Source organism: Argentina anserina, chromosome 4, assembly GCF_933775445.1.
Source record: "Argentina anserina chromosome 4, drPotAnse1.1, whole genome shotgun sequence".
NCBI lineage: Eukaryota > Viridiplantae > Streptophyta > Magnoliopsida > Rosales > Rosaceae > Argentina > Argentina anserina.
In genome coordinates, this window is record NC_065875.1 from 9,347,067 (window position 1) to 9,419,155 (window position 72,089).

A 72,089-nucleotide genomic window follows, 5' to 3' on the forward strand; every position below is an offset into this window, starting at 1 on the left:
CGAGGTTAAAAGAGTTTGATATATAGGATCGGGTTGAAAGATAAAAACAGAAAATAAAACCTAAACTAACATATACATGTGATCAACCAACCAACATATAAACATCACCAAAACAAATTGTCACAAGTAGCTTCAAAATCATAATCTCATCCTATGCAAACACCGAGCCTTAGCGGACAATTATTGAGTGAACAAAAAAATCCTAATGCCGAACTAAGTTACTTAGCGCATCCCTAACTGGAAACAGGTCCTGGTAATTCTATCTTAGTGCTTAGAAATTACAAGGTAACATGTCATTCTCAATCTTACAACTTCATTGATTCATCTCTTATCTAATTACTTAGCGCATCTTAGATAACAAACGGATCATGGTTAATTCCTAGTGATTACTAACAAGTCAAGCATGTCACTTACTTTATCAAGTTAACAAAAACACTTAAGAATCCTATATGCAAAACTAACTTAGCGCCTTGAATCACATATAGTTAACGCATATGAAAGAGAATCATTAAATCATTGAATTATAAACTCACGACATCTATATAGAAATCATAGAAAACAAAATTAGAACTACTTTATAACATCTTGCAAAATCGTAAACTACATAAGAGTATTCCACAAATTCGGAACTAGCCAAAAACATAAACACAACATCACACAAAGAATCCAAACCGAAAACATAAGTGAAGAAGTAACGAGTTACACTTTGTAAATCTCCTTAGCGGTATCAAAACAAGGCAGCACGACTTCAACTTGAATGGCAATCCTAGGCGTAGCGCTTTGGATCGAATGGAATGAAGGGAAGATGGTGTTTTCGCCTTGAATGGCTTTGAGGATGATAAGTAGTGTTTAAGACAGAGCTTTGGCTAGTCTTGTGAGCAAGGTTGATGATCATTTTATGTGGAAATGAGATACTATATATAGAGGAAGAAACCCAAGGTAGGATGGCCACAAAGTCCACAAAGTTGAAACCAAATTGGTTGAGGTTTCCTAGATTCGGCAGATCTGACCTTTGTCCCTTGTTATGGTCATAACTTTCTCTAGCAAATAGATATTGAGATGATTCCAACTGGCAATTTCAACTAGACTTCCGTGGCTTTTCATTCATATATCATGCACTTTCTCAATCATTGTGAGCTATCTAGGGGAGCTCGTCAAAGTTGGATGATCTGCAGTGCCAGAATTCTGATTTCTATAAGGATTGCATATCTTTTTCATTAATTGCATATCTTCTTCCTCTTTTAATGCTGATTTCTTTTGCACAAATTTCTTCATTTGAATTAGGGAGGCAGCAAAAGTCTTAATTGTTGCAGCCATGTTTGATTTTTGTTACCTCTCCTCATTTAATTTTCTGCATGCCTTCTTTGACATCCTTTGGTGCAGGGATTTATGGAGATTCTGATATATATTTGTGCTCTATATTCAGGAGAAACAAGGTCGCAAGTTTCCCTCATAGCCCTTGGATCAAAAGCAAATCAATGGCTGAGATAATTCCGTCGAGCTCACTGGACTTCCGAGTAATGATTCGGTCATATTTCCTTGTAGGAATAAGATATTGATCTGATTCCAAATCCTACAGAAACTAGACTCAAAATCCTTTTTATCCATATAATGTACGTCTTCTAACGCGATCGGAGCTATCTAGGGGAGCCTGTCGAAGTTGGACTACAAATCTTGACAGCATTTTCATTCTTGCATGGATTGGGCTTTTAAGTGTATCTTCTTCTCTTTCCTTGTGGAACTAGGATTGCTTTCCTTCTCCAACATGGATTTGTATTTCCTAATAAGAATAAGTATATTAGAAACAAAGAAATACGCAAAGATGAATTCTACTCGAACAAGGAAACATATATCAACAAGGATTCTTAACACTTAGCACGATTTCATCATCAATTCACTTATAATTGATATAAGCTCTACCTAAACAATTATTCATACAAAAGAAACTAAAACATACTAAATAAGAGGTAACAAAGAGTAAGAATAAGGCATAAACGCATTAAGAACGTCACACTTTGTGCTCCTATCAGACTTCAAGTTCGTACCTACGAATACCGTGTATTATAATAACTCTCAATTGGTTCACTCTTTTCACGCAATCTCTTTTCTAATTGTATAGGGTGGTGAAATGAATAGCACCGTTTGATCTCGTCCAATTCGGAGGTTTTTGCCCCCTCATTTTTGTGATTTCATGTTCGTACCTACGAACTCCGGGTTTTATAATAACTCTAAATTGGTTCACTCTTTTCATGCCATCTCTTTTCCAATTGTTGAGGGTGGTGAAATGAATAGTTCAGCTCGATCTCGTCCAATTCGGAGGTCGTTTGCCCCTCATTTGTGTGACTTCAAGTTCGTACCTCCAAATTCCGTCTATTATAATTACTCTCAATCTGTTCGCTCTTTTCGCGCCATCTCTATTCCAATTGATTAAGGTGGTGAATGAATAGTTCCACTCGATCTCGTCCAATTCGGAGGTCGTTTGCTGATAGGAGCACAAAGTGTGACGTTCTTAATATATATATGCCCTATTCTTATGCTTTGTTACTTCTTATTTAGGTGTTTTAGGTTGATAATTGTCATTTGTATGTTCTAAAGTAGAGCTATGCCGAAATTGAATGAATTGATGATGAAATTGTGCTAAGTGTTAGAAATCCTTATTGAGCTAGGATTCCTTACTCGACTAAGACTCTACTTTCCTATTTTCATTCTTTCCTATTCCTTAATCGTCGAATTATTTTCAGGAAAGACAAATCATATTTGAACGAGTAGAGATGCCATGATGCATTCCTAGTGAGACAAGGAAATCATATCCGAGTTGAAGAAGGAGAAGAAGAGGCCGGTTTATCTACCCGTAGTTGGACCAAGAGAGATGCCGTGCAGCCCTTATGTGTCTCCCTATTGGATTTGGTTTCCTACATCAAGTTGGATTTGGAGTACATGAATCAAAGTCCATAACAAAGAAGATTTCAGCTTCCCAATTGGATTCTACCTCCTTAAGGGATGGCAAGAGGGCTTCATAGACTCCTATATATAGAGCTTCGGCCTCCCCATTCAATGATCATCAACCTTGCACACAAGCACAAGCCTAGCTCTTCCGAATCAATCCCTCTCCCTTCCAAGAAATCCTAAAACCGATTCCACCATTCTCCACCAATCTATAGCCTTCAAGCACGATTGAGAAGAGGTTCCATTCCCTTAGAAGTCTCGGCTACACCTTGTAGAATCAATTGATTGATAAAGTGTATCCATGATTCTTTCTTTGTTTCAATTCAGTTTTGGTTTTCTTGTTCTTGGAAGAGTATGCGATTTGTGTAGTGTAATCTTGTTTCGATTTTGTCTATGAAATAGCTACTTGATTCAATTTATATAAAGTTACAATTTCATGTTTTGGTTTCTGCCGTGCTTAGTTCTTGATTGATTTCGATATCTTTATGTTATGTATGCGATTGTAACATGATATTTATGTTGTTGGATTTAAGACTTATGCTATGAACATGTTTATTCTTTTCTATATGATTTTTGAAATTGCATGATTGGGGGTTAAGTAGGTGACATACTTAATGAATTCAATATGCATGGCTTTGGAGTTGTATGATAAGATGAACATGTTAGATTTCAATGAAGCCGAGTGGCAAGACTTGAATGTGTTAAGTGTCTATGCATATAGGTTACTGATTTGGAACTTAAATTGCATGATCCAACCTTAGTTGTTCATGAGCTAGTTTCGGCATGATCCTAAAAGGAGAACTAGAATTTTTTTCGTTAGCTTTGTATGAATTGTTTTGGTGATTGCTTATGTGTTGGTTGGTTGATCACATGTATATATTAGTTTAGGTTTTATTTTCTGTTTTTATATTTCAATCCGAACCTATATCAACAATCTTTTATATCTTTATGGATTTGTGTTAAGTGTTGTGATCCTAAGCCCTGGCTGGATCCCAGGTTTGTGAACGATACCCTCTTGCTTTATACTACTAATGATGCGTACATGATTAAATATTGATGTCGAGTAATCGAGCATTCATCAAATGGCGCCGTTGCCGGGGATCCATCTCTATGGATCCCTAACTTTAATTGTTTAATTCATTGTCTATATTGTACATTTGTATATTCTTATCTTGTTTCGTTGTACATATAGTAAATATATCTTAGGTTGTTGTTTTGGTGCTTGAGTGAATGATTGTTGTAGGTTGTAAATCGAACGGAATATGTAAAGTCCCTTTTGTTAATGTTAGCCTTAACCCTTCATGCTAGCTCTCGGGTTTGCATGAGGTCGAGGGCGGCTTTTATTAACACTTGGAGATTTGTCTAACACCCAAGGCTAAGTCCAGCTAAGTAAGGGGCACACTCTCTAATTACTCTGGTACATCAGACCAAAATTGGATCTCAGAGAACTACTGACTGACATACATCTCGGTGATGGAGTCGATAGGGAGTTCGCTCTCCGTAGTTCAACAAATGAGTCCTACCATGTTCACTATCTCTAATTGAGCTACACGGCCTTCTGAAACAAAGACTTGATCTTGTGTCAAGACATCCATACTTAGGCCGCACGTCCACCTTGGTTTACAACTTAGAATCAATCGATTGTTCAATCATTGAAATGTCAAAAAGAACTTGTGAAGTGTATGAACTTTTGTAAAATGTAAAGAACTAACTCTTTGTAAACATGACAACAAAGTTGCCGTGCCTCTTCCATACGTGTGCGTGTATATGACTAAGGAAGGGCACGATTTGTATGTCTTCATTGTGTATTCTTCAATGCTAACTCTTTAACTTTCGTGTCACAGGAACTATGCCTGTCCGAAATATCTAAGAAAACACAAGAGCTTAAGGATCGAATTCAAGCACTTAGAGATTTAAACAACTCTTTCACAAGTGGACATTTAGATTTCGAAACATCTCGAAGCAATTCAATCTTAAACTCTTCACCTAGATCAGAAGAAGAGGAGGATCTTTCCTTCTCCTTCATCTTCAATTCAGAACTCGACACAATTGCGGACCGTGACATAATTCATGTTGGTGCTCCAATGGCACTCAAGAATGCATTCATTCCCACCACCCTGAGTCACCTTCATGCATTGCTTTCACTCCACCTGATGAAGCTAACTTCTCCATTCCAGTTCAATTGCTTGGGCAGCTGCCTAAGTACTCTGGTTCTTCAATGGAAGACCCTAATGTTCACCTTAGGGAGTTCTTGGACATTTGCAAGCTCCAATTGATTCATCACCTTTCTCAAGAAGGCTTGAGGTTGCTTTTGTTTCCATTTACCCTTAAGGATGATGCTAAGCATTGGTTGTACTCTTTGCCTGCCGGAATCATCACCACATGGGACGAAATGACTAGGAGGTACTTGAAGCAATTCTTCCCTGCTCAACTAACGAAAAGACTTAGGAGGGAGATTCAGAACTTCACTCAAAAGGATGGTGATTCACTCTATGAGGCATGGGAGGAATTTCAGGAACTACAAAGGAAGTGCCCTCACCAGGGTATTTCGTTGGATGACTTCATGCAATTCTTCTATGAAGGACTCGACACCACCAATAAGAGCATGGTGGACTCGGCATGTGGCTGCACATTCATGAACAAGACCGGTCAACAAGCTTACACCTTGATTGATGACTTGGTCGACAACAATCGCCAATTCAGTTCCAAGGAGAAGAGAGGAAGCAAGAGCCGTGGGGTGTATGATGTTGATGCAAGAAATCAGATGGCTACTCTAGAAAGGAAGCTTGACATTCTAGTCAAGGCATTCAATGGTTCGAGCATCAACACTCAAGCATGTGGTATTTGTTCTTTCAAAGATCACACGACGGAGAATTTTCCAAATGGTTCATTGACTGAAGAAGAGTTCAACTTTATGGGGTAACAAAGGCCTAGGTACGATCCTTACTCGAACACATACAATCCTGGACTGAGAGATCATCCAAATTTTCATTGGAACAACAATGATCAACCGTCCAATGCTCAAGGTCAAGGACCTCGTCCTTCAGGTTTGTTTGTGAGGCCTCAGGTACCTCAAGGTTCTGTTCCCTTTAACTCTAATGTTCATGGTTCGAATATTGCATCTTCACCTAACTATGATGAACTTTTGAAGTCTCTTGCTCAAGGGCAACAAAATCTAAACTCTGCTACTCAAGCTTTAGTTACAGGTCAACAAGCTCATTTTAAGGACATAACCGAGCTTAAGAAATAAATGGGACAAGTGATCGACTTCATGGGCAAGATCCATGAAGGAGGAAAGTTGCCGAGCCAAACTGAGCCTAATCCTAACGTAAAGGCCATGATTATAAGAAGTGGGAGGATCTTGGATGCTCCATTGCAGCAAAACAAGAAAGCCGTGCCTTCTAAAGGACAAGAGGCCGAGAGTTTCAATATCAAGGACTTAGAGAAGGACCCTGCCTCCTCTAAGGCTAAGGATGTCGTGCCTCTACCACAAGAAGATCATGCCTTGCATGACAAAGGTAAGGTGCCTAACTCTAGTGGTTTGGTTTCAACTTATAATCTTCCTCGTGTTCCCTTCCCTAGTAGATTTTCAAAGCAAAAGAAGGATGACTCTGATCAAGACATGCTCGACATCTTCAAGAAGGTGGAAGTGAACATGGCTCTTATTGAATACATACAACATAATCCTAGGTATGCTAAGTTTTTGAAAGAATTGTGCACCAATAAGAAGTTGACTCGAGAGAAGGAGGTTGTCACAATGAGTGTCAAATGATAGAAAAATACACAGTTTGAAAGAAACACACACCCACACTGTAAACACTCTCAAATTCAATAGAAACTCGCATCAGAAAGCCGTACAGAAAGATACTCAAACGAGAATTGAAAAGATACTCAAATTGGATTCGGAAAGATACTCAACCAATAGAAACATACTCAGTTTGAAAGAAACACACGCCCACACTGGAAACACTCTCAAGTTCAAAAGAAACTCGCATGAGAAAGCAACACTAAAAGATACTAAAACGAGAATTGAAAAGATACTCAAATTAGAATTGGAAAGATACTCAAACGATAGAAAGATACTCAGTTTGAAAGTAACACACGCCCACATTGGAAACACTCACAAATTGTAATAACCCTATTTTTTTTAAAACAATATTTGGTTTGATTTGACTTCTATAAAGTTGTGAAACTCAATTAAAATGAATTTGATTGTTTGCGACCTTATGAAACGGAAACGGAAACGCTCTCGGAACGTTTAATTAAAAAAACGTTACGTTTCCGAACGAATATATCGACTTTTATACTGTCGCTCGTTTGTAAAAACTTCCTTCACGAAAGTTGTAGGGCTCGTCGATACGAGTTCATGGATATATGACGCGCTCTAATCGGACGATGTACGTAAACAGTATGTACTCGTACAGAAATACGTAAACAGTATGTACTCGTACAGGAATACGTAATGGATGAGTATTTGTACAGTAATACATGAATAGTAAATACGTGAATAGTACACAGTGAATATTACTCAGTCAACAGTAATTCGTAAACCAGAAATTGCTGAACAGTAACAAATTATTACTGTTACGGCATTTAAAGATTTACGAAACGTTTCTAAATTCTTTTCTTCTTTTTTGAAGGTGATCGATAAATTAAGGAAATGAATTATTTTCGGAAATTGTGGAATTACGCTCGAGTTGATAAGGTGAGTAAAATCTCACATATTTACGAATCTACTCTTGCGGTGATTTCAAGATTTTTGCAAGAGTTTTAAATATTGAAATACGACATGTATATGATATAGTGGGATATATATATATATATATATTTGTATAAATGGTAAATAAGCATATATATATAGTTTGCTATATTATCTACTGTTATGAATTGATTGTGAATATGTCATTTCAATGACGAGAATTATATATGGAGCATGTGATTTAATTAGTACAATATGAGGTGTGATTATTGTACATGGTTTAACATGGTGTTTGTTAAACGTTTTGTCTTCGGACGTGTTTATGAAATATGACATGTATATGATATAGCGGATTATATATATATTGTATAAATGGTTAATAGGTACATATCTATATGGTTTGCTATATAATGTACTGTTATGATTTTATCGTGACGATGTCATTTGATGACGAGATTTATATCGAGCATGCGATTTTGATTTGTACAATATGATGTGTGATTATTGTACGTGATTTTAACATGGAGATTGTTAAAATGTTGATTTGTCTTCGGACTTGATTTTGGTACAATATGAGGTGTGATTATTGTACGTGTTGGCAAGTCGGAACCTAGCCTTTGGCCGGGCGAAAGTTACGATACAGTTAGAGCTCTAGTCTGTCTGCCGGATTACTACATGTGAGGTAACAGGTGGTTATCGGCTCATGAGTACTCATATTGTTTTGATGTTGGGTAGCGGGTGGTTGCCCAATATCGGCGGTGTACTACGTGAGGGGTAACAGATGTATACCAGCATTCATTAGTACCCGTATTATAAATGTATTTGGGTAACCAGAAGGGTTGCCTGATTTCTCATGAGCACTTTCTTTTCATATGTTTTTTTGGGACAACCAGATGGGCCGTCCATTAACTCATGAGTGCATTTTTATTTGTGGATATTCGTATATATTGATATGCGAGTTACATTTTCATTTTACTCATACGAGCTATACGATTACTGGGTTTATGTTTACAATCCCGGTGCACCAATTCGATGGTGTAGGGGATAATTCCGCAGGTGTTGATTAGTGGTGATTGAGAGACGACTCAGGAGACTCGAAGTTGTTCATTATCCTGTTTGTGGTGATATTTCTAGTGCGGATTTGTGTGTGAGACTTTGAGGATTAATTTGTGAGTTTTGTGAGAGATTATGAGAATTATTACATTTCCATTTTATGTAATGTCTAATTATAAATTTGGTTGTAATAATTCGTTTTCTGAGTTGTATTATGAACTCAGTAATGATCTGCTGTGCATGTAAATAATTTCGATTTGTTGAGATTGTTTTGGTGTTGTACGACCTTGAAAATATGAGTTTTCTACTCGAAATTTTAGGGTCGTTACACAAATTTAATAGAAACTCGCATCAGAAAGTCACACATAAATATACTCAAACGAGAATAGAAAAGATACTCAAATTGGAAATTGGAAAGATAATCGAACGATAGAAAGATACTCAGTTTGAAAGAAACACACGCCCACACTGGAAACACTCTTAAATTCAAAAGAAACACGCATCAGAAAGCCACACATAAAGATACTAAAACGAGAATTGAAAAGATACTCAAATTGGGATTGGAAAGATACTCAAATGATAGAAAAATACTCAGTTTGAAAGAAACACACGCCCATACTGGAAACACTCTCAAATTCAATAGAAACTCACATCAGAAAGCCGTACATAAAGACACTCAAACGAGAATTGAAATGATACTCAAATTGGAATTAGAAATATACTCAAACGATAGAAAGATACACAGTTTGAAAGAAACACACAGCCACACTGGTAACACTCATAAAGACACTCAAACGAGAATTCAAAGATACTCAAAAGATAGAAAGATACTCAGTTTGAAAGAAACACACACCCACACTGGAAACACACAAAAATTAAATAGAAACTCCCACCAGAAAGCAACACATAAAGATACTCAAACGAGAATTAAAATAATCAAACGAGAATTGAAAAGATACTTAAATTGGAATTGGAAAGATCCTCAGAATCGAAAGATACTCCGTTTAAAAGAAACAGACGCCCACACTGGAAACACTCTCAAATTCAAAAGAAACTCGCATCAGAAAGCCACACATAAAAATACTCAAACGAGAATTAAAAAGATACTCAAATTGGAATTGGAAAGATAATCAAACGGTAGAAAGATACTAAGTTTGAAAGAAACACACGCCCACACTTGAAACACTCACAAATTCAATAGAAACTCGCATCAGAAAACCACACATAAAGACACTCAAACGAGAATTAAAAAGATACTCAAATTGGAATTGGAAATACACTCAAACGATAGAAAGTTACACAGTTTTAAAGAAACAAACGCCCACACTGGAAACACTCTCAAATTCAATAGACACTCACATCAGAGAGCCGTACAAAAAGACACTCAAACGAGAATTGAAAAGATACTCAAATTGGAATTAGAAATATACTCAAACGATAGAAAGATACACAGTTTGAAAGAAACACACGCCCACACTGGTAACACTCACAAATTCAATAGAAACTCGCATCAGAAAGTCATACATAAAGAAACTCAAACGGGAATTGAAAAGATACTCAAATTGTAATTGGAAAGATAATCAAGCGGTAGAAAGATACTCAGTTTGAAAGAAAAACACGCCCATACTGGAAACACTCACAAATTCAATAGAAACTCGCATCAGAAAAGCCGTACAGAAATATACTAAAACGAGAATTGAAAAGATACTCAAATTAGAATTGGAAAGATACTCAAACAAAAGAAAGATACTTAGTTTGAAAGAAACACACGCCCACGCTAGATATACTCTTAAATTCAAAAGAAACTCGCATCAGAAAGCCACTACTCAAACGAGAATTGAAAAGATACTCAAATTGGAATTGGAAAGATACTCAAACGATAGAAAGTTACTCAGTTTGAAACAAAAAAACGCTCACACTGGAAACACTAACAAATTCAATAGAAACTCGAATCAGAAAACCACACATTAAGAAACTCAAATGAGAATTGAAAAGATACTCAAATTGGAATTGAAAAGATACTCAAATTGGAATTGGAAAGATACTCAAACGATAGAAAGATACTCAGTTTAAAAGAAACAAACGCCCACACTGGAAACACTCACAAATTCAATAGAAACTCGCATAAGAAAGCTACACATAAAGACACTCAAATGAGAATTCAAAAGATACTTAAATGATAGACAGATACTCAGTTTGAAAGAAACACACGCCCACACTGGAAACACTCAGAAATTTAATAGAAACTCAAATCAGAAAGCCACACATAAAGACACTCAAACGGGAATTGAAAATATACTCAAATTGGAATTGGAAAGATAAACAGACGATAGAAAGATACTCAGTTTGAAAGAAACACACGCCCACACTTGAAACACTTACAAATTCAATAGAAACTCGCATAAGAAAGCCGTACAGAAATATACTAAAACGAGAATTGAAAAGATACTCAAATTAGAATTGGAAAGATACTCAAACGATATAAAGATACTCAGTTTGAAAGAAACACACGCCCACATTAGATACACTTAAATTTAAAAGAAACTCGCAACAGAAAGACACAAATAAAGATACTCAAACGAGAAATTAAAAGATACTCAAATTAGAATTGGAAAGATACTCAAACGATAGAAAGATACTCAGTTTGAAACAAAAAAACGCTCACACTGGACACACTCACAAATTCAATAGAAACTCGAATCAGAAAACCACACATTAAGACACTCAAATGAGAATTCAAAAGATACTCAAATTGGAATTGGAAAGATACTCAAACGATAGAAAGATACTCAGTTTAAAAGAAACAAACACCCACACTGGAAACACTCACAAATTCAATAGAATCGCGCATAAGAAAGCCACACATAAAGACACTCAAACGAGAATTCAAAAGATACTCAAATAATAGACAGATACTCAGTTTGAAAGAAACACACGCCCAAACTGGAAACACTCAGAAATTTAATAGAAACTCACATCAGAAAGCCACACATAAAGACACTCAAACGGGAATTGAAAAGATACTCAAATTGGAATTGGAAAGATACTCAAATGATAGCAAGATACTCAGTTTGAAAGAAACACTCGCCCACACTGGAAACACTCACAAATTCAATAGAAACTCGAATCACAAAGCCATACATAAAGATACTGTAACGAGAATTGAAAATATACTCAAATTGGAATTGGAGAGATACTCAAACAATAGAAAAATACTCAGTTTGAAAGAAACACACGCCCACACTGGAAACACTATCAAATTCAATAGAAACTCGCATCAGAAAGCCGTACAGAAATATACTAAAACAAGAATCGAAAAAATACTCAGACGATAGAAACATTCTCAGTTTGAAACAAAAAAACGCTCACACTGGAAACACTCTCAAATTCAATAGAAACATGTATCAGAAAGCCACACATAAAGATACTCAAACGAGAATTGAAAATATACACAAATTGGAATTGGAAAAATACTCAAACGATAGAAAGATACTCAGTTTGAATGAAACAAATGCCCACATTGGAAACACTCATAAATTAAATAGAAACTTGCATCAGAGAGTTACAGATAAGGAAACTCAAACGGGAATTGACAAGGTACTCAAATCTGAATTGGAAAGATACTCAAACGATAGAAAGATACTAAGTTTGAAAGAAAGACACGCCCACAATGCAAACACTCTTAAATTCAAAAGAAACTCGCATCAGAAAGCCGTACAGAAATATACTAAAACGAGAATCGAAAAAATACTCAAACGAAAGAAACATTCTCAGTTTTAAACAAAAAAATGCTCACGCTGGAAACACTCTCAAATTCAATAGAAACATGTCTCAGAAAGCCGCACATAAAGATACTCAAACGAGAATTGAAAATATACTCAAATTGGAATTGGAAAGATACTCAAACGAGAATTGTAAAGATACTCAAATTGGAATTGGAAAGATCCTCAGAATAGAAAGATACTCTATTTCAAAGAAACACACCTCCACAAATGAAACACTCACAAGTTCAATAGAAACTCACATCAGAAAGCCATACATAAAGACACTCAAACGAGAATTGAAAAAAAATACTCAAATTGGAATTGGAAAGATACTCAAACTATAGAAAGATACTCAGTTTGAAAGAAACAAACGCCCGCACTGGAAACACTCACAAATTCAATAGAAACATGTATCAAAAAGCCACATATAAAGATTCTCAAACGAGAATTGAAAAGATACTCAAATTGGAATTGGAAAGATACTGAAACGATAGAAAGATACTGAAACGATAGAAAGATACTCAATTTTAAACAAAAAAACACTCACACTCGAAACACTTACAAATTTAATAGAAACTCGAATAAAAAAACCACACATAAAGACAATCAAACGAGAATTGAAAAGATATTATCATATTTGAATTGGAAAGATATTCAGACGAGAGAAAGATACTCAGTTTGAAAGAAACACACGCCCACACTTGAAACACTCTCAAATTCAATAGAAACTCGCATTAGGAAGTCGTACAGAAAGATACTAAAACGAGAATTGTAAAGATACTAAAATTGGAATTGGAAAGATCCTCAGAATAGCAAGATACTCTATTTCAAAGAAACACACCTCCACAAATGAAACACTCACAAGTTCAATAGAAACTCACATCAGAAAGCCATACATAAAGACACTCAAACGAGAATTGAAAAGATACTCAAATTTGAATTGGAAAGATACTCAAACGAGAATTGTAAAGATACTCAAATTGGAATTAGAAAGATCCTCAGAATAGAAAGATACTCTATTTCAAAGAAACACACCCCCACAAAGGAAACACTCACAAGTTCAATAGAAACTCACATCAGAAAGCCATACATAAAGACACTCAAACGAGAATTGAAAAGATACTCAAATTGGAATTGGAAAGATACTCAGTTTCAAATAAACAAACGCCCACACTGGAAACACTCACAAATTCAATAGAAACTCACATCAGGGAGTCACACATAAAGAAACTCAAACGGGAATTGACAAGGTACTCAAATCTGAATTGGAAAGATACTCATAAGATAGAAAGATGCTCAGTTTGAAAGAAACACACGCCCACACTGGAAACACTCTCAAATTCAATAGAAACTTGTATCAGAAAGCCACATATAAAGATACACAAACGAGAATTGAAAAGGTACTCAAATTGGAATTGGAAAGATAATGAAAATATAGAAAGATACTTAGTTTGAAAGAAACACCGCCCGCACTGGAAACATTCTTAAATTCAATAGAAACTCGAATTAGAAAACCACACATAAAGATACTCAAACGAGATTTTAAAAGATTCTCAAAGTGGAATTGGAAACATAGTCAAACGATAGAAAGATACTCAATGTCAAAGAAATAGACGCACACACAGGAACCACACTCAAAATCAATAGAAACTCGAATCAGAAAAGCACACATAAAGACACTCAAACGAGAATTGAAAAGATACTCAAATTGGATTTGGAAAGATACTCAAACGATAGAAAGATACTCAGTTTGAAAGAAACACACGCCCACACTGGAAACACTCTCAAATTCATTAGAAAGTCTCATTAGGAAGCCATACAGAAAGATACTAAAACGAGAATTGTAAAGATACTCAAATTGGAATTGGAAAGATACTCAAACGATAAAATGATACTCAGTTTGAAAGAGACATACGCTCACACTAGAAATACTAACAAATTCAATAGAAACTCGAATCAGAAAACCACACATACAGATACTCAAACGAGAATAGAAAACATACTCAAATTGGATTTGGAGAGATCCTCAGGATAGAAAGATACTCAGTTTGAAAGAAACACACGCCCACACTGGAGACACTCTAAAATTCAATAGAAACTCGAATCAGAAAGCCGTACATAAAGACACTCAAACGAGAATTGAAAAGATACTCAAATTGGAATTGGAAAGATACTCAAACGATAAAATGATACTCAGTTTGAAAGAAACACACGCCTACACTGGAGACACTGTAAAATTCAAAAGAAACTCGCATCAGAAAACAACACAGAAAGATACTAAAACGAGAATTGAAAAGACACTCAAATTGGTTTTGGAAAGATCCCCAGGATATAAAGATACTCAGTTTGAAATAAACACACGCCCACACCGGAAACACTCTAAAATTCAATAGAAACTCGAATCAGAAAGCCGTACATAAAGACACTCAAACGAGAATTGAAAAGATACTCAAATTGGAATTGGAAAGATCCCCAGGATAGAAAGATACTCAGTTTGAAAGAAACACACGCCCACACCTGAAACACTCTAAAATTCAATAGAAACTCGAATCAGAAAGCCGTACATAAAGACACTCAAACGAGAATTGAAAAGATACTCAAATTGGAATTGGAAACATACTCAAACGATACAAAGATACTCAGTTTGAAAGAAACACACGCTCACACTAGAAATACTAACAAATTCAATAGAAACTCGAATCAGAAAACCACACATACAGATACTCAAACGAGAATAGAAAACATACTCAAATTGGAATTGGAGAGATCCTCAGGATAGAAAGATACTCAGTTTGAAAGAAACACACGCCTACACTGGAGACACTGTAAAATTCAAAAGAAACTCGAATCAGAAAGCAACACATAAAGATACTGAAACGAGAATTGAAAAGACACTCAAATTGGTATTGGAAAGATCCCCAGGATAGAAAGATACTCAGTTTGAAATAAACACACGCCCACACCGGAAACACTCTAAAATTCAATAGAAAATCGAATCAGAAAGTCGTACATAAAGACACTCAAACGAGAATTGAAAAGATACTCAAATTGGAATTGGAAAGATACTCAAACGATAGAATGATACTCAGTTTGAAAGAGACATACGCCCACACTGGAAACACTCACAAATTCAATAGAAACTCGCATCAGAAAGTCACACATAAAGAAATTCAAAAGGAAATTGAAAAGATACTCAAATTGGAATTTGAAAGATACTCAAACGATAGAAAGATACTCAGTTTGAAAGAAACAAACCCCCACACTGGAAACACTCACAAATTCAATAGAAACTCACATCAGAAAGCCACACATAAAGAGACTCAAACGAGAATTGAAAAGATACTCAAACGATATAAAGATACTCAGTTTGAAAGTAACACACGCCCACAGTGGAAACACTGTCAAATTCAAAAGAAACTCGCATCAGAAAGCAACACATAAAGATACTGAAACGAGAATTGAAAAGACACTCAAATTGGTATTGGAAAGATCCCCACGATAGAAAGATACTCAGTTTGAAATAAACACACGCCCACACCGGAAACACTCTAAAATTCAATAGAAAATCGAATCAGAAAGTCGTACATAAAGACACTCAAACGACAATTGAAAAGATACTCAAATTGGAATTGGAAAGATACTCAAACGATAGAATGATACTCAGTTTGAAAGAGACATACGCCCACACTGGAAACACTCACAAATTCAATAGAAACTCGCATCAGAAAGTCACACATAAAGAAATTCAAACGGGAATTGAAAAGATACTCAAATTGGAATTGGAAAGATACTCAAACGATAGAAAGATACTTAGTTTGAAAGAAACAAACGCCCACACTGGAAACACTCAGAATTTCAATAGAAACTCGCATCATAAAGCCACACATAAAGATACTAAAACTAGAATTGAAAACATACTCATATTGGAATTTGAGAGATCCTCAGGATAGAATGATACTCGATTTCAAAGAAACACACACCCACACTGGAAACACTCACAAATTCAATAGAAACTCACATCATAAAGCCACACATAAAGAGACTCAAACGAGAATTGAAAACATACTCAAACGATAGAAAGATACTCAGTTTGAAAGAAACACACGCCCACAATGGAAACACTGTGAAATTCAAAAGAAACTTGCATCAGAAAACAACACAGAAAGATACTCAAACGAGAATTGAAAAGACACTCAAATTGGTTTTGGAAAGATCCCCAGGATATAAAGATACTCAGTTTGAAATAAACACACGCCCACACCGAAAACACTCTAAAATTCAATAGAAACTCGAATCAGAAAGCCGTACATAAAGACACTCAAACGAGAATTGAAAAGATACTCAAATTGGAATTGGAAACATACTCAAACGATACAAAGATACTCAGTTTGAAAGAAACACACGCTCACACTAGAAATACTAACAAATTCAATAGAAACTCGAATCAGAAAACCACACATACAGATACTCAAACGAGAATAGAAAACATACTCAAATTGGATTTGGAGAGATCCTCAGGATAGAAAGATACTCAGTTTGAAAGAAACACACGCCTACACTGGAGACACTGTAAAATTCAAAAGAAACTCGCATAAGAAAGCAACACATAAAGATACTGAAACGAGAATTGAAAAGACACTCAAATTGGTATTGGAAAGATCCCCAGGATAGAAAGATACTCAGTTTGAAATAAACACACTCCCACACCGGAAACACTCTAAAATTCAATAGAAAATCGAATCAGAAAGTCGTACATAAAGACACTCAAACGAGAATTGAAAAGATACTCAAATTGGAATTGGAAAGATACTCAAACGATAGAATGATACTCAGTTTGAAAGAGACATACGCCCACACTGGAAACACTCACAAATTCAATAGAAACTCGCATCAGAAAGTCACACATAAAGAAATTCAAAAGGAAATTGAAAAGATACTCAAATTGGAATTTGAAAGATACTCAAACGATAGAAAGATACTCAGTTTGAAAGAAACAAACCCCCACACTGGAAACACTCACAAATTCAATAGAAACTCACATCAGAAAGCCACACATAAAGAGACTCAAACGAGAATTGAAAAGATACTCAAACGATATAGAGATACTCAGTTTGAAAGTAACACACGCCCACAGTGGAAACACTGTCAAATTCAAAAGAAACTCGCATCAGAAAGCAACACATAAAGATACTGAAACGAGAATTGAAAAGACACTCAAATTGGTATTGGAAAGATCCCCACGATAGAAAGATACTCAGTTTGAAATAAACACACGCCCACACCGGAAACACTCTAAAATTCAATAGAAAATCGAATCAGAAAGTCGTACATAAAGACACTCAAACGACAATTGAAAAGATACTCAAATTGGAATTGGAAAGATACTCAAACGATAGAATGATACTCAGTTTGAAACAGACATACGCCCACACTGGAAACACTCACAAATTCAATAGAAACTCGCATCAGAAAGTCACACATAAAGAAATTCAAACGGGAATTGAAAAGATACTCAAATTGGAATTGGAAAGATACTCAAACGATAGAAAGATACTTAGTTTAATAGAAACAAACGCCCACACTGGAAACACTCAGAATTTCAATAGAAACTCGCATCATAAAGCCACACATAAAGATACTAAAACTAGAATTGAAAACATACTCATATTGGAATTTGAGAGATCCTCAGGATAGAATGATACTCGATTTCAAAGAAACACACACCCACACTGGAAACACTCACAAATTCAATAGAAACTCACATCATAAAGCCACACATAAAGAAACTCAAACGAGAATTGAAAACATACTCAAACGATAGAAAGATACTCAGTTTGAAAGAAACACACGCCCACAATGGAAACACTGTGAAATTCAAAAGAAACTTGCATCAGAAAACAACACAGGAAGATACTCAAACGAGAATTGAAAAGACACTCAAATTGGTTTTGGAAAGATCCCCAGGATATAAAGATACTCAGTTTGAAAGAAACACACGCCCACACCGGAAACACTCTAAAATTCAATAGAAACTCGAATCTGAAAGCCGTACATAAAGACACTCAAACGAGAATTGAAAAGATACTCAAATTGGAATTGGAAACATACTCAAACGATACAAAGATACTCAGTTTGAAAGAAACACACGCTCACACTAGAAATACTAACAAATTCAATAGAAACTCGAATCAGAAAACCACACATACAGATACTCAAACGAGAATAGAAAACATACTCAAATTGGAATTGCAGAGATCCTCAGGAATGAAAGATACTCAGTTTGAAAGAAACACACGCCTACACTGGAGACACTGTCAAATTCAAAAGAAACTCGCATCAGAAAGCAACACATAAAGATACTGAAACGAGAATTGAAAAGACACTCAAATTGGTATTGGAAAGATCCCCAGGATAGAAAAGATACTCAGTTTGAAATAAACACACGCCCACACCGGAAACACTCTAAAATTCAATAGAAAATCGAATCAGAAAGTCGTACATAAAGACACTCAAACGAGAATTGAAAAGATACTCAAATTGGAATTGGAAAGATACTCAAACGATAGAATGATACTCAGTTTGAAAGAGACATACGCCCACACTGGAAACACTCACAAATTCAATAGAAACTCGCATCAGAAAGTCACACATAAAGAAATTGAAAAGGAAATTGAAAAGATACTCAAATTGGAATTGGAAAGATACTCAAACGATAGAAAGATACTCAGTTTGAAAGAAACAAACCCCCACACTGGAAACACTCACAAATTCAATAGAAACTCACATCAGAAAGCCACACATAAAGAGACTCAAACGAGAATTGTAAAGATACTCAAACGATAGAAAGATACTCAGTTTGAAAGAAACACACGCTCACAGTGGAAACACTGTCAAATTCAAAAGAAACTCGCATCAGCAAGCAACACATAAAGATACTGAAACGAGAATTGAAAAGACACTCAAATTGGTATTGGAAAGATCCCCAGGATAGAAAGATACTCAGTTTGAAATAAACACACGCCCACACCGGAAACACTCTAAAATTCAATAGAAAATCGAATCAGAAAGTCGTACATAAAGACACTCAAACGAGAATTGAAAAGATACTCAAATTGGAATTAGAAATATACTCAAACGATAGAAAGATACACAGTTTGAAAGAAACACACAGCCACACTGGTAACACTCATAAAGACACTCAAACGAGAATTCAAAGATACTCAAAAGATAGAAAGATACTCAGTTTGAAAGAAACACACACCCACACTGGAAACACACAAAAATTAAATAGAAACTCCCACCAGAAAGCAACACATAAAGATACTCAAACGAGAATTAAAATAATCAAACGAGAATTGAAAAGATACTTAAATTGGAATTGGAAAGATCCTCAGAATCGAAAAATACTCCGTTTAAAAGAAACAGACGCCCACACTGGAAACACTCTCAAATTCAAAAGAAACTCGCATCAGAAAGCCACTGATAAAGATACTCAAACGAGAATTGAAAAGATAATCAAATTGGATTTGGAAAGATACTCAAACGATAGAAAGATACTCAGTTTGAAAGAAACACACGCTCACACTAGAAATACTAACAAATTTAATAGAAACTCGAATCAGAAAACCACACATAAAGATACTCAAACGAGAATAGAAAACATACTCAAATTGGAATTGGAGAGATCCTCAGGATAGAAAGATACTCAGTTTGAAAGAAACACACGCCTACACTGGAAACACTGTCAAATTCAAAATAAACTCGCATCAGAATGCAACACATAAAGATACTCAAACGAGAATTGAAAAGACACTCAAATTGGTATTGGAAAGATCCCCAGGATAGAAAGATACTCAATTTGAAATAAACACACGCCCACACCGGAAACACTCTAAAATTCAATAGAAACTCGAATCAGAAAGACGTACATAAAGACACTCAAACGAGAATTGAAAAGATACTCAAATTGGAATTGGAAAGATACTAAAACGATAGAATGATACTCAGTTTCAAAGAAACAGACGCCCACACTGGAATCACACTCAAAGTCAATAGAAATTCGTATCAGAAAGCCACATATAAAGATACTCAAATTGGAATTGAAAAGATACTCAAATTGGAATTGGAAAGATATTAAAACGAGAGAAAGATAGTCAGTTTGTAAGAATCACACGCCCACACTGGAAACACTCTCAAATTCAATAGAAACTCGCATCAGGAAGCCGTACGAGAATAGAAAACATACTAAAATTGGAATTCGAGAGATCCTCAGGATAGAAAGATACTCAGTTTGAAAGAAACACACGCCTACACTGGAAACACTGTCAAATTCAAAAGAAACTCGCATCCGAAAGCAACACATAAAGATACTCAAACAAGAATTGAAAAGACACTCAAATTGGTGTTGGAAAGATCCCCAGGATAGAAAGATACTCAGTTTGAAATAAACACACGCCCACACTGGAAACACTCTAAAATTCAATAGAAACTCGAATCAGAAGGCCGTACATAAAGACACTGAAACGAGAATTGAAAAGTTACTCAAATTGGAATTGGAAAGATACTCAAACGATAGAATGATACTCAGTTTGAAAGAAAGAAACGCCCACAGTGGAAACACTCACAAATTCAATAGAAACTCGCTTCAGAAAGTCACACATAAAGAAATTCAAACGGGAATTGAAAAGATACTCAAATTGGAATTGGAAAGATACTCAAACGATAGAAAGATACTCAGTTTGAAAGAAACAAACGCCCACACTGGAAACACTCAGAAATTCAATAGAAACTCGCATCATAAAGCCACACATAAAGATGCTAAAACTAGAATTGAAAACATACTCATATTGGAATTTGAGAGATCCTCAGGATAGAATGATACTCAATTTCAAAGAAACACACGCCCAGTCTGGAAACACTCACAAATTCAATAGAAAATCGCATTAGAAAGCCATACATAAAGATACTCAAACGAGAATTGAAAAGACAATTAAATTGGTTTTGGAAAGATCCCCAGGATATAAAGATACTCAATTTGAAATAACCACACTCCCACACCGGAAACACTCTATAATTCAATAGAAACTCGAATCAGAAAGCCGTACATAAAGACACTTAAACGAGAATTGGAAAGATACTCAAATTGGAATTGGAAAGATACTGAAACGATAGAATGATACTTAGTTTGAAAGAGACATATGCCCACACTTGAAACACTCTCAAATTCAAAGAAACTCGCATCAGACAGCCACTCATAAACATACTTAAACGAGAATTGAAAAGATACTGAAATTGGAATTGGAAAGATACTCAAACGATAGAAAGATACTCAGTTTGAAAGAAACACACACTCACACTAGAAATACTAACAAATTCAATAGAAACTCGAATCACAAAACCACACATAAAGATACTCAAACGAGAATAGAAAACATACTCAAATTGGAATTGGAGAGATCCTCAGGATAGAAAGATACTCAGTTTGAAAGAAACACACTCCTACACTGGAAACACTCTCAAATTCAACAGAAACTCGCATCAGAAAGCAACACATAAAGATACTCAAACGAGAATTGAAAAGACACTCAAATTGGTATTGGAAAGATCCCCAGGAGAGAAAGATATTCAGTTTGAAATAAACCGACGCCCACACCGGAAACACTCTAAAATTCAATATAAACACGAATCAGAAAGTCGTACATAAAGACACTCAAACGAGAATTGAAAAGATACTCAAATTGGAATTGGAAAAATACTCAAACGATAGAATGATACTCAGTTTGAAAGAGACATACGCCCACACTGGAATCACTCTCAAATTCAAAAGAAACTCGGATTAGAAAGCAACACATAAAGATACTTAAACGAGAATTGAAAAGATACTCAAAATTGGAATTGGAAAGATGCCCAGGATAAAAAGATATTGAGTTTGAAAGACTCTCAAATTCTATAGAAACTCGCATCAGAAAGCGGTACAGAAAGATACTAAAACGAGAATTGAAAAGATACTCAAATTGGAATTGGAAACATACTTAAACGATAGAGAGATACTCAGTTTGAAAGAAACAAACGCCCACACTGGAAACACTCACAAATTCAATAGAAACTCATATCAGAAAGTCACAGATAAAGAAATTCAAACGGGAATTGAAAAGATAGTCAAATTGGATTGGAAAGATACTCAAACGAGAATTGAAAAGATACTCAGTTTGAAAGAAACAATCGCCCACACTGGAAACACTCACAAATTCAATAGAAATTCGCATCAGAAAACCACACAGAAAGATACTAAAACGAGAATTGAAAACATACTCATATTGGAATTGGAGAGATCCTCAGGATAGAAAGATACATGATTTCAAAAAACACACGCCTACACTGGAAACACTCAAAAATTCAATAGAGACTCGCATAAGAAAGTGACACATAAAGAAACTCAAACGGGAATTGAAAATATATTCAAATCGGAATTGGAAAGATACTCAAACGATAGAAAGATACTCAGTTTGAAAGAAACACACGCCCACATTGGAAACACTCACAAATTCAATAGAAACTCGCATCAGAAAGCCTTACAAAAAGATACTAAAACTTGAATTGAAAAGATACTCAAATTGGAATTGGAAAGATACTCAAACGATAGAAAAATACTCAGTTTGACAAAAACAGACACCCACACTGGAAACACTCTCAAATTCAAAAGAAACTCGCATCAGAAAGCCACACATAATGATAATCAAACGAGAATTGAAAAGATACTCAAACGATAGAAAGATAATCAGTTTGAAACAAAAAAACGCTCAGACAGGAAACACTCACAAATTCAATCGAAATTCGAATCAGAAAACCACACATAAAGACACTCAAACGAGAATTGAAAATATACTCAAATTGGAATTGGAAAGATACTCAAACGATAGAAAGATACTCAGTTTGAAAGTAACAAACGCCCACACTGGAAACACTCACAAATTCAATAGAAACTCGCATCAGAAAGTCACACATAAAGAAATTCAAATGGGAATTGAAAAGATACTCAAATTGGAATTGGAAAGATACTCAAACGATAGAAATATACTCAGTTTGAAAGAAACAAACCCCCACACTGGAAACACTCACAAATTGAATAGAAACTCGCATTAGAAAACCACACATAAAGATACTGAAACGAGAATTGAAAACATACTCAAATTGGAAATGGAGAGATCCTCAGGATAGAAAAATACTCGATTTCAAAGAAACACACGCCCAGTCTGGAAAAGCTCACAAATTCAATAGAAAATCGCATCAGAAATCCATACATAAAGATACTCAAATGAGAATTGAAAAGATACTCAAATTGGAATTAGAAAGATCCTCACGATATAAAGATACTCTGTTCCAGAGAAACACACGCCCGCACTGGAAACACTCACAAATTCAATAGAAACTCACATCAGAAAGCCACACATAAAGAGACTCAAACGAGAATTGAAAAGATACTCAAACGATAGAAAGATACTCAGTTTGAAAGAAAAACATGCCCACAGTGGAAACACTGTCAAATTCAAAAGAAACTCGCATCAGAAAGCAACACATAAAGATACTCAAACGAGAATTGACAAGATACTCAAATTGGAATTAGAATGATCCTCACGATAGAAAGATACTCAGTTTGAAAGAAACACATGCCCACATTGGAAACACTCTCAAATTGAATAGAAACTCGCATCAGAAAGCCGTACAGAAAGACACTCAAATGAAAATTTAAAACATAACCAAATTGGAATTAGAAAGATATTCAAACGATAGAAAGATACTCAGTTTGAAAGAAAGACACGCCCACACTAGAAACACTCTTAAATTCAAAAGAAATTCGCATCAGAAAGCCACACATAAAGATACTCAAACGAGAATTAAAAAGATACTCAAATTGGCTTTGGAAAGATACTCAAACGATAGAAATATACTCTGTTTAAAAGAAACTGATAGGAGCACTTTGTGCTACGTTCTTAATATCTTTTTACCTCCATTTGTACTTTGCTTAACCCTTATTGTTGTAATATCGAGTCATTGAGTCACAGTAGGAGTCTAGTACGGTTATGGATGTGTAGTTTTTCTTAAACGAGTTAAAAACGAATAATTGGTCTAGAGTCCTAGTTTAAGTAGGAATCTTTTTAGGACTAGGAAACCCAGTTGGATTAGTAGTCTTCTTCTTTCTTTGTTTTAGTCACATTGGCGATATCTTTAGAGTCCTGTTTGCATTAGGAATCCTTGTTAGACTAGGAAACGTACCATTTGGGAAAGTCCTACTTGAACTCAAACTCTTATTACAAAACTTTCCTAATCTAGTTGAGCTCATCTATTACATGTCTCTTTTTAAGACAACAAATGTCTAGATTAAGACATAATTTTCGAAAGAATTATCTCTTACTTATGTTTTTCTTTTCTTATTTTCAGATTTGAAGAGATAATTCAAGGAATTTAAAGAGAAGTCGTGCAAGGGAAAAGAAGAGGACTATGCCATGCATGATCTTTTTAGGAAAAATAGGTGTCCATTGTCGTATGAAACTCTAGAGGAATTAAAGGAGAATGAGGCCGTGCATTTGGAGAACAATGAGGAGTCCTATTTCGTATTGGAAAAGAAGATAAGCCACGATAAAGCTTGAAGAAGAAGGAAACTCATGGATTAAAGAGAAGATGCCGTCCAAATCCAAAAGGGAAAAGGAGTCCAATCCGTGATTAACTCTTGAGCTTGTGAAGGAAGCTTTGCCGTGCCTTCCATTCAACCAGGGTAAAGAGTCCAACCGTGCAGCCCATGAGAGAAAGAAGGAGATTAAGGCTTATTCTACAAGGAAAATAAGGAGAGTCATTCGATTCAATTGAAGAGTAAAATCACAGCCGTGCATACATCGATCAACCCATCAAAACCCTAGCAGCCTCTCCTCTCCTCCTTCCTCTATAAAAGGCACGGCATCCCTCACAATTCATCATCTCCATTCTTTCACAAACAAGCCGAAATTCAAGCCAAAAACTTCATCCATCACCACCAGACTGTGCTCCCCCTCTTGCCTCTCCAAATCCGAATTCATCTTGCTCCTTCCTTCAAGGTTCCTAATATGTGATTCATCCATGGCTTGTAATTTTTATATAGGTATTCTGCAATTTTCGATTTTATTATATGAATTCTTCGATGATCTTTTCGGTTTCATATATGAAGAATATAAATTCAGACTTCTTTGGTTTTATGTTTTGATTGTATGAACTCATGAAATATGTATGTATGCTGTGTGTTATGATCTAGGGTAGTAGGTTTCCGATTTTTATTTAGGTTTTATTTCATTAATTCCAAGAATTTGTACAACTAAATCAATGCTTGAGGAAGCCAAGGCCTGGTTCTCCTAAGGTTGCGATTTCATTCACCAAAGTATTCTTTCATTGAGTATGCGCTTCGTGTTTAATAAAGATGAGTGACGCCATCCTTGCTTACATGTTTCCAATTCGACTTATTGTGCTTATGTGCTACTTCGTTGTTTAACTAGTACGCTTCGTTATGTTGAACTCTTTTTAGAATATGTTTAGGATTGAACGTTCTGATAAGAGCACAAAGTGTGACGTTCTTAATGTTAATATACCCTATTCTTCTGCATTGTAACTTCTTATTTAGTTGTTTTAGGTTCATATTTGTCATTTGTATGTTCTAAGAAGAGCTATGCCGAAATTGAATGACTTGATGATGAAATTGAATGACTTGCCGAAAAATGTCATTTCATGAGGTTGAGGGCGGGTTTTATTAACACTTGGAGATTTGTCTACCACACAAGGTTAAGTCCAGCTGAGTAAGAGGCACGCTCTCTTATTACTCTGGTGCATGGGACCAAAATTGGATCTCAGAGAACTGCTGACTGACATACATCTCGGTGATGGAGTCGATAGGGAGTTCGCTCTCCGTAGTTCAACAAATGAGTCCTACCATGTTCACTATCTCTAATTGAGCTACAAGGCCTTCTGAAACAAAGACTTGATCTTGTGTCTAGGCATCCATATTTAGGCCTCACGTCCACCTCGGTTTACAACTTAGAATCAATCGATCATTCAATCATTGAAATAGCAAAAATAACTTGTGAATTGTATGAACTTTGTAAACGTAAAGAACTAACTTTGTAACATGACACCATAGTTGTCATGCCTCTTCCATAAGTGTGCTGCGTATATGACCAAGGAAGGGCACGATTCATGTCTTCATTTTGTATCCTTCAATGCTAACTCTTTAACTTTCGTGTCACAGGAACTATGCATGTCCAAAATATCTAAGAGAATACAAGAGCTCAAGGATCGAATTCAAGCACTTCGAGATTTTTAAACAACTCTTTCACAAGTGGACCCTTGGATTTCGAAACATCTCCAAGCAATTCAATCTTAAACTCTTCACCTAGATCAAAAGAAGAGGAGGACATTTCCTTCCCCTTCATCTTCAATTCAGAGCTAGACACAATTGCGGACCTTAACATAATTCCTGTTGGTGCTCCAATGGTACTCAAGAATGCGTTCATCCCGACCACCCCCTGAATCACCTTCATGCATTGCTTTCACTCCACCTGATGAAACTAACTTCTCCATTCCAGTTCAATTGCTTGGGCAGTTGCCTAAGTACTCTAGTTCCTCAATGGAAGACCATAATGTTCATCTTAGGGAGTCCTTGGATATTTGCAAGCTCCAATCGATTCATCATCTTTCTCAAGAAGGCTTGAGGTTGCTTTTGTTTCCATTTACCCTTAAGGACGATGCTAAGCGTTGGTTGTACTCTTTGCCTGCAGAAATCATTACCACATGGGATGAAATGACTAGGAGGTTTTTGAAGCAATTCTTCCCTATTCAACTCACAAAAAGACATAGGAAGGAGATTCAGAACTTCACTCAAAAGGATGGTGATTCACTCTATGGGGCATAGGAGGAATTTCAGAAACTATAAAGGAAGTGCCCTCACCATGGTATTTCGTTGGATGAGTTGGTGCAATTCTTCTATGAAGGACTCGACACCACCAATAAGAGCATGGTGGATTCGGCATGTGGCTGCACATTCATGAACAAGACCAGACAAGAAGCTTACACCTTGATTAATGACTTGGCTGACAACAATAGCCAATTTAGTTCCAAGGAGAAGAGAGGAAGCAAGAGCCGTGGGGTGTATGATGTTGATGCAAGAAATCAGATGGCTACTTTAGAAAGGAAGGTTGACGTTTTAGTCAAGGCATTCAATAGTTCGAGCATCAATAGTTCGAGCATCAATACTCAAGCGTGTGGCATTTGTTCTTTGATCACACAACGGAGAATTGTCCAAATAGTGCAATGATTGAAGAAGAGTTGAACTTTATAGGGCAACAAAGGCCTAGGTATGACCCTTACTCGAACACATACAATCCTGGACTTAGAGATCCTCCCAATTTTCGTTGGAACAACAATGCTCAATCGTCAAATGCTCAAGGTCAAGGACCTCGTCGTTCAGGTTTGTTTGTAAGGCCTCAGGTACCTCAAGGTTATGTTCCCTTTAACTCTAATGTTCATAGTTCAAATAATGCATCTGCACCTAACTATGATAAACTTTTGAAGTCCCTTGCTCAAGGGCAACCTAATTTAAACTCTGCTACTCAAGCTTTAGTTACAGGTCAACATGCTCATTCTAAGGACATAACCGAACTTAAGAAGCATAAGGGACAAGTGATCGACTTCATGGGGAAGATCCATGAAGGAGGAAAGTTGCCGAGCCACACTGAGCCTAATCCTAACGTGAAGGCCATGATTACAAGAAGTGGGAACAAGAAGGTCGTGCCTTCTAATGGACAAGAGGCCGAGAGTTTCAATGTCAAGGACTTAGAGAAGGACCCTACCGTGCCTCTACACCAAGAAAATTGTGCCGTGCATGAGAAAGGTAAGGATCCTAACTCTAGTGGTTTGGTTTCAACTAATAATCTTCCTCGTGTTCCCTTCCCTAGTAGATTTGCAAAGCAAAAGAAGGATGACTCTGATCAAGCAAAGCTCGACATCTTCAAGAAAGTGGAAATGAACATGCCTCTTATTGAATGCATACAACAAAATCCTAGGTATGCTAAGTTTTTGAAAGAATTGTGCACCACTAAAAGGATGACTCGAGAGAAGGAGGTTGTCACAATGAGTGAGACAGTTTTTGCCGTGCTCCAAAGGAAGCTACCACCAAAGCTTAAGGATCCAGGGAGTTTTTCTATCCCTTGTATAATCGGAAACATGACATTTGAAAAGATAATGCTAGACTTAGGTGCATCTATCAATGTAATGCCATACTATATCTATGAGGACCTAGGTCTAGGTGATTTGAAACATGATAATGTTGTGATTCGATTGGCTGATTGTTCTAACAAAGTCCCTTTGGGTTATGTTGAAGATGTTTTTGTGCAGGTTTCGAGCATAATTTTCCATGCAGGCTTCTATGTCATTGACATGGAGCCAACTGAGGCAGATGACAAGGAGGTCCCTACCTTGTTGGGTTGTCCCTTTATGAGGACTGCAAGAATAAAAATTGATTTGTTTAGTGGATCAGTCACCTTTGAGTTCGATGGTGAAGTGATTAGCTTCAACATCTTTAAAGCCATGAGGTATCCTCTTTCGGAATTAAGTGATTGCTTTTCAGTTGGCATTCTTGATTCCCTTGCAGATAATTATCTAAATACCTTGGCACATGACGAGTTGGCACTCACTATTTCCCAAGGGACCGGATTTACAAGTGATGGTTCTAACATTTTGAAGTTAGAGGCTAATGATGCCGTGCCATCCTTCATTCTAGAGAACGTGACCTCTCTTGAGGTTGCACGTGAGGTAAGCTATGTCTCTCCTAGTCCAATTCTCTTAACTACTAACAAGAATCTTCCTTCTGTGGTGCAAGCTCCAAAGCTTGACCTTAAGGTTCTTCCGGACCACTTGAAGAATGTGTTTTTGGGAGATGAGGATACATTGCCAATGATCATTTCATTTGCACTCAATGAGGAACAAGAGGAGAGATTGATTGAAGTGTTGAAGAGACACAAGACGGCAATAGGATGGACCCTAGTCGACATCAAAGGAATTAGCCCTACCATGTGTGTGCACCGAATTTTGCTTGAAGATGGTGCCAAACCAACCAAGGAAGGTCAGAGACGCCTTCACCCACCAATGATGCAAGTAGTCAAGGATGAGATCACTAAGTTGCATGATTGTGGCGTGATCTACCCCATCTCGGATAGTAGGTGGATTTCTCCCATTCAAGTTGTGCCAAAGAAGTCAGGAATCACAGTGGTGAAAAAAAATGATAACGGGTTGGTGCCTCAAAGGACAGTGACCGGTCATCGTGTGTGTATCGACTATAGGAAGCTAAATGCTTCAACAAGGAAGGACCATATGTCGTTACCATTCATTGATCAAATGCTTGAGAGGTTAGCTGGTCATTCTTTCTATTGTTTCCCTGATGGATATTGTGGATACAATCAAATTAGTGTTGCGGAGGAAGATCAAGAGAAGAATACGTTGACATGCCCTTTTGGTACGTTTGCTTATCGTCGCATACCTTTTGGTTTATGCAACGCTCCAGGTACGTTTCAACGTTGTATGTATCACATTTTCACTAAGTATATTGGTTCTAAAATTGAAGTTTTTATGGATGATTTTTCTGTTTATGGTGAAAATTTTGAGACATCCCTAGAGAATGTTGAACTTGTGCTTAAACGTTGTGAAGAAACTAACTTCGTTTTGAATTGGGAAAAATGTCATTTCATGGGAAACTAATTGTCTTAGGCCATATTATTTTATCTAGAGGAATTGAGGTTGATAAGTCTAAAATAGATCTTGTGCGTCACTTACCCCTCCCCACAAGTGTGAGGGATGTTTGATCGTTTCTTGGACATGCAGGTTTCTATCGTAGGTTTATCAAGGAATTTTTCAAGAGTGCGAGACCAATGAGTTCATTGCTTCAAAAGGACGTTCCCTTTCACTTTGATGATGATTGCAAGCATGCATTTGAGACCTTGAAGAAGCTCTTAACGTCTGCACCAATCATGGCACCGCCAGATTGGTCCTTGCCATTTGAGTTGATGTGTGATGCCACCGAATATGCAGTTGGAGCCATGCTAGGGCAGAGGAAGGATAAGCAGCCCTACGCTATCTATTATGCCTCACGAATGCTCAATGAAGATCAACAGAACTACACCACAACTGAAAAAGAACTTCTTGTCATGAATTTTGCTCTAGATAAGTTTCGTTCTTACTTACTTTAATCCAAAGTTATTGTTTACACTGACCATGCAACTTCGAAGTACTTAATGACAAAGAAGGATGCCAAACCAAGATTGATTCGATGGATTCTTTTACTCCAAGAGTTCGATCTTGAGATCAAGGACAAGAAGGGAAGTGACAATGTTATGGCGGATCACTTCAGTCGATTGGTGAGAAATGCCGAGCCCTTGGCTATCCTAGAGAGCTTTCCGGATGAGCAACTCTTTCGAGTTGACGTAAGTGAGCCATGGTATGCAGATATTGTGAATTATCTTGGTTCTAACCAATTTCCGGATACTTTATCGCATGCTCAAAAGAATAGACTCAAGGCATTAGCTAAGTATTATGTTTGGGATGAACCATACTTGTGGAAACATTGTGTTGATCAAATCATTAGGAGGTGTGTCCCTGAATCTGAACATCATTCTATACTTACTTTTTGCCATTCTGAATCTTGTGGAGGACATTTTGGTTCACGTAGTACTGCTCTTAAGGTGTTAGGATGTGGTTTCTTTTGGCCTACAATTTTTAAACATGCATATCATTTTTGCATGACTTGTGATAGATGCCAACACATGGGAAACATAGAATCTAGGGATCAAATGCCTATGACACCGATTATATATGTTGAAATATTTGATTGTTGGGGTATTGATTTCATGGGACCTTTTCCTAACTCAAATGGTTTCTTATACATACTCGTTTGTGTTGACTATGTTTCGAAATGGGTGGAAGCAAAGGCCACCCGGACTAATGATTCTCGAGTTGTTGCAGATTTTCTAACATTTTCTCTGGATTTGGTATGCCGAGAATTATCATTAGTGATGGAGGATCTCACTTTTGCAACCGGACCATTGAGGCGTTGTTGAAGAAGTATGGAATCAAGCATAAGGTTGCTACGCCTTATCACCCCTAAACAAGTGGACAAGTGGAGTTATATAATCGTGAGATCAACGATTGGATGATGCTCTTTGGGCCTATAGGACGGCATACAAGACTCCTCTTGGCATGTCACCATTTCGATTAGTCTATGGCAAGGCGTGCCATCTTCCTGTGGAGCTTCAACATCGTGCATGGTGGGCTGTGAAGAATTTTAACATGGACGTTGATGAGGCCGGATTGCATAGGCAGTTGCAATTGCATGAGCTTGAAGAGATTAGGAATGAGGCCTATGATTCGGCAATGATTTACAAGGAGAAGACTAAGACGTTCCATGACCGCATGATTAGGAAGAAACACTTTGTCGTTGGGCAGAAAGTTTTTTTGTCGTTCTAGGTGGCTTGGACCGTTTGTTGTTACTGACATTTTTTCTTCTAGTGCTATTCAGATCAAAAGTATGGTGCATGGGAAGGAGTTCACCGTACTATGAGAATTTTGTGGAGCATAACGTGGAGGAGACGTCTCTCCTTGATCCTATGTCAAGCAAGTCATATTTATATCGTTTCTTGGCTTTATAACCTCATTACATCTATTTTGATCAATTCATATGCCATAGAATTGCAATGAACTAGAGGATGCTAGAACTTACTTTGTGAAACTTTCGAAGATTTATGTCATAATATACTCTGATTTTGATAAGGATTGTTGGATCTTTTTAGGATTTCCACCACTAAAGCCAAAAAGTCGTATTCCCTATTTTGAGCCATGCTTGGGACACCTTAGTTTTAACCCTTTGAGCCTACGTTTAGCCTTTTCTTTCATCACCAACATATTATGTCCTTGCTTAGTATAGTTGTATCTCTACCTTGTCTTTAAGGCTTGGCAGAGCCGATTCTTGGTGTTAATATGGAGTGATGATTTGATTCAAGTGTGGGGTTATGCTATTGTATAGATGTATGCCATGAAAAGAGTATGGAAGATTAAGAAAAATTGATTGATGCCGTGTGAAAGTAAAAGAGAAAAAGTATACATACACGGTTTGAAAAAAAAATGAAAAGAATCATAAGGAGATCACGGCATAACTAGATGTTGTTTATGTGAATTTGGAGTTGTGATGCATTTTTTGAAGGCTCAATTATGTTATACTTGCGCCTTTGTTCATTTTCACAATGTTTAGAGTGAAGAATGGGTCCAACATGATGAAATTTGGCCTTTGTTTTATGGAGTATGGCGACATAAGGTGGATGTTTTGCTCTGCTAAGTCTTGAGGATGACCTTTGTGATTCCTTTACCCTGAAAAATGTATTCATGTCGAGCCTGAGCCTAACTTTTATAAAGATCCGCATGATTCTTAAAATGAGTAGCTCTTGATCTGTGGAGTTTGTTTCATGAGTAAGCATATGGTTTGGGTTCATTTGGATATATGATTGGTTTCTTTCATGAGGTTTTCGATTTCACTATGTGTTTATAACTCTTGTGTGTGAAAAGCTTTTAAGCATATGCCATGTTCTTGAGAGAAAAAGATTTGGAGTGCATATCCTTTATGAGTTGAATTTGAACTTGTTTTCAACATGTCGAGCTTAATTTCACCTTTGTTTATGCCATGTCTTACTTGTTAAACGAAATCTCGTGTTTATTACCCATTAAATTCATCTTATCTATTTCGATTGAGCATTATTCTTGATGCTATGAGTTTGAAGATCTCTGAGACAAAATGTTGAAGGCATTATTAGTTTTCTCGTTAGTTTTAGTGTTTTGATTTTCGTTTTATGTTTTAATTTCCCTTTTTTAGTGTTTACTAAGGGACTAGCAAAGTCTAAGTGTGGGCTTGTTGATAGGAGCACAAAGTGTGACGTTCTTAATGTTTATATACCCTATTCTTATGCTTTGTTACTTCTTATTTAGTTGTTTTAGGTTCATATTTGTCATTTGTATGTTCTAACTAGAGTTATGCCGAAATTGAATGACTTGATGATGAAATTGTGCTAAGTGTTAGAAATCCTTATTGAGCTAGGATTCCTTACTCAACTAGTACTCTACTTTCCTATTTTCATTTTTTCCTATTCTTTAATCGTCAATTTCTTTTCAGGAAGGACAAATCATACTTGGAAAGGAAGTAGTGATGCTGTGATGCATTCCTAGTGAGACAATGAAATCATGACCAAGTTGAAGAAGCAGAAGAAGAGGCCGGCCTAGCTACTCCTAGTTGAACAAGGAGAGATGCCGTGCAGCTCATAATTGTCTCCCTATTGGATTTGGTTTCCCACATCAAGTTGGATTTGGAGTACATGAATCAAAATCCATAACAAAGAAGATTTCAGCTTCCCAATGGGATTCTACCTCCTATAAGGGACGACAAGAGGGTTTATTTTCTCCTATATGTAGAGGATCGGCCTCCCCATTAAATCATCATCAACCTTGCACACAAGCACAAGCCTATCTCTGCCGAATCAATCCCTCATCCTTCCAAGAAATCCTAAAACCGATTCCACCATTCTCCACCATCATCCTTAGCCTTCAAGCACGCTTGTGAAGATGTTCCATCCCCTTAGAAGTCACGGCTACACCTTGTAGAATTGTTTGATCAATAAAGTGTAACCATGATTCTCTCTATGTTTAAATTCGGTTTTTGGTTTTTCTTGTTCTTGGATGAGTATGCGATTTGTGTAGAGTAATCTTGTTTCAATTTTGTCTATGAAATTCTACATGATTCAATTTATATAAGATGCGATTTCATATTTTGGTTTTATGAATTTTCTGTTTTGGTTTCTGCCGTGTACTATCTATGAATGATTTCGATTCCTAAGTGTTATGATTATGCTTGTAGCATAATATTTCGATTTCTAAATGTTTACTCTCTTATATGTGAATTTCGAATTGCATGGTTGTTGGTTAAGTAGGTGACATGCTTAATGAATTCAATGTGCATAGCTTTGGAATTACATGATGAAGATGAACATGTTAGATTTCAATTATGGCTGCTTGGTATTAATCGAATGTGTTAAGTGTCTATGGGATTAGGTTACTGCTTAGAACCCCAATTGCATCATCCAACCTTAAGTGTTCATAAGGGAGTCTCGACATGATTCTAAAAAGAGACATAGAACTTGTTTTCGATATCTTTATGTGAATTGTTTTGGTGATGTATTATGTGTTGGTTGGTTGATCACATGTATATATTAGTTTAGGTTTTATTTTCTGTTTTTATCTTTCAATCTGATCCTATATATCAAACTCTTTTATATCTTTATGAATTCGTGTTAAGTGTTGTGATCATAAGCCCTGGCTGGATCCCCGGTTTGTGAACGATACCTTCTTGCTTTATACTACTAATGATGCTTACATGGTTAAATATTGATGTCGAGTAATCGAGCAATTATCAAATCGTTGATTCTAAATAACTAAGAAGTCTTAACGATTAGATGAACCGCTTCGGACTCTAATTAGAATTGGAATTGAAATGGACTTATAAAGAATCGAAATACTTGCGGCTTATATGTTGTTCTATGCGTGTCATACATGTTAAATGAATAGAATTCGTTTTTTGGTTATGTAATGAGTGGTACATCAATTGTATATAAGTAATTTAGGATTTATTTTCAGTAGTAGTTTTAGAATCCAAATCAAATCCCCCAATAACATGATAAGTTTTGAGGCCCTTTTGATTCTTCGGACTGAACGATCCCTGCTTATTCTATACTAACGATGATGTTTTTCAGGGTACGTAGGCCGCACGTCCACCTCGCTTTATAACTTAGAAAATAACTTTGTATAAATAGATATATATAGCTTCAAAAGAAAATAATATTCTAATTTTTAAGGTATATCGGATAAAGAAGACCCTTATCTTGGGTTGTCTCAGTCCATTGCACAGTTAGCTCTTCTGCTCCACGTACCTTAAAAGTTAGGATTGTGTATGAATAAAATCAATTAGACTTAGAGATACTCCTACACTTGTAATTTTCGAAATATAGAAGAAAAGAAACACAAGAAACGAAATTGAACACAGATATAAAGAGAATGACGTTTTAGAACTTTGTAAAAGAAACAAAATTTTGTAAAAAGAAAGTGAAAGTTGAAGTTTATATTTCCTTATACTTGTATTTCATACTTTGTAAAGATACTAATATATATGTGTTCTTTTCAGGTTAATGAATGTCCAAGATTAGTGTTTGGTCCGAAGAGATTAGTGAACGCCTGAAAAGAATTCAGCCTCCACCCCAGTTTGATAACGTTTCCATTGAATCATATTCATTTCACGAAGAGAAAGCGTTTGGGTCCATTTCGCCATTTCCAAGTGCATCAAGTTGTAGTGGGCTTAATTCTTTGTTCATTGAGGATCCAGAGTTGGAATTGTTGACAAGCCCATTTCCATTGGCCCAGTTGAATTTCAATCTATCTGATAAAAAACCTGAAGTTAAAGAAGAAGTAATGGCATCAATTAGAGAACAAAATGGTCAAGTTGAAGGAGTAGTTGGTCGGACAGCGCCCTCTAACCTTGCATATCATGTCCCGAAGGAGGGCAAGACTAGTTATGTTGTTTTGAAGAGTGGATTTCTGCACCACTTGCCCAAGTTTCATGCACTTTCTGGTGAGGATCCTAATCAACATCTCACCATGTTCCAGTTCAATTGCGAGACTATGTGCCCAAGAGGAACAGACATTCAGATTGTGAAGATGAGAGCTTTTCCTTACTCATTGGAAGACCGTGCTCAGAAATGGTTATTTGAGCTGCCAGCTGGTAGGATCACTTCTTGGACTACCATGGTGAACGAATTTTTGTCCAAATACTTCCCATCTTCAAGAGTTATTCATATAAGGAAGCAGATCACTGGTATAAAGCAAGGGCCAGATGAGTGATTCTACAACTACTATGAGAGATTCAGGTCTCTTATAGCACCATGTCCATCTCATGGCATTAGGGAAGGTCTACTGGTTCAATACTTTATGAAGGCCTTCTACAAATGGAAAGAGAGTTCCTTGATTCAGCTGCTGGTGGATCGTTCTTGGACAAGAGCAATGTAATGGCAAAAGATATTTTGGAGAAGAGAGCAATCAATAACCAACAGTTTGGGACATCTGCAAGTGCTACATGGCAGGTGCATGAGACTCACTCTAGTTCGAACTCTGCTCTAGAGGACAAGGTCGACAAGTTGTCCAAGATGATGAGCCATTTCATTAAGACTAGTGGAGCTCAAGTCTGTGGAATATGTACGGAGGGGCACCCTACTGATCAATGTCCTCAAGTTGTTTCTAGTGGAGGGTATGAGGAAGTCAATGCCCTTGGTTATCAAGGAGGTCAGAGGTACAACCCATATTCAAACACCTACAATCCTGGCCTACGTGATCATCCTAACTTTTGATGGTCTAATAATGAGAATATACTAAGGCCACATCAGAATGCTATGCAATTTGGGCCTCGTCCGGCTGGTTTATTTAGACCACAACCTCCACTACTCAATGTACCACCTCCAAACGTGGCTACTACTCAAAATTATGATGAGCTGTTGAAGTCTTTAGCTGCTGGGCAAAGTCAGTTGAACACCGTTACTCAAACTTTGGTGGTGGGTCAACCAGCGAATAGCAAGGACATTGCGGAGTTTAAAACGCATATGGGCCAGGTAGTGGATTTCATGGGCCGATTTTTTGAGCAAGGAAAGCTGCCGAGTGGTGTCATACCCAATCCAAGGAATGAGCAAGCCCAAGCTATCATGACAAAGAGTGGGCTCAAGCTTAAAGAGAGACCAAATGTTGCAAAGAAGGCCAACACGGCCCATGATGTTGTTCTTGACCAATAAAGTGACGAAATTGCAATGAAGGACTTGGAGAAAGATCCAGCTACCTCCAAGAAGGAGATGGTGGTGTCCCATGATGCACCCAAAGGTATGATTGCTAACTCAAGTGATTTAGTTAAGACTAATCCCATTTCTTGTGTACCTTTCCCTTCTAGGTTCGCAAAAAGCAAGAAGGATAAATCGGATGAGGAGGTGTTGGAAGTCTTTAGGAATGTGGAAATTAACCTTTTCAGCGATGTATGCTTGCTATTTTCTCTGACTTTATCGAAAATATCATTGAAGTTTTTATGGACGACTGTAGTGTTTATGGTAAAGACTTTGATGCATGTTTAGAGACCTTAGAGTTAATATTGAAAAGGTGTGTAGAGACTAACCTTGTGCTTAATTGGGAAAAATGTCATTTTATGGTTAATCAAGGGATAGTTTTAGGACATATTGTGCGGTGTTGGGCCAAAGAAGAGAAAAGAAGCCTGTGGTGATCTATTATGCGTCTCGGACTCTTAATGAAGGCCCAGATGAATTATTCGACTACGGAAAAAGAACTTTTGGTTGTAATCTTTGCTTTAGAGAAATTTCGATCATATCTTTTGCATTCTAAAGTTGTTGTGTATTCTGATCATGCAGCCTTAAGGTATTTGATGACAAAGAAGGATGCTAAGCCCAGATTGATCTGGTGGATACTGTTGATTCTAGAGTTTGACCTTGAGATTCGAGACAAGAAGGGAAGTGAAAAATGTGGTGGCTGATCATTTGAGTAGGATCGTGCGAAATGAAGAAAGAAAGCCACTACGTGAGACTTTTCCAGATGAGCAACTTTTTGGGATGGAGGTAAGTGTGCCTTGGTATGCCAATATTGTCAATTATTTAGTTACTAAGGACTTTCCTAGTACACTTTCGCATGCTAATAATGCTAAATTGAAGAAAATGGCTAGATACTATATTTGGGATGAACCGTATTTATGGAAACAATGTAGTGATCAAATCATTAGGAGATGTGTCCCAGAGAATGAGCATAGGTCGATTCTTAACTTCTGTCATGGGGAGGCATGTGGATGTATTCTGGGCCTCGTAGAACAGCTTTGAAGGTGTTGGAATGTGGTTTCTATTGACCTACTATTTTCAAGGACCGATACTTGTTTTGTGTTTCTTGTGATAGGTGTCAACGGACTGGTAATATTGGTAAGAGAGATCAAATGCCCCTATCACTTATAATAATTGTCGAAATTTTTGATGTGTGGGGCATTGATTTCATGGGTCCATTTCCTTCATCTAGATGTTTCTTGTATATCTTGTTAGCTGTTGATTATGTGTCGAAGTGGGTGGAAGCGAAGGCCACCAGGACTAATGATTCGAAAGTGGTTGCAGGTTTCTTGAGAACTAACATATTTTGCAGGTTTGGAGTACCAAGAGTTTTGATAAGTGATGGAGGTTCTCATTTCTGCAACCGGATAATTGAGGCATTGCTCAAGAAGTATGAAGTAACCCATAAGGTTTCGACACCATATCATCCTCAGACAAGTGGCATGGCAGAAGTGTCCAACAGAGAGATCAAGGGAATTCTGGAGAAAACTGTAGGTCCAACAAGAAAGGATTGGAGTGATCGATTGGACGATGCATTATGGGCCTATTAGGATGTCACCATTTAGATTTGTGTATGGGAAGACATGTCACCTTCCAGTTGAGTTAGAGCACAGAGCATGGTGGGCGGTAAAGACATTCAACATGGACAAGGATTCAGCCGGTCTTCATAGGAAATTGCAGCTCAATGAGCTTGAGGAGATACGAAATGACGCCTATGATGCTGCATGGATTTACAAAGAGAAAACGAGAGCTTATCATGACAAGATGATTCGTGGGAAAGAGTTTGTAGTTGGTCAAAAAGTTCTTCTATTGCATTCTAGACTTAAACATTTTCCTGGCAAATTACGTTCTCATTGGGTTGGTCCATTTGTTGTTACTAATGTGTTTGCTCATGGTGCTATTGAAATTAAAAGTGACAAAATAGGTTAGACGTTCAAGGTGAATGGGCATCGACTTAAGCCCTATTATGAGCCTTTTGAGGAGCACACGTATGAGGAGACGAGTGTTAGAGATGCGCCAAATGAAGTATGAGCATGAGAGAGGCAACCCATTTTAACCGTACCTGTGGAGGAGTCGTTGATAGGAGCAAAAAGTGTGACGTTCTTAATGTATATATGCCATATTCTTATGCTTTGTTACTTCTTATTTAGTGTTTTAGTTTCATATTTGTCATTTCTATGTTCTAAGGAGAGCTATTTCGAATTTTGGATGAATTGATGATGAAATTGTGCTAAGTTTTAGAACTCCTTATTGAGCTAGGATTCATTACTCGACTATGATTCTACTTTCCTATTTTAATTCTTTCCTATTCCTTAATTGTCGTATTCTTTTCAGGAAAGACAAATCATATTTGGAAAGGAAGAAGAGATGTCGAGATGCATTCCTAGTTGAACAAGGAAATCATGTTCGAGTTGAAGAAGGAGAAGAGGAGGCCGGCCTAGCTACCCTAGTTGGACCAAGAGAATGCCGAGCAGCCCTTAAGTGATCTCCCTATTGGACTTGGTTTCCTACATCAAGTTGGATATGGAGTACATGAATCAAATCCATAACAAAGAGGATTTCAGTTTCCCATTTGGTTTCTATCTCCTTATAGGACGGCAAGATGGCTTCCTAGACTCCTATATATAGAGGCTCGGCCTCCCCATATTTTGATCATCAACCTTACACACAAAGCACAAGCCATAGCTCTGCTGAAATACTCTTCCATCCTCCAAGAAATCCTAAAACCGAAATTCATCCTTTTCCACCCTTTGGATTCGAAGCAAGTAGCCTAGGATCTGCGTTTGCTTGGAATAAACCCCGTAGGATTATTTCAAAGTGTAACTCTATGATCTTCATGTTTTATTTCGGTTTTATATGTTCTTGTTCTTGGATGATTTCTGTTTTTGTTTTGTTAAAGTTCAATTCAATCTTGTCTATGAGATAGTTGTTCTTTCGAATTGTGTATGAATTAAAGATTTCGATTTCTTTTTCAAGTATTTCTGTTTTGATGCCGTGAGTTATTGTTTCATGTTCTTGATCAAATTTCGATTTGTTCTTATATTGCATGTGTGATTAAGACAAGTAGTTGATGTTGCATATGTTAATCATTCAAAGTTAGTAACGATTATGATACAAGTAGTTGAGTAATTGTTCTTTGGTTTTCCACCGATTTTTGATTCTAGGTTCGGCGTTGGATAGGTACTTAAAACATCTTGATTTCTCTTTGTGATACGTAATTGCATGATGAATTGGTATGTTAGATTTCGTAGCAAGATAAGTAGTTAAGCTCGAATGTATCCATGTATTAGGAACCAAGTAGGAACTTGATGCATGATCGAACTTAGTTTGGAATCTTGAGACCTACGGCATGAACATGAATGAGAAGAGAATTCGATGGCTTTGTTCTTACATGATTTGTTTGGTGATTATTTATGTGTTGGTTGGTTGATCACATGTATATATTAGTTTAGGATTAATTTACTATTTTTATGATTCAATCCGAAACCTATATCAACTTTTTATATCTTTATGAATTCGTGTTAAGTATTGTGATCCTAAGCCCTGGCGGGATCCCCGGTTTGTGAACGATACCCTCTTGCTTTATACTACTAATGATGTGTTCAGGGTTAAATATTGATGTCGAGTAATCGAGCAGTCATCAAATGGCGCCGTTGCCGCGGATCCATAAGAGATGGATCCCTAACTTTTAATGCGAATTCATTGTTTATATTGTACATTTGTATATTCTTATCCTATTTCGTTGTAACATATAGTAAATATATCTTAGGTTGTTGTTTTGATGCTTGAGTGAATGATTGTTGTAGGTTGTAAATCGAACGGAATAGGTAAAGTCCCTTTTGTTAATATTAGCCTTAACCCTTCATGCTAGCTCTCGAGTTTGCATGAGGTCGAGGGCGGCTTTTATTAACACTTGGAGATTTGTCTACCACACAAGGTTAAGTCCAGCTGAGTAAGAGGCACGCTCTCTTATTACTCTGGTGCATGGGACCAAAATTGGATCTCAGAGAACTGCTGACTGACATACATCTCGGTGATGGAGTCGATAGGGAGTTCGCTCTCCGTAGTTCAACAAATGAGTCCTACCATGTTCACTATCTCTAATTGAGCTACAAGGCCTTCTGAAACAAAGACTTGATCTTGTGTCTAGGCATCCATACTTAGGCCGCACGTTCACCTTGGTTTACAACTTAGAATCAATCGATCGTTCAATCATTGAAATAGCAAAAAGAACTTGTGTATTGTATGAACTTTTGTAAACGTAAAGAACTAACTTTTGTAAACTTGACAACATAGTTACCGTGTCCTTCCCCATAAGTGTGCGTGTGTATGACTAAGGGAAGGCACAAATTTTAGGTGTTCATTGTGTATTCTTCAATGCTAACTCTTTAACTTTCGTATAACAGGTACTATGCATGTCCGATATTTCTAAGAGAACACAAGAGCTCAAGGATTGAATTCAAGCACTTCGAGATTAAACAACTCTTTAACAAGTGGACCTTTAGATTTCGAAACTTCTCCAAGCAATTCACTCTTAAACACTTCACCTAGATCAGGAGAAGAGGAGGATTTTTCCTTCCCCTTCATCTTCAAATCAGACTTAGATACAATTGCGGACCGTGACATAATTCCTGTTGGTGCTCCAATGGCACTCAAGAATGCGTTCATTCCCACCACCCCTGAATCACCTTCATGCATTGCTTTCACTCCACCTGATGAAGCTAACTTCTCCATTCCGGTTCAATTGCTTGCGTAGCTGCCTAAGTACTCTGGTTCTTCAATGGAAGACCCTAATGTTCACCTTAGGGAGTTCTTGGACATTTGCAAGCTCCAATCGATTCATCACCTTTCTCAAGAAGGCTTGAGGTTGCTTTTGTTTCCATTTACCCTTAAGGTTGATGCTAAACTTTGGTTGTATTCTTTGCCTGCATGAATCATCACTACATGGGATGAAATGACTAGGAGGTTCTTGAAGCAATTCTTCCCTGCTCAACTCATGAAAAGTCTTAGGAGGGAGATTCAGAACTTCACTCAAAAGGATGGTGATTCACTCTATGAGGCATGGGAGGAATTTCAAAAACTACAAAGGAAGTGCCCTCACCATGGTATTTCGTTGGATGACTTGGTGCAATTCTTCTATGAAGGACTCGACACCACCAATAAGAGCATGGTGGACTCGGCATGTGGCTGCACATTCATGAACAAGACTGGTCAAGAAGTGTACACCTTGATAGATGACTTGGCTGACAACAATCGCCAATTTAGTACCAAGGAGAAGAGAGGAAGCAAGAGCCGTGGGGTGTATGATGTTGATGCAAGAAATCAGATGGCTACTTTAGAAAGGAAGCTTGACGTTCTCGTCAAGGCATTCAATGGTTCGAGCATCAACAATCAAGCATGTGGTATTTGTTCTTTCAAAGATCACACAACTGAAAATTGTCCAAATGGTGCAATGACTGAAGAAGAGTTGAACTTTATGGGGCAACAAAGGCCTAGGTACGATCCATACTCGAACACATACAATCCTGGACTTAGAGATCATCCAAATTTTCGTTGGAACAACAATGCCCAACCGTCCAATGCTCAAGGGCAAGGACCTCGTCCTTCAGGTTTGTTTGTGAGGCCTCAGGTACCTCAAGGTTCTGTTCCCTTTAACTCTAATGTTCATGGTTCGAATAATGCATCTTCACCTAACTATGATGAACTTTTGAAGTCTCTTGCTCAAGGGCAACAAAATCTAAACTCTGCTACTCAAGCTTTAGTTACAAGTCAACAAGCTCATTCTAAGGACATAACCGAGCTTAAGAAGCAGATGGGACAAGTGATCGTCTTCATGGGGAAGATCCATGAAGGAGGGAAGTTGCCGAGCCAAACTGAGCCTAACCCTAACGTGAAGGCCATGATTACAAGAAGTGGGAGGATCTTGGATGCTCCATTGCAGCAAAAGAAGAAGGCCGTTCCTTCTAAAGGACAAGAGGCCGAGAGTTTCAATGTCAAAGACTTAGAGAAGGACCCTGTCTCCTCTAAGGCCAATGATGCTATGCCTCTCACCCATGAAGATCATGCCGTGCATGACAAAGGTAAGAATCCTAACTCTAGTGGTTTGGTTTCAACTAATGATATTCCTCCTGTTCCCTTCCCTAGTAGATTTGCAAAGCAAAAGAAGGATGACTCTGATCAAGCCATGCTCGACATTTTCAAGAAAGTGGAAGTGAACATGCCTCTTATTGAATGCATACAACAAAATCCTAGGTATGCTAAGTTTTTGAAAGAGTTGTCCACCAATAAGAGGATGACTCGAGAGAAGGAGGTTGTCACAATCAGTGACACGGTTTCTGCCGTGCTCCAAAGGAAGCTACCACCAAAGCTTAAGGATCCAGGGAGTTTTTCTATCCCTTGTACAATCGGAAACATGACATTTGAAAAGATAATGCTAGACTTAGGTGCATCTATCAATGTAATGTCGTACTATATCTACGAGGACCTAGGTCTAGGTGATTTAAAACGTGATAATGTTGTGATTCGATTGGCTGATTGTTCCAACAATGTCCCTTTGGGCTATGTTGAAGATGTTCTTATGCAGGTTTCGAGTTTAATCTTCCCTTCCGACTTCTATGTCATTGACATGGAGCCAAGTGAGGCAGACGACAAGGAGGTCCCTATCTTGTTGGGCCGTCCCTTCATGAGGACTGCTGATAGGAGCACTTTGTGCTACGTTCTTAATATATTTTTACCTCCATTAGTACTTTGCTTAACCCTTATTGTTGTAATATCGAGTCATTGAGTCACAATAAAGAGATGATTCAGGAAATTATGAGATAAATAAGGAGCCTTGTGGGTGAAGCTTTAGAGAGCATCTAGGAGTCCTTGCCGTGCCTTCCATTCAGCTAGGGTAAAGAGCCCATGCCGTGCAGCCCATGAGAGAATCAAGGAGATAAGAGCTTGTTCTACAAGGAAAACAAGGAGAGTCATTCGATCCAATTAAGGAGACAAGATCCTAGCCGTGCATACATGGATCAGCCCATCCTAAACTCTAGCAACCTCCTCCCTTGGTTCCTCTATATATAGCTCGGCCTCCCTTCATAAAATTCATCTCCATTCTCTCACAAACAAAGCCGAATTGCTGCCCAAAAACATCCAGAAAATTCAAGCCAAAAACCTTCATCCATCATCACCAAGCCGTGCTCATCTTCCTCCTCCACCAATTCGAATTCATCCTTGCTTCATCCTAGAAGGTTTCTAATGTGTGATTCATCCATGGCTTGTAATCTTTCTTTTTATTTTCTGCAAATTTTGAATTCATTGTATGAATCATTGGATGTTATTTTCGATTTTATATATGAAGAGCATAAATTCAGACTTATTTGGTTTTATGTTTTGATTGTATAAACTCATGAAAGATGTATGAATCCGTGTGTAGAATCTATGGGCAGTAGGATTTCCGATTTTTATTTAGGTTTTATTTCAATTTATTCCTTGAATTCGTGCATCTAAATCAATGCTTGAGGAAGCCAAGGCCATGGTTCTCCTAAGGTTGCGATTTCATTCACCAAAGTGTTTATTGATTGAATATGCGCTTCGTGTTTCAATTATTGATACTTGTTTAGGGTTGTGATAGTTCTAGGAATTTGCATGTTTAATCGAGATGAGTGACACCATGCTTGCTTACATGTCTTCAATTCGACTTAATGTGCTTATGTGCTACTTTCTTGTTTAATTAGAACGCCTCGTTATGTTGAACTCTTTGTAGCATATGTTTAGGATTGAACGCTTCGTTGATTCTAAATAATTAAGAAGTCTTAACGATTAGATGAACCGCTTTGGACTGTAATTAGAATTGGAATTGAAATAGACTTAGATATAATCGAAATAAGTCGCTGCCTATATGTTATTCTATATGTGTTATACATGTTTCTTGAGTGAAATTCGTGTTATGGTTATGTGATGAATGGTTGATCAATTGTATATAAGTAATTTAGGATTTATTTTAAGTTCTAGTTTTAGAATCCAAATCAAATCCCCCAATAACATGATAAGTGTTGAGGCCCTTTTGATTCCCCGGACTGAACGATCCCTGCTTATTCTATACTAACGATGATGTTTTTCAGGGTATTTGATAGACGTTTTAACAAAACGCTCTATCAACTGCACGAACAAAAATAGATGTGTTTAGTGGATCACTCACCTTTGAGTTCAATGGTGAAGTGATTAGCTTCAACATCTTTGAAGCTATGAGGTATCCTCTTTCGGAGCTAAGTGATTGTTTTTCAGTTGACATACTTGATTCCCTTGCAGATAACTATCTAGATACCTTGACAAATGATGAGTTGGCACTCACTATTGCCCAAGGGGCCGGATTTACAAGTGATGGCTCTAACATTTCGGAGTTAGAAGCTAATGATGCCGTGCCACCCTTTGTTCTAGAGAACGTGACCTCTCTTGAGGTTCCACGTGAGGTAAGCTATGTCTCTCCTAGTCCAATTCTCTTAACTACTAATAAGAATCTTCCTTCTGTGGTGCAAGCTGCAAAGCTTGATCTTAAGGTTCTTCCGGACCACTTGAAGTATACATTCTTTGGAGATGAGGATACATTGCCCGTGATCATTTCTTTTGCACTTAATGAGGACCAAGAGGAGAGATTGATTGAAGTTTTGAAGAGGCATAAGACGGCAATAGGATGGACCTTAGCCGACATCAAGGGAATAAGCCCTACCATGTGTGTGCATCGAATATTGCTAGAAGATGTTGCCAAACCAACCAAGGAAGGTCAGCGACGCCTTCACCCACCAATGATGCAAGTTGTCAAGGATGAAATCACTAAGTTGCACGATTGTGGCGTGATCTACCCCATCTCGGATAGTAGGTGGATCTCTCCCATTCAAGTTGTGCCCAAGAAGTCAGGCATCACGGTGGTGAAGAATAAAGAGAATGAGTTGGTGCCTCAAAGGACAGTGACCGGTTATAGAGTGTGTATTGACTATAGGAAGCTCAATGCGACAACAAGGAAGGACCATATGCCATTGTCATTCATTGGTCAAATGCTTGAGAGGTTAGCTGGTCATTCTTTCTATTGTTTCCTTGATGGATATAGTGGATACAACCAAATAAGTGTTGCGGAAGAAGATCAAGAGAAGACTACATTCACATGCCCTTTTAGTACGTTTGCTTACCGACGCATGCCTTTTGGTTTATGCAACGCTCCAGGTACATTTCAACGTTCCATGTATCACATTTTCTCTGAATATATTGGTTCTAAAATTGAAGTTTTCATGGATTATTTTTCTATCTATGGTGAAGATTTCGAAACTTGTTTAGAAAATGTGGAACTTGTGCTTAAACGTTGTGAAGAAACTAATTTGGTTTTGAATTGGGAAAAATGTCATTTTATGGTCACGCAGGGCATTGTCTTAGGTCATATTGTTTCATCTAGAGGAATTGAGGTTCATAAATCTAAAATAGGTCTTGTGCGTCACTTACCCCTCCCCACAAGTGTGAGGAATGTTCGATCGTTTCTTGGACATGCAGGTTTATATCGTAGGTTTATCAAGGACTTTTCCAAGATTGCGAGACCAATGAGTTCATTGCTTCAAAATGACGTTCCCTTTCACTTTGATGATGATTGCAAGCTTGCATTCGAGACTTTGAAGAAGCTCTTAACTTCAGCACCAATCATGGCACCGCCAGATTGGTCCTTGCCATTTGAGTTGATGTGTGATGCCTCCGACTATGTAGTTGGAGCCGTGCTAGGGCAGAGGAAGGACAAGCAGCCCTACGCCATCTATTATGCCTCACGAACACTCAATGATGCTCAACAAAACTACACCACAACTGAAAAAGAACTTCTTGCCGTAATCTTTGCTCTAGATAAGTTTCATTCTTACTAACTTCAATCCAAAGTTATTGTTTACACTGACCATGCAGCTTTGAAGTATTTAATGACGAAGAAGGATGCCAAACCAAGATTGATTCGGTGGATTCTTCTACTCCAAGAGTTCGATCTTGAGATCAAGGAGAAGAAGGGAAGTGACAATGTTGTGGCAGATCATTTGAGTCGTTTGGTGAGAGATGCCGAGCCCTTGGCCATCCAAGAGAGTTTTACGGACGAGCAACTCTTTCGAGTTAAGGTAAGTGAGCCATGGTATGTTGATACTGTCAATTATCTTGTTTCTAAGCAATTTCCGGATACTTTATTGCATGCTCAAAAGAATAGACTAAAGGCATTAGCTAAGTATTATGTTTGGGATGAACCATACTTGTGGAAACATGGTGTTGATCAAATCATTAGGAGGTGTGTCCCTGAATCTGAACATCATTCTATACTTACTATTTGCTATTCTGAATCTTGTGGAGGACATTTTGGTTCACGTAGGACTGCTCTTAAGGTGCTAGAATGTGGTTTCTTTTGGCCTACAATTTTTAAACATGCATATCATTTTTGCATGACTTGTGATAGATGCCAACGCATGGGAAACTTAGGATCTAGAGATCAACTGCCTATGACACCGATTATACATGTTGAAATATTTGATTGTTGGGGTATTGATTTCATGGGACCTTTTCCTAGCTCAAATGGTTTCTTGTACATACTCGTTTGTGTAGACTATGTTTCGAAATGGGTGGAAGCAAAGGCCACCCGGACTAATGATTCTCGAGTTGTTGCAGATTTCCTTCGTTCTAACATTTTCTCTAGGTTTGGTATGCCGAGAGTTATCATTAGTGATTGAGGATCTCAGTTTTACAACCGGGCCATTGAGGAGTTGTTGAAGAAATATGGAATCAAGCATAAGGTTGCTACGCCTTATCACCCCCAAACAAGTGGACAAGTAGAGCTATATAATCGTGAGATCAAGAGAATTTTGGAGAAGTCCGTTGGACCATCACGCAAGGATTGGTCTCAACGATTGGATGATGCTCTTTGGGCCTATAGGACAGCATACAAGACTCCCCTAGGCATGTCACCATTTCGACTAGTCTATGGCAAGGCGTGCCATCTTCCTGTGTTGCTTGAACATCGTGCATGGTGGGCTGTGAAGAATTTTAACTTGGACATTGATGAGGCCGGATTGCATAGGAAGTTACAATTGCATGAGCTTGAAGAGATTAGAAATGAGGCCTATGATTCGTCAATGGTTTACAAGGAGAAGACTAAGACATTCCATGACCGCATGATTAGGAAGAAACACTTTGTCATTGGGCAGAAAGTTCTTTTATTTAATTCTCGACTTAAGTTGTTTCCTCGTAAATTACGTTCTAGATAGATAGGTCATTTCATTATTACTAACATCTTTTCTTCATGTGCTATCATGATAAAGAGTATAGTGAAAGGCACCGAATTTCAGGTCAATGGACATCGCTTGAAGCCTTATTTGGAGAATATGGAGAATCATGTGATTGAGGAGACGTCTCTCCTTGATCCTACGGCAAGCAAGTGATGACTTGAAGAAGTGTAGGCTATAGACTCTAAACTTACGCCAATGAAGGAGCCATCAACGAGTGTTTGCATTTTCTTATCCCTTATCTCTTTTTAATTTTCATTGCTTATCATATTGTACATTGAGGGCAATGTAAGTTTTAAGTGTGGGGTGGGGTATACATCATTCGTTGTATTCTAGTGTTTGATGCTTATGTGTTTAAATTTTGTTGTGATTTTCGAATTTTAGTTCATTTTGGTTCTGTTTTTCGATTTTTAACTTGTTTTGTTTTTGTTTTGAGTCCTAGGTATGCCTTTGACTGTCTAGGATGAGTTGATTTTTGAATTTATAGTTGATAGATGATCATGATATTGAAATGAACTTTATTGTTATTTGATGGTTAATCGATGTGTAGATTTTGTACGAACATGTAGTAGATGAGGATTTTGAAACTTAGGTACAAAATGAGCATGTTCCTTACTTGTTTTGATTCATGTAACCTAAGTGAGATTCGAGCCATATATATGTGCCTTTCTTTGGAGAGTTTATTCTATCGTTTCTTGGCTTTATAACCTCATTATATCTATTTTGATCAATTCATATGCCATAGAATTGCAATGAACTAGAGAATGCTAGAACTTACCTTGTGAAACTTTCGAAGCTTTATGTCATAATATACTCTAATTTTGAAAAGGATTGTTGGATCTTTTTAGGATTTCCACCACTTTAAGCCAAAAAGCCGTATATCCTTATTTTGAGCCATGTTTGGGACACCTTAGTGTTAACCCCTTTGAGCCTACGTTAAGCCTTTTCTTTCATCACCAACATGTTATATCCTTGCTTAGTATAGTTATATCTCTACCTTGTCTTTGAGGCTTGGCAGAGCCGATTGTGGATGTTAATATGGAGTGATGATTTGATTCAAGTGTGGGGTTATGCTATTGTATGTATGTTATGCCGTGAAAAGAGTATGAAAAAGAATAAAAATGTATTGTTGCCGTGTGAAAAGAAAGAAGAGAAAAAGATATATACACGGCAAGAGAAAAATTGAATGAAAGAATATGAAAAGATCACGGCATACATGTTGTTTTTGGTGAATTTGGAGTTGTGATGTATTTGTTGAAGGCTCAATAATGTTATACTTTAGCCTTTGTTCGTTTTCACAATGTTTAAAATGAAGAATGGGTCCAACATGATGAGATTTGGCCCTTGTTTTATGAAGTATGGCGACATAAGGTGGATGCTTTGCTCTGCTAAGTCTTGAGGATGACCTTTGTGAATCCTCTACCCTGAAAATATATCCATGTCGAGCCTAAGCCTACCCTTTTCTAAAGATCCGCATGATTCTTAAAATGAGTAGCTCTTGATTTGTGGAGTTTGTTTCATGAGTAAGCTTATGGTTTGGGTTCATTTGTGCATATGATTGGTATCTTTCATGAGGTTTTCGATTTTCACTACGTTCATAACTCTTGTGTGTGAAAAGCTTTTAAGCATATGCCATGTTCTTGAGAGAAAAGATTTGGAGTGCATATCCCTTGTGAGTTGAATTTGAACTTGTTTTGAACATGTCGAGCTTAATATCACATTTGTTTATGCCATGTCTTACTTGTTAAACGAAATCTCATGTTTATTAACCATTGAATTCATCTTATCTATTTCGATTGAGTGTTATTCTTGATGCTATGAGTTTGAATATCTCTGAGACAAAATGTTAAAGGCATTAGAATGTTGTGTCGTTAGTTTTAGTGTTTTGATTTTTGTTTTCTGTTTTGGTTTCCCTTTTTAGTGTTTGCTAAGGGACTAGCAAAGTCTAAGTGTGGGGTTGTTGATATGAGAACAAAGTGTGACGTTCTTAATGTATATATGCCCTATTCTTATGCTTTGTTACTTCTTATTTAGTGTTTTAGTTTCATATTTGTCATTTCTATGTTCTAAGGAGAGCTATTTCGAATTTTGGATGAATTGATGATGAAATTGTGCTAAGTTTTAGAACTCCTTATTGAGCTAGGATTCATTACTCGACTATGATTCTACTTTCCTATTTTAATTCTTTCCTATTCCTTAATCGTCGTATTCTTTTCAGGAAAGACAAATCATATTTGGAAAGGAAGAAGAGATGTCGAGATGCATTCCTAGTTGAACAAGGAAATCATGTTCAAGTTGAAGAAGGAGAAGAGGAGGCCGGCCTAGCTACCCTAGTTGGATCAAGAGAATGCCGAGCAGTCCTTAAGTGATCTCCCTATTGGACTTGGTTTCCTACATCAAGTTGGATATGGAGTACATGAATCAAATCCATAACAAAGAGGATTTCAATTTCCCAATTGGTTTCTATCTCCTTATCGGACGGCAAGATGGCTTCCTAGACTCCTATATATAGAGGCTCGGCCTCCCCATATTTTGATCATCAACCTTACACACAAAGCACAAGCCATAGCTCTGCCGAAATACTCTTCCATCCTCCAAGAAATCCTAAAACCGAAATTCATCCTTTTCCACCCTTTGGATTCGAAGCAAGTAGCCTAGGATCTGTGTTTGATTGGAATAAACCCCGTAGGATTATTTCAAAGTGTAACTCTATGATCTTCATGTTTTATTTCGGTTTTATATGTTCTTGTTCTTGGATGATTTCTGTTTTTGTTTTGTTAAAGTTCAATTCAATCTTGTCTATGAGATAGTTGTTCTTTCGAATTGTGTATGAATTAAAGATTTCGATTTCTTTTTCAATGATTTCTGTTTTGATGCCGTGAGTTATTGTTTCATGTTCTTGATCAAATTTCGATTTGTTCTTATATTGCATGTGTCATTAAGACAAGTAGTTGATGTTGCATATGTTAATCATTCAAAGTTAGTAACGATTATGATACAAGTAGTTGAGTAATTGTTCTTTGGTTTTCCACCGATTTTTGATTCTAAGTTCGGCGTTCGATAGGTACTTAAAACATCTTGATTTCTCTTTGTGATACGTAATTGCATGATGAATTGGTATGTTAGATTTCGTAGCAAGACAAGTAGTTAAGCTCGAATGTATCCATGTATTAGGAACCAAGTAGGAACTTGATGCATGATTGAACTTAGTTTGGAATCTTGAGACCTACGGCATGAACATGAATGAGAAGGGAATTCGATGGCTTTGTTCTTACGTGATTTGTCTGGTGATTGTTTATGTGTTGGTTGGTTGATCACATGTATATATTAGTTTAGGATTAATTTACTGTTTTTATGATTCAATCCGAAACCTATATCAAATTTTTATATCTTTATGAATTCGTGTTAAGTATTGTGATCCTAAGCCCTGGCTGGATCCCCGGTTTGTGAACGATACCCTCTTGCTTTATACTACTAATGATGTGTTCAGGATTAAATATTGATGTTGAGTAATCGAGCAGTCATCAGTCGTCTACGGGAGTTTGCATTTTCTTATCCCTTCACTCTAATGGTTGAATTGTATATGTGTTGATGTGTAATCTTAGTCTATACTTATGAATTACATTCTGATTATTGAGCTTACATTGAGGACAATGTAATTTTCTAAGTGTGGGGTAGGGTTGCATGATCATTGTTTACTGTGATATAAACAAAAAAGAAAGAAAAAAAATAAAAAAAAAATGCTTGAAAAATCGAAAAAAAAATTGTTGTTTTGAGTCTTAGGATGCCCCTAAAAGTCTATGATGATTATGTCTCTAGATGCATAGATGATAGTTTTACATTACTTAAGAATTGAATTTCAAGTTTCATTGATAATGTGGATTTGGTATGAACATGTGAGATTTTGATTGAATGTAATATGGCATACATGTTTGGTTAGTTTAAGTCCATAACAACCTGTGAGTTTTCGAGCCAATATATGTTTTCTTCTTGAGTGATAATATGAAATTTCGTGGTTGTTTTGTGAACCTCATTATTCTTTGTTTATTCAATGACTATGTGCCATAGCTTTTAATGGACTCTAGAATTTACTAGAACTCATCTTTCGTGATTGTTGAAACTTTTAACTCATAAAATGCTCTGATTTTAAAAGGGATTTATGGATCATTTCTAGGATTACCAGCACTTTTAGCCAAACAGCCATGTATTCCTATATGTGCCATGTTTGGGACCCCTTAGTTGAACCTTATTTGAGCCTACATTGAGCATTTTATTCATCACCTATGTTATCTCCATGCTTAGTATAGTTATCTCTACCTTGTCCTATAGACTTGGCAGAACTTTTGTTGAGATGATGTTGTGATGATGCATGAAATAAGTGTGGGGTGGAAGACATGAAAAAAAAATGAACAAGCTTTTAAGAATGCCGAAAAAGAAAGATGAAAAACAAAAGAAAAAAAATGATAAATTCGGCAATACAAGAAAAAGGAAAGAAAAGATGTTGTCTTCCATTTGTGATTTGGAGTTGAGTTGTAATTGAAGATCTAAAAATATTTACTTGACCTTTGTCCATATTTACTTTGTGGTTGAAATGATGATTGGGCACAACTTGTTATATTTGACCCTTGATGGTGTGTGGTGTCATAAGAATGATATTGACTCTGCTAAGTCTATAGGGTTAGCTTTGTGATTCCTTGATATTCCATGCCTTTAGGTTACCCTAAACATTCACCCTTATCTAATGATCCTAATGATTCTTAAAATGAGCAAAACTTGGTTTGTGGTGATGATCACAAGAGTTGAGCATATAGTTTTGGTCCATTTGTGCACTTAGTTGTTAAATGAGATTTTCCATTTGTTATTCATAAAGTGCTATCATTTGATGAAACATGCAAGTTATTTGATGTTTTATTATCTTTTCTCTTGCATATACTTTTGTGTGAATCATAACCATGAATCTGAGTGAAAAGAAGAGAGTATGCCTTGTGAGGATGATGGAATTGACTAAACATGTTATGTGCGTATTATCTCGTTTCTGACTTATTCCTACTATGAAGCGTCTTTATGAAACTTGGAATTTATGTGTTTACATGTAAATGCTTAAACTTGAAATCTATGTGTTTTGAGATTCTGAGGCAATCATTTAGGGGCAGTAGTGTTTTGTGTAGTTTTGTTTTATTTTGCTAAGGAACTTGCAAAAGCCAGGTGTGCGGTACTTGATATAAACACTTTGTGCTTCGTTCTTAATATGTTTTTACCTCCATTAATAGGTTTTATTTCAATTAAATAGAGATAAAAACATATTAAAAACGTAGCACAAAGTGCTCCTCACGATAAAAAGATACTCAGTTTGAAAAAAACACACGCCCACACTGGAAACACTCACAAATTCAAAAGAAACTCGCATCAGAAAGCCGTACAGAAAGATGTTGAAACGAGAATTAAAAAGATACTCAAATTGGAATTGGAAATATACTCAAACGATAGAAAGATACTTAGTTTGAAATAAACACACGCCCATACTGGAGACACTCACAAATTCAATAGAAACTCGCATTAGAAAGTCACACATAAAGATACTCAAACGAGATTTGAAAAGATTCTTAAATTGGAATTGGAAACATACTCAAAGTATAGAAACACACTCAGTTTCAAAGAAACACACGCGCACACTGGAAACACTCTAAAATTTAAAAGAAACTCGCATCAGAAAGCCCTACAGAAAGATGGTGAAACGAGAATTGAAAAGATACTCAAATTGGAATTGGAAAGATACTTAAACGATAGAAAAATACTCAGTTTGAAAGAAACACACGTCCACATTGGAGACACTCTCAAATTAAAAACAAACTCACACCTGAAAGCCACACATAAAGACACTTAATCGAGAATTGAAAAGATACTAAAATTGGAATTGGAAGGATACTCAAACGATAGAAAGTTACTCAGTTTGAAAGAAACACACGCCCATAATGGAAACACTCTGAAATTCAAAAAAAACTCGCATCAGAAAGCCATACATAAAGATAGTCAAACGAGAATTGAAAAGACACTCAAATTGGAAATAGACAGATACTCACGGTAGAAAGATACAAAGTTTGGAATTGTAATGATACTCAAAGGATAGAAAGATACTGAGTTTGAAAGAAACACACGCCCACCCTCGAAACACTCTCAAATTGCATAGAAATTCGCATAAGAAAGCTGTACAGAAAGATACTCAAACGATAGAAAGACACTCAGTTTGAAAGAAACACAAGCCCACACTGGATACACGCACATATTCAACAGAAACTCGCATCAGAAAGCCACACATAAAGACACTCAAATGAGAATTGAAAAGATACTCAAATTTGAATTGTAAAGATACTCAAACGATAGAAAGATACTCTGTTTGAAATAAAGAAATGCCCACACAAGAAACAGACACTAATTCAAAAGAAACTCGCATTAGAAAGTCACACATAAAGATACTCAAACGAGATTTGAAAAGATTCTCAAATTGGAATTGCAAAGATATTCAAACGTAGAAACACACTCAGTTTCAAAGAAACACACGCCCACACTGAAAACACTCTAAAATTCAAAAGAAAGTCGCATCAGAAAGCCGTACAGAAAGATGCTCAAACGAGAATTGAAAAGATACTCAAATTGGAATTGGAAAGATACTCAAACGATAGAAAGATACTCAGTTTGAAATAAACACACGCCCATAGTGGGGACACTCACAAATTGAGTAGAAACTCGCATTAGAAAGTCACACATAAAGATACTAAACGAGATTTGAAAACATTCTCAAATTGGAATTGGAAAGATACTCAAACTATAGAAACACACTTAGTTTCAAAGAAACAAACGCCCACACTGAAAACACTTAAAAATTCAAAAGAAACTCGCATCAGAAAGCCGTACAGAAAGATGCTCAAATGAGAATTGAAAAGATACTCAAATTGGAATTGGAAACGTAATCAAACGATAGAAAGATACTCAGTTTGAAATAAACACACGCCCATATTGGGGACACTCAAAAATTCGATAGAAACTCGCATTAGAAAGTCACACAGAAAGACACTCAAACAATATTTGAAAACATTCTCAAATTGGAATTGGAAAGATACTCAAACTATAGAAACACACTCAGTTTCAAAGAAACACACGCCCACACTGCAAACACTCTAAAATTCAAAAGAAACTCGCATCAGAAAGCCGTACAGAAAGATGCTGAAACGAGAATTGAAAAGATACTCAAATTGGAATTGGAAAGATACTCAAACGATAGAAAGATACTCAGTTTGAAATAAACACACGCCCATCCTGGAGACACTCATAAATTCAATAGAAACTCGCATTAGAAAGTCACACATAAAGATACTCAAACGAGATTTGAAAATATTCTTAAATTGGAATTGGAAAGATACTAAAACTATAGAAACACACGCCCACACTGGAAACACTCCAAATTCAAAAGAAACTTGCATCAGAAAGCCGTACAAAAAGACACTTAAACGAGAATTGAAAAGATACTCAAATTAGAATTTGAAACATACTCAAACGATAGAAAGATACTCAGTTTGAAAGAAACACACGCCCACACTGGATACACGCACATATTCAATAGAAACTCGCATCAGAAAGCCACATATAAAGACACTTAAATGAGAATTGAAAAGATACTCAAATTGAAAATGTAAAGATACTCAAATGATAGTAAGATACTCGGTTTGAAAGAAACACACGCCCACAATAGAAACACTCTCAAATTCAAAAGAAACTAGCATTAGAAAGCCGTACAGAAAGATACTCAGACGAGAATTCAAAATACACTCAAATTAGAATTGGAAACATACCCAAAGGATAGAAAGATACTCGGTTTGAAAGAAACACACGGCCACACTGGATACACGCACATAGTCAACAGAAACTCGCATCAGAAAGGCACACATAAACACACTCAAAAGAGAATTGAAAAGATACTCAAATTTGAATTGTAAAGATACTCAAACGATAGAAAGATACTCTGTTTGAAAGAAAGAAATGCCCACACAGGAAACACACAAAAATTCAATAGAAACTCGCATCAGATAGTCACACGTAAAGATACTCAAACGAGATTTGAAAAGATTCTTAAATTGGAATTGGAAAGATACTCAAACTATAGAAACACACTCAGTTTCAAAGAAACACACGCGCACACTGGAAACACTCTAAAATTCAAAAGAAACTCGCATCAGAAAGCCATACAGAAAGATGCTGAAACGAGAATTGAAAAGATACTCAAATTGGAATTGGAAAGATACTCAGTTTGAAACAAACACACGCCCACACTGGAAACTCTCTCAAATTCAAAAGAAACTCGCATTAGAAAGCCGTACAGAAAGATACTGAAACGAGAATTGAAAAGATACTCATATTAGAATTGGAAACATACTCAAACGATAGAAAGATACTCGGTTTGAGAGAAACACAAGCACACACTGGATACACGCACATATTCAACAGAAACTCGCATCAGAAAGACACTCAAATGAGAATTGAAAAGATACTCAAATTTGAATTGTAAAGATACTCAAACGATAGAAAGATACTCTGTTGGAAATAAAGAAATGCCCACACAAGAAACACACACAAATTCAAAAGAAACTCGCATCAGAAAGTCACACATAAAGATACTCAAACGAGATTTGAAAAGATTCTCAAATTGGAATTGCAAAGATACTCAAACGATAGAAAGATACTCAGTTTGAAAGAAACACACTCCCACACTGGAAACACTCTCATATTCAATAGAAACTCGCATAAGAAAACCGTACAGAAAAATGCTCCAAAGAGAATTGAAAAGATACTCGAATTGGAATTGGAAAGATACTCAAACGATAGAAAGATACTTAGTTTGAAAGAAACACATGCCCACACTGGATACACATACATATTCAATAGAAACTCGCTTCAGAAAGCCACACATAAAGATACTCAAATGAGAATTGAAAAGATACTCAAATTTGAATTGTAAAGATACTCAAATGATAGAAAGATACTATGTTTGAAAGAAACACATGCCCACACAGGAAACATACAAATTCAATAGAAACTCGCATCAGAAAGTAACAAATAAAGATACTCAAACCATAATTGACAAGACACTCACAATTAAAATTGGAAAGATACTCAAATGATATAACGATACTCAGTTTGAAAGAAACACATGCCCACACTGGAAACACTCTCAAATTCAAAAGAAACTCGCATTAGAAAGCCACACATAAAGACACTCAAATGAGAATTGAAAAGATACTCAAATTGGAAATGTAAAGATACTCAAATGATAGTAACATACGCAGTTTGAAAGAAACACACGCCCAAACTGGAAACACTCACAAATTTAATAGAAACTCGCATCAGAAAGTCACACATAAAGAAACTAAAACGAGAATTAAAAAGATACTCAAATTGGATTTGGATAGATACTCAAACGATAGAAATATATTCCGTTTGAAAGAAACACACGTCCACACTGGGTATACTCTCAAATTCAAAAGAAACTCACATCTGAAAGTCATACATAAAGACACTCAAACGTGAATTGAAAAGATACTCAATTTGGAATTGGAAAGATACTCAAACGATAGAAAGATACTCAGTTTGAAAGAAACACACACCCATAATGGAAAAACTCTCAAATTCAAAAGAAACTCACATCTGAAAGTTAGACATAAAGACACTCAAACGAGAATTTAAAAGATACTCAAATTAGAATTGGAAACATACTCAAACGATAGAAAGATACTCAGTTTGCAAGAAACACACGCCCACACTGGATACACCCATATATTCAACAGAAACTCGCATCAGAGAGCCACACATAAAGACACTCAAATGAGAATTAAAAAGATACTCAAATTGGAATTGTAAAGATACTCAAACGATAGAAATATACTCAGTTTGAAATAAACACACCCCCACACTAGAGACACTCATATATTCAATAGAACTCCCATTAGAAAGTCACACGTAAAGATACTCAAATGAGATTTGAAAAGATTCTTAAATTGGAATTGGAATTGGAAATGTAAGGATACTCAAATGATAGTAACATACTCAGTTTGAAAGAAACACACGCCCAAACTGGCTACACCCACATATTCAATACAAACTCGCTTGAGAAAGCCACACATAAAGATACTTAAACGAGAATTGAAAAGATACTCAAATTTGAATTGTAAAGAAACTCAAACGATAGAAAGATACTCAATTTGAAAGAAACACATGCCCACAAAGGAAACACACACAAATTCAATAGAAACTCGCATCAGAAAGTCACACATAAAGATACTCAACCGAGAATTGACAAGACACTCAAATTGGAATTGGAAAGATACTCAAATGATATAACGATACTCAGTTTGAAAGAAACACACGCCCACACAGGATACACTCTCAAATTCAAAAGAAACTCACATCTGAAAGTCAGACATAAAGACACTCAAATGAGAATTGAAATGTAATAACCCAAATTTTCAATACAATTTCTTTTAATTTATCAGTAATTAAGGGAATAGTAATTTGATTAAATTCACATTTTACGCCTTTTATTTTGTCGTTGTTCGAAGTAGAAATTGGTTTCAAGAGCCAAAGGTGTATTATTTGATTAAGTTTATTTGACCTAAGAGTCGACTTTTAATCCGTCACTCTTTTCAGGAAACTTCGTAGTAACGGAAGTTTGGTTTCCGATTTTGGAAATAGTATAAAAGGAAGGAGAGGAGATTAGAAATCAGAAAATCAGTTTTTTTTTCTCAAAATCAGCTCGGTTACTGTTCACCTGAGCACGTGTACTATTCACCCGACCCAAAAATCTTCTCCGACTGAACCATCCGACGTCACCTCGTGTCGTGCCACCTATCAAACTGACGAGCTCGACGATCTCCATTTTTTGGGCTACGCCTTGCACTCCGGCGACAACCACACACGGTGCAGCAACTGCCGGAAGTTTCTGCTGTATCGGCGCGGCCTCCTCCGGCAACCATAACTCGAGATTCTTGGGGGGTTTTGCTTGTCTGAGTCCCAGCAACATTCCCACAAAACGAATCGAGCCAAATCGAAGTGTAAGTACCCGGATCAAGAATTTCAATTTCTAGGGTCTGTGAATAGTGCCGAAATTATGTTCTTCGTCGTTTGGACTGTTTAGGCTTGGATTTAGACCTTGGTGTCAACTAGAAAGTTGTTGGAAATGTTGTTTAGGTTGTGGTGGTGAAATTTGGTGATCATTGGTGGCGGTTGGTGAACAGTAACGCCGCATGAATAACACTGTGAATAATGATATGTAACAGTAAATGTGAACAGTGTTCTAGCAAAGAGTGTTTCGGTAAAAACAGTAACTTTGAACAGTGATTTAGTAAAAACAGTGATTAGTAAAACATGAACAGTGTTCTGTGAACAATGTTTTTTGAACAACATTTAGCTGTGCTGAAATCGTCACCTGATATTTTAAGTATCATTTTCTAAGCATTTATCATATATGCAAGTTGCACGCAAGAAAGAATGTGAGTAAAATCTCACTTATTTACGAATCTACCCTTGTGGAGATTCAACATTTTGCAAAATATTAAAGAACGAAATATGACATGTAAATGATATAGTAGATTATATATATATTGTATAAATGGTAAATAGGTATATATATATAGTTTGCTTTATTATATACTGTTAAGATTTCGTTGTGAATATTATCACAGTGGTGACGAGAATTATATATTAAGCATGCGATGCGATTTGTACAAATAATGAGTAAATTATTGTACGTGGTTTTGACGTTGAGAATTATTAAAACGTTTTGTCTTCGGACGTGTTTATGAAATATGACATGTATATGATATAATGGATTATATATATATTGTATAAATGGTAAATAGGTACATATATATATAGTTTTCTCTATTATATACTGTTAGGATTTCGTTTGTTAATTATGATCACAGTGGTGATGAGAATTATATATTGAGTATGTGATGAAATTTGTACAATAAGGAGTAGATTATTATACGTGTTTATGTCTTCGGACCAGTCTTCAGACGTGTGTGGCATGTCGGACCCTAGCCTATGGCCGAGCGAAAGTTACAATACAGTTAGAGCTCTAGTCTGTCTGCCAGAGTACTGCATGTGAGGCAACAGATGAGTTATCGGCTCATGAGTTCTCATATTTTTGGACATCGGGTAGCGAGAAGGTTGCCCGATGTCGGACGTAGGGTAGCGAGGAGGTTGCCCTATGTCGGACGTAGGGTAGCGAGGAGGTTGCCCTATGTCGGGCGTTGGGTAGCGAGGAGGTTGCCCAACTTCGGCGGTGTACTATGTGATGGGTAACAGAGGTGTACCAGCGTTCATTAGTACCCGTATTATAAATGCATTTGGGTAAACAGAGGGGTTATCCAATTTCTCATGAGTACTTTCATTTTCATATTTTCGGGACAACCAGATGGGCCGTCCATTGACTCATGAGTGCATTATATTTGTTGATTTGTAGATTGTCGTATATATTGATATGCGAGTTATATTCGTTTTATTTTACTCAGACGAGCTGTAAAGCTTACCGGGTTTGTGTTTACAATCCCGGTGCACCAATTCGATGGTGTAGGGGGTACTACTGCAGATGTCGATTAGTGGGAATCAAAGGACTACTCTGGGGACTTGAAGTCGTTCATTATCCTACTTGTGGTGAGGTTCTATGGTGGATTTGTGTGAGAACTTGTGAGGATTTATTTGTGAGTTTTGTGAGAGATTATGAGGATTATTACATTTCCATTTTTATGTAATATTGAAATATAAATTTGGTTTGTAATAATTGGTTTGTCTGAGTTGTATTTTGAACTCAGAGATGATCCGATTTGGCATTTAAAATGATTTCGATTCATTGAGATTGTTTGGTGTTTCACGACTTTGAAATTTTGAGTTTTTATGCTCCAAAATTTTGGGGTCGTTACAGTTGGTATCAGAGCCTAAGTGCGTATTTGGAGATTATCAATATCATCCGGGAGCGATGATCCGACTGCAGGCGGGCACACATCACATGCTCCTCGGTATTGATATGTCGCCGGGTACGCGAGAGTGTTAGGAGCCATACCTTATGGTTTGGTCCTGTAGGGAGTATTGTGACGATACTCCGATGGTTCACCTTCTTCTGAAATTTCATGATTGATATTGGTTTGATCTATTTTGTCGAATTCGAGACTTCACATGTATGACTGAGTGTTAATTGTTGAATAGTGATGAATTTGGAAAAAGGGCCGTGAACAGGGCCGAGGACGGACGAGAGGTCGCGGCGGAGGTAGGGTTGCAGGCCGAGTCCGCAATGTGGAGAACCTTTATGAGGAGGCTGATGACTGCTCGATTACTCGACATCAATATTTAACCCTGAACACATCATTAGTAGTATAAAGCAAGAGGGTATCGTTCACAAACCGGGGATCCAGCCAGGGCTTAGGATCACAACACTTACACGAATTCATAAAGAGTTTAAGGTTTGATATAGATTTTGGATTGAGTCATAAAAACAGTAAATAAAACCTAAACTAATATATACATGTGATCAACCAACCAACACATAAACAATCACCAAAACAATTCACATAAAGGGAATCGAAACAAGTTCTATGACTTCTTATTGAATCATGCCGAGACATATATTGAGCAACCAAGGATGGATCATGCATTTAGGGTTCTAAGCAGTAACCTAAACACATAGACACTTTAACACATTCGATCAATACCAAGCAGCCATAATCGAATTCTAACATGTTCATGTTAATCATGTAATTCAAAAGTCATGCACATTGAATTCATCAAGTATGTCACTTACTTAACCAACAACCATGCAATTCAAAAATCACATAAACAAGAATAAACATGTTCTTAGCATAAGTCTTTAATCCAACAACCTAAATATCATGCTACAAGCATAGTCATAACACTTAGAAATCGAAATTGATCAAGAGCTAGGTTCGGCAGAAACCAAAAACAGAAATTCATAAAACCAAAACATACTTTTCGAATCCTCTATATAAATTGAATCAAGTAGCTATTTCATAGACAAAATTGAAACAAGATTACACTACACAAATCGCAAGCTTCATCTAAGAACAAGAATAAAACCAAAACCGAATTTAAACAAAAGTGAATCATGGTTACAGTTTATAAATCAAGCAATCCACAAGGGTAGCCGAGACTTCTATGGATGAAACCTTCTTCACAAGCGTGTTTGAAGGCTATTGATAGGTGAGGAATGATGGAATCGGTTTTAGGATTTCTTGGAATGGTGAAGGATGAATTCGGCATAGCTATGGCTTGTGTTTGTGTGTAGGGCTGATGATGTACTGAATGGAGAGGCCGGCCTCTATATATAGGAGTTTATTGAAGCCTCTTGCCGCCCTACTTAGGAGGTAGAATCCAATTGGGAAGCTGAAATCCTCTTTGTTATGGATTTGGTTTATGTACTCCATATCCAACTTGATGTAGGAAACCAAGTCCAACAGGGAGATCACACAAGGGCTGCTCGGCAACAATCTTGGTCCAACTAGGAGTAGCTAGGCCGGCCTCCTCTTCTCCTTCTTCAACTCGAATATGATTTCCTTTTTCAACTAGGAATGCAACTCGGCAACTCTTCTTTCTTTCCAAATATGATTTGCCTTTCCTGAAACGAAATCGTCGATTAAGGAATAGGAAAGAATGAAAATAGGAAAGTAGAATCCTAGTCGAGTAAGGAATCCTAGCTCAATAAGGAGTTCTAACACTTAGCACAATTTCATCATCAATTCATTCAAAATTCAAAATAGCTCTACCTAAAACATACATATGACACATATGAACCTAAAACAACTAAATAAGAAGTAACAAAGCATAAGAATAGGGCATATAATCATTAAGAACGTCACACTTTGTGTTCCTATCAACAACCCCACACTTAGACTTTGCTAGTCCCTTAGCAAACACTAAAAAGGAAGATCACAACATAATACGAAATCAATACACTAAAGCTAACGACACAACATTCTAATGCCTTCAACATTTTGTCTCAGAGATCTTCAAACTCATAGTATCAAGAATAACACTCAATCGAAATAGATAAGATGAATTCAATGGTTAATAAACATGAAATTTCGTTTAACAAGTAAGACATGGCAGAAACAAAGGTGAAATTAAGCTCGACATGTTCAAATTCAACTCACATAGGATATGCACTCCAAATCTTTTCTCTCAAGAACATGGCATATGCTTAAAAGCTTTCCACACACAAGAGTTATGAACATAGTGAAAATCGAAAACATCATGAAAGATACCAATCATATGCACAAATGAACCCAAACCATATGCTTACTTGTGAAACAAACTCCACAAATCAAGAGCTACTCATTTTAAGAATCATGCGGATCTTTAGAAAAGGGATAGGTTAGGCTCGGCATGGACATATTTTCAGGGTAAAAGAAATCACAAAGGTCATCCTCAAGACTTAGCAGAGCAAAACATCCACCTTATGTCGCCATACTCCATAAAACAAGGGCCAAATATCATCATGTTGGACCCATTCTTCACTTTAAACATTGTGAAAACGAACAAAGGCTAAAGTATAACATTATTGAGCCTTCAACAAATACATCACAACTCCAAATTCACATAAACAACTTGTATGCCGAGATCATCATTCAATCTTTTCATATTTTTTCCTTAGCCGTGTACATATCTTTCTCTCTTCTCTTGTTCTCACGGCATCATTCATTTTTTTCTTTTTTTTCATACTCTTTTCACGGCATAACATACATACAATAGCATAACCCCACACTTGAATCAAATCATCACTCCATATTAACATCCACAAATCGGCTCTGCCAAGCCTCAAAGACAAGGTAGAGATATAACTATACTAAGCAAGGATATAACATGTTGGTAATGAAAGAAAAGGCTTAACGTAGGCTCAAAGGGGTTAAAACTAAGGTGTCCCAAGCAGGGCTCAAATAGGGATGTACGGCTTTTTGGCTTAAGTGGTGGAAATCCTAAAAAGATCCAACAATCCTTTTCAAAATCAGAGTATATTATGACATAAAGTTTCGAACGTTTCACAAAGTAAGTTCTAGCATTCTCTAGTTCATTGCAATTCTATGGCATATGAATTGATCAAAATAGATATAACGAGGTTATATAGCCAAGAAACGATAGAATAAACTCTCCAAAGAAAGGCACAAGTATATGGCTCGAAACTCACATAGGTTACATTAATTCAAACAAGTAAGGAACATGCTCATTCTGTACCTAAGTTTCAAAATCCTCATCTACTACATGTTCATACAAAATCTACACATCGATTAACCATCAAATAACCATGAAGTTCATTCCAATATCATGATCATCTATCAACCATAAATTTAAAGATCAACTCATCCTAAACAGTTAAAGACATACCTAGGACTCGAAACAAAAACAAAACAACTAACAAACTTAAAAATCGAAAAACAAAACCAAATTGACACTAAAATTCAAAAATCAAAACGCAAAATTTAAACACATAAGCATCAAACAATAGAATTCAACGAATGACGAATACCCCACCCCACACTTAAAACTTACATTTCCCTCAATGTACAATATGATAAGCAACGAAAATTAGAAAGAGTTAAGGGGTAAGAAAATGCAAACACTCGTTGATGGCTCCTTCATTGGCTTAAGTTTAGAGTCTATAGCCTAGACTATCTCCAAATCATCACTTGCTTGCCGTAGGATCAAGGAGAGACGTCTCCTCCACATTATGTTCCACGAAATTGTCATAGTACGGCTTCAAGCGATGTCCATTGACCGTGAATTCCTTTCCATGCACCATACTTTTGATCTGAATAGCACAAGAAGGAAAAATATTAGTAACAACAAACGGTCCAAGCCACCTAGAACGGAGCTTGCCCGGAAACAATCTAAGTCGAGAATTAAACAAAAGAACTTTCTGCCCAATGACAAAGTGTTTCTTCCTAATCATGCGGTCATGGAATGTCTTAGTCTTCTCCTTGTAAACCATTGCCGAATCATAGGCCTCATTTGGAATCTCTTCAAGCTCATGCAATTGCAACTTCCTATGTAATCCGGCCTCATCAATGTCCATGTTAAAATTCTTCACAGCCCACCATGCACGATGCTCAAGCTCCACGGGAAGATGGCACGCCTTGCCATAGACTAATCGAAATGGTGACATGCCTAGGGGAGTCTTGTATGCCGTCCTATAGGCCCAAAGAGCATCATCCAATCGTTGAGACCAATCCTTGCGTGATGGTCCAACAGACTTCTCCAAAATTCTCTTGATCTCACGATTAGATAACTCCACTTGTCCACTTGTTTGAGGGTGATAAGGCGTAGCAACCTTATGCTTGATTCCATACTTCTTCAACAACGCTTCAATGCTCTGGTTGCAAAAGTGAGATCGTCCATCACTAATGATAACTCGTGGCATACCAAACCTAGAGAAAATGTTAGAACAAAGGAAATCTGCAACAACTCGAGAATCATTAGTCCGGGTGGCCTTTGCTTCCACCCATTTCGAAACATAGTCAACACAAACGAGTATGTATAAGAAACCATTTGAGCTAGGAAAAGGTCCCATGAAATCAATACCCCAACAATCAAAATTTCGACATATATAATCGGTGTCATAGGCATTTGATCTCTAGATCCTAAGTTTCCCATACGTTGGCACCTATCACAAGTCATGCAAAAATGATATGCATCTTTAAAAACCGTAGGCCAAAAGAAACCACATTCTAACACCTTAAGAGCAGTCCTACGTGAACCAAAATGTCCTCCACAAGATTCAGAATGGCAAAAAGTAAGTATAGAATGATGTTCATGTTCAGGGACACACCTCCTAATGATTTGATCAATACAATGTTTCCACAAGTATGGTTCATCCCAAACATAATACTTAGCTAATGCCTTGAGTCTATTCTTTTGTGCATGCGATAAAGTATCAGGGAATTGCTTAGAAACAAGATAATTGACAATATCAGCATACCATGGCTCGCTTACCTCAACTCGAAAGAGTTGCTCATCCGTAAAGCTCTCTTGGATGGCCAAGGGCTCGGCATCTCTCACCAAACGACTCAAATGATCCGCCACAACATTGTCACTTCCCTTCTTGTCCTTGATCTCGAGATTTAACTCTTGGAGTAGAAGAATCCATCGAATTAACCTCGGTTTGGCATCCTTCTTTGTCATTAGATACTTCAAAGTTGCATGGTCAGTGTAACACAATAACTTTAGATTGAAGTAAGTAAGAACGAAACTTATCTAGGGCAAAGATCACGACAAGAAGTTCTTTTTCAGTTATGGTGTAGTTTTGTTGAGCATCATTGAGTGTTCATGAGGCATAGTAGATGGCGTAGGGCTGCTTGTCCTTCCTCTGCCCTAGCACGGCTCCAACTGCATAGTCGGAGGCATCACACATCACCTCAAATGGCAAGGACCAATCCGGCGGTGCCATGATCGGAGCTGAAGTTAGGAGCTTCTTCAAAGTCTCGAATGCATGCTTGCAATCATCATCGAAGTGAAATGGGACGTCCTTTTGAAGCAATGAATTCATTGGTCTCGCAATCTTGGAAAAGTCCTTGATAAACCTACGATAGAAACCTGCATGTCCAAGAAACGATCGAACATCCCTCACACTTTTGGGGAGGGGTAAGTGACGCACAAGATCTATTTTAGACTTATCAACCTCAATTCCTCTAGATGAAACAATATGACCTAGGACAATGCCTTGCGTGACCATAAAGTGACATTTTTCCCAATTCAAAACCAAGTTAGTTTCCTCACAACGTTTGAGCACAAGTTCAACATCTTCTAAACAAGTTTCGAAATCTTCACCATAGACAGAAAAATCATCCATGAAAACTTCAATTTTAGAACCAATATACTCAGAGAAAATGTGATACATGCAACGTTGAAACGTACCTGGGGCGTTGCATAAACCAAAAGGCATGTGACGATAAGCAAACGTACCAAAATGGCATGTGAACGTAGTCTTCTCTTGATCTTCTTCCGCAACACTTATCTGGTTGTATCCACTATATCCATCAAGGAAACAATAGAAAGAGTGACCAGCTAACCTCTCAAGCATTTGATCAATGAATGGTAATGACATGTGATCCTTCCTTGTTGTCGCATTGAGCTTCCTATAGTCAATACATACTCTATGACCGGTCACTGTCCTTTGAGGCACCAACTCATTATCTTTGTTCTTCACCACCGTGATGCCTGACTTCTTTGGCACAACTTGAATGGGAGAGATCCACCTACTATCCGAGATGGGTAGATCACGCCACAATCGTGCAACTTGGTGATTTCATCCTTTACAACTGGCATCATTGGTGGGTGAAGGCGTCTCTGACCTTCCTTGGTTGGTTTGGCACCATCTTCTAGCAATATTCGATGCACACACATGGTAGGGCTGATCCCCTTGATGTCGGCTAAGGTCCATCCTATTGCCGTCTTGTGTCTCTTCAACACTTCAATCAATCTCTCTTCTTGCTCCTCATTTAGTGCAGATGAAATGATCACGGGCAATGTATCCTCTTCTCCTAAAAACGCATACTTCAAGTGGTCCGGAAGAACTTTAAGATCAAGCTTCGGAGCTTGCACCACAGAAGGAAGATTCTTGTTAGTAGTTAAGAGAATTGGACTAGGAGAGACAAAGCTTACCTCACGTGCAACCTCAAGAGAGGTCACGTTTTCATGAATGAAGGATGGCACGGCATCCTTAGCTTCTAGCACCGAAATGTTTGAGCTATCACTTGTAAATCCAGCCCCTTGGGCAATGGTGAGTGCCAACTCGTCATTTGTCAAGGTATCTAGATAGTTATCTGCAAGGGAATCAAGTATGTCAACTGAAAAACAATCACTTAACTCCGAAAGAAGATACCTCATAGCTTCAAAGATGTTGAAGCTAATCACTTCACCATCGAACTCAAAAGTGAGTGATCCACTAAACACATCTATTTTTGTTCTTGCAGTCCTCATGAAGGGGCGGCCCAACAAGATAGGAACCTCCTTGTCATCTGCCTCAGTTGGTTCCATGTCTATGACATAGAAGTCGGCAGGAAAGATCAAGCTCGACACCTGCACAAGAACATCTTCAACATAGCCCAAAGGGACTTTGTTGGAACAATCAGCCAATCGAATCACAACATTGTCACGTTTCAAATCACCTAGACCTAGGTCCTCATAGATATAATACGGCATTACATTAATAGATGCACCTAAGTCTAGCATTATCTTCTCAAATGTCATGTTTCCGATTGTACAAGGGATAGAAAAACTCCCTGGATCCTTAAGCTTTGGTGGTAGCTTCCTTTGGAGCACGGCAGAAACCGTCTCACTCATTGTGACAACCTCCTTCTCTCGAGTCATCCTCTTGTTGGTGCACAATTCTTTCAAAAACTTAGCATACCTAGGATTTTGTTGTATGCATTCAATAAGAGGCATGTTCACTTCCACCTTCTTGAAAATGTCGAGCATGGCTTGATCAGAGCCATCCTTCTTTTGCTTTGCAAATCTACTAGGGAAAGGAACACGAGGAAGATCATTAGTTGAAACCAAACCACTAGAGTTAGGATCCTTACCTTTGTCATGCACGGCATGATCTTCTTTTGGTAGAGGCACGGCATCATTGGCCTTAGAGGAGGCACGGTCCTTCTCTAAGTCTTTGACATTGCAATTCTCGGCCTCTTGTCCTTTACAAGGCACGGCCTTCTTGTGTTTCTGCAATGGAGCATCCAAGTTCCTCCCACTTCGTGTCACCATGGCCTTCACGTTCGGATTAGGCTCAGTTTGGCTCGGCAACTTTCCTCCTTCATGGATCTTGCCTATGAAATCGATCACTTGTCCCATCTGCTTCTTAAGCTCGGTTATATCCTTAGAATGAGCTTGTTGACCTGTAACTAATGCTTGAGTAGTAGAGTTTAGATTTTGTTGCCCTTGAGCAAGAGACTTCAAAAGTTCATCATAATTAGGTGAAGATGCATTATTCGAACCATGAACATTAGAGTTAAAGGGAGCAGAACCTTGAGGTACCTGAGGCCTCACAAACAAACCTGAAGGACGAGGTCCTTGACCTTGAGCATTTGATGGTTGAGCATTGTTGCTCCAACGAAAATTTGGATGATCTCTAAGTCCAGGGTTGTATGTGTTCGAGTATGGATCGTACCTAGGCCTTTGTTGTCCCATAAAGTTCAACTCTTCTTCAGTCATTGCACCATTTGGGCAATTGTCAGTCGTGTGATCCTTGAAAGAACAAATGCCGCATGCTTGAGGGTTGATGCTCGAACCATTGAATGCCTTGACTAGCACCTCAAGCTTCCTTTCTAAAGTAGCCATCTGATTCCTTGCATCAACATCATACACCCCACGGCTCTTGCTTCCTCTCTTCTCCTTGGAACTAAATTGGCGATTGTTGTCAGCCAAGTCATCAATCAAGGTGTAAGCTTCTTGACCGGTCTTGTTCATGAAGGTGCAGCCACATGCCGAGTCCACCATGCTCTTGGTGGTGTCGAGTACTTCATAGAAGAATTGCACCAAGTCATCCAACGAAATACCATTGTGAGGGCACTTCCTTTGTAGTTCTTGAAATTCCTCCCAAGCCTCATAGAGTGAATCACCATCTTTTTGAGTGAAGTTTTGAATCTCCCTCCTAAGTCTTTTCGTGAGTTGAGCAGGGAAGAATTGCTTCAAGAACCTCCTAGTCATTTCGTCCCATGTAGTGATGATTCCTACAGGCAAAGAATACAACCAACGTTTAGCATCATCCTTAAGGGTAAATGGAAACAAAAGCAACCTCAAGCCTTCTTGAGAAAGATGATGAATCCATTGGAGCTTGCAAATGTCCAAGAACTCCCTAAGGTGCACATTAGGGTCTTCCATTGAAGAACCAGAGTACTTAGGCAGCTGCCCAAGCAATTGAATGGGAATGGAGAAGTTAGCTTCATCAGGTGGAGTGAAAGCAATGCATGAAGGTGATTCAGGAGTGGTGGGAATGAATGCGTTCTTTAATGCCATTGGAGCACCAACAGGAATTATGTCACGGTCCGCAATTGTGTCTAAGTCTGAATTGAAGACGAAGGGGAAGGACAGATCTTCCTCTTCTTCTGATCTAGGTGAAGAGTTTAAGATTGAATTGCTTGGAGATGTTTCGAAATTTAAAGGTCTACTTATGAAAGAGTTGTTTAAATCTCTAAGTGCTTGAATTCGATCCTTGAGCTCTTGTGTCTTCTTAGAATATTCGGACATGCATAGTACCTGTTATATGAAAGGTAGCGAGTTAGCATTGAAGAATACATAATGGATACATAAAATTCGTGCCTTCCCTTAGTCACACACACGCACACTTATGGGGAAGGACACGGCAACTATGTCAAGTTTACAAGAGTTAGCTCTTTACGTTTACAAAAGTTCATACAATTTACAAGTTCTTTTTGCCATTTCAATGATCGAACGATCGATTGATTCTAAGTTGTAAATCAAGGTGGACGTGCGGCCTAAGTATGGATGCCTAGACACAAGATCAAGTCTTTGTTTCAGAAGGCCTTGTAGCTCAATCAGAGATAGTGAACATGGTAGGACTCATTTGTTGAACTACGGAGAGCGAACTCCCTATCGACTCCATCACTGAGATGTATGTCAGTCAGTAGTTCTCTGAGATCCAATTTTGGTCCCATGCACCAGAGTAATAAGAGAGCGTGCCCCTTACTCAGCTGGACTTAACCTTGTGTGTTAGACAAATCTCCAAGTGTTAATAAAAGCCGCCCTCGACCTCATGCAAACTCGAGAGCTAGCATGAAGGGTTAAGGCTAATATTAACAAAAGGGACTTTACCTATTCCGTTCGATTTACAACCTACAACAATCATTCACTCAAGCACCAAAACAACAACCTAAGATACATTACTATATGTTACACGAAATAAGAATAAGAATATACAAATGTACAATATAAACAATGAATTCGTAGTAAAAGTTAGGGATCCATCTCTTATGGATCCCCGGCAACGGCGCCATTTGATGACTGCTCGATTACTCGACATCAATATTTAACCCTGAACACATCATTAGTAGTATAAAGCAAGAGGGTATTGTTCACAAACCGGGGATCCAGCCAGGGCTTAGGATCACAACACTTACACGAATTCATAAAGGGTTTAAGGTTTGATATAGATTTTGGATTGAGTCATAAAAACAGTAAATAAAACCTAAACTAATATATACATGTGATCAACCAACCAACACATAAACAATCACCAAAACAATTCACATAAAGGGAATCGAAACAAGTTCTA

General features: G+C 37.3%; 4 non-coding genes across 4 annotated transcripts; 1 reads left to right on the plus strand and 3 right to left on the minus strand.

Moving 5' to 3' along the window:
• Positions 1 to 5,386: 5,386 nt before the first annotated feature.
• On the minus strand, positions 5,387 to 5,493 carry LOC126793028 (small nucleolar RNA R71). The gene has a single exon (XR_007672013.1). It is a non-coding gene; the product is annotated as a small nucleolar RNA R71 (small nucleolar RNA).
• A 21,835-nt stretch (positions 5,494 to 27,328) lies between these two features.
• Positions 27,329 to 27,435, minus strand: LOC126793034 (small nucleolar RNA R71). The gene has a single exon (XR_007672018.1). It is a non-coding gene; the product is annotated as a small nucleolar RNA R71 (small nucleolar RNA).
• A 15,039-nt stretch (positions 27,436 to 42,474) lies between these two features.
• LOC126793030 (small nucleolar RNA R71) lies at positions 42,475 to 42,581 on the minus strand. Its single transcript, XR_007672014.1, has one exon. It is a non-coding gene; the product is annotated as a small nucleolar RNA R71 (small nucleolar RNA).
• Positions 42,582 to 70,349: 27,768 nt separating this feature from the next.
• On the plus strand, positions 70,350 to 70,456 carry LOC126793032 (small nucleolar RNA R71). The gene has a single exon (XR_007672016.1). It is a non-coding gene; the product is annotated as a small nucleolar RNA R71 (small nucleolar RNA).
• The last annotated feature ends 1,633 nt before the right edge of the window (positions 70,457 to 72,089 follow it).